Genomic DNA, 56,060 nt, shown 5'->3' with positions numbered 1-56,060 from the left:
TTAATAGTCTTCCTCGACGGAGGGGGGGGGGGCTATGCTTCCCCGACGGGTGGGCTATAGCCCCTAGCCCCCACCCCCCTCTGGAGCCACCACTGAATAACATACCTACCATTCGGGGTGTCGGGGGCCTGCCTCACGTCCTCACGTTTATAAGGACCAAAATCTCACACATAAATGTAATTTTGCCTATAATAATTTTAAAAAAAATGTATACTTCCCATAGGAACTCTTACAATCAAGCTGGCAACAACCAACGAACCAGCACATTGTGTCGGATAAGATCAAAGAACACACTGCCATCGCGGCTCATGTCATCATTGGCGGATCCAGGATTATGAAATGGAGGGGGCTCAGGAAGGAACTTTCGGAGGTAAAGGGTCTATACCACCTAAGCCCCACCTGGTTGAGGCTGAGGTAAGAAAATGTATGATTATGGCGCCTCCAAATGCCCGGAAATGGCACTCTCAGACTCAAATTTTTAATTTTCTTTTTCCCCAATTTTTAATGGCGGCTGAGTTCCCTTAAATCCATCACCGGTCATTTTGACGACAGAAACATTCTCATCTAGAGGAATGTTTTTCCGAGGTGGGGGAGGGGTTTCCCAGACTCCCTAGAGGAAGGGATTTTTAGAACAAATGAAAATTAGTCTCCAGTAGACTGCCTGTGTTAAGGTTTATTCCATGACATTTCATCATTACCTTGTTATTTACATTAACATTATGAAATATAAATGAAAATCGATGGAATATAAATTTTCTGACATAAACTTTAAAATACTTATAAAGGTATGAATCATTAATGAGACATCCAAAAAATAATTAGTATAAGAAATCAATCTTAGGTAACTTGAATTAAGGAATAAAAACTACTTTGAAGGAAGAAATTATTAATATGTTATAGGCCTATATTAGATACGGTATTTTGCCCATCTCCGGATGAGGGGAGGGTGACGCGAGCGAGTACAACGTTTTTGGCCGGGGCCACAGGGCTTTGATTGCGTGTAAGATTATGACATGATGATAATCAAGACAATGATGATTTTGATAGTAATGATGTGGTAATGATGATGATGATGATGATTATATTATAATGACAACGATAATAGCAATGACAAACTTTTTTGATATAAGACAGGCTATGATTTATATCGAAATATCATCTCAGGCAATTACCCCCTCCCTATGCGAAATTATTGGGACAGTCCCACACAATTTGTCTATTGGGTCCACAAAGAATGGGTCCACATTTTAAAAATGGGTCCGGGTTTCTCATATTTTGTGTAAAATGGGTCCTCCACTCGATATTTTTGGCAGGATAATTTTGCTAGATTATAAAATGAAATTTTTTTTTCATCTTTTTTCCGCCCGTCCCTTAAATTTTTCAAAAAATTAGGTGAGCTAAACAAGGTGTTTAACAAGTATCGCCTAAGCTTAATTATACGACGTAAGTCCATCCATTCAAAAATAGAGTACCGTATTCACGCGAATAAATAGTTTTGGCTCTTTTTGAGGGGGCCTTTATGGAAATAGATGAAAATTGAAGGAGTTCTTATGGAAAATTGGAAAATTCAAGGGGCACTTTTTTAAATCGAAGATAAGCGAATGGTTTTGGTAAAGAAAAGGTAATCGTCGAGAGAGCATGGCTCATGACAAGAATGATGGGGTACACAACAGATGCAATTAGTGGTGGTGTTGGTGGTGGTGGTAAGCGTGTTGGCAATCTGCCAATTCAGATAAGCAGGATCATTGCAGAGTTTCTTGTAGGTTTCTTGCTTAGATACGAGAGTGATGAAGTTGACTGAAAATGGCCATACGGTATTTTCGTTTTTAGATAGGCCTATTAAATAATAATGATAATAGTTCTAAATCAAAAAATGGTAGCAATAAAACTAGAACGGGATTCTAAAGATACATCAAAACTGAAAATCATGTTAAACAGCCCGACTGATGGATAACTGGACAGACCGACCGAAAATGCTAAGATAGACGCGAATAGTTGATGAAGAAAATTAAGTTGGTGATGTACTGTACTGTACTGAATTGTATGATTAAAAACTTGGGTCACCTTAAATCATTTCCGTATTAATATTATTTATTCCTATAAATTGTTTTTTTAAACAATGGAAAGCTTTAGATTTACACAATTAGGCTGTGGTGAATATGAAAGGCAACAGAAAATAATAGTCGTTATACGAATTTCAGGATATTTCATTGTGGGAATATAATAAAATATTGTTCTAATGTTCGAGGGTTCACATAAAAATACTGTTTTCAAGTCGTCAGATCTGTTAAACTTTAAAACAGACAACTGTAAATGAGCACATGAATTGATTTTATTTTTGCAAACCTACGGTACTCGCGACCCAATGCAACATGTTGGCGACTCATTATTGGGTCGCGACCATAATTTGGGAAACGTGGATATATAATGTGACTGTTTTGATGCTGTATTTAATTACACAATAAGAAAATATATAATTTTTCTTTTATTGGTTTATATTCTTGTATTCCCGTTCAGCTATAAACAACAAATAATCTGGGAATAAATGTTTTACGTAAGATATAATACAATCATAGGCCTAACACTGTCAAATTACTTAAATTGCTACACTTTCGTATAATTTCAACCTAAATCAAGGATAATGTCGATAAGCAACGATCTCCCTTAATCGATTTCCACTAAAGATTCGAAGCTAAGTCTATCACTCACCGGTTCTTATCGTTACAAAGTATCCTTACATAATTATTATAACCACTATATGAATATCAAGAATGGATTCAGTCTTGAAATTAAAATTATATTATTATCTTTAAAATCGTGATGTAAAATCTACAGTAAAAATTTCAGTTTCCAAATTCTGATTACAGTTTATTTTCTCATAGTTTTATTATTTAAAATAATCTACATTCAAGACGAAGAAATATGGTAGACAGTTAATGCAATTACCCAGCATGCACAGCGACAAACAGATTAGTTTGCATTGTCAAAAACAAAACCACTGTAAACAAAAAATAACATTAAACATACGTTAACTTATGTAAATATTTTAAGAAGAATGAGGGAAACTACAGATAGGAAAGTTGTCAAGATGAGAGGTCTATTATCATTTCCCAAATTATTCGGTGGTTGATTTCCCCTCTTCCTATTGAATTTCTTTCCTTGCACACTGACATCTTCCAGGACAACGTTCTTCATGTCACCGGATTTTGTGAACTGAACAAGTGAGTCTTCGACTTCAATGTGTGTGACGTTCTCGAATACGATGGAGACACTGTCGATGTAGGTGGGTCTGAGGTCTGAGTCGCTGCACTGCACAACTTTGACGTTGAACGTCACCTCTTGTCCGTTGTCAAGAATTTCAAACGAGTAACAGTCTGCTGGTGTAATCATTTTATCTAATGAATCATAGTGCGACATCAAATCTTGAACGTAAATACGCCCGGTGTCTTCTATTGCACACTTAATCCCTTTGATTGGTACAATCACAGGTCCCTCTGACATAGGAGATGCACGGATTATGATCTCTGTGCTGGCGGGTCCGGGTGCCTTCTGCATATTACGATTGACAAACTGAATTTGCCCTCTGACAATCAATGGGTTCAATCCATCTTTCGATGGTTTCCACATATCAATAGTTTGAATATACCCTGGGTAACTATCCCCTACGATTGCAGCCCCCTCTGCGCTTAAGTATATATAACCACTAGTTAAAGCATTAGCGTTTCCCTCCCAGAGGTTCCTATTCCAGACATTAGGCGCAGCAGTGGTTGGCGTCACAAAAGATAAATCGGTCTTGAACCTAGCTAAGTGTTGAGGGGCTAGGTCATAGAAAATGCGCCGTTTATCACCATTATTGCGGAGCTCCTCTAGACCTGTAAAAGTGTTCAAAGGATCTGTGGCTTTTGACCAGATGGTCACAGAGAAACGATTGGTCAACCCAAGAAGCCAGACGAACTTCTGCCACGATTTGTTCGCCCACACAGCGCGGAAATTAAAAGTTATCGGGTGCGTTGTGACGGTTGAGCTGGTGTCGAGCATGTCAAAGATCATAGTCCAGGTGTAGCGATCTTGTTGGTTGAGCCCTGACGACGCCGAAGAGACAAACCCCAGGGAAAAGGTCGCGTTAGGAAACATGGTATTGACTATGGCAATGAACTCTGTCGGCTGGATAAGGTCGACGGAGTTCTGACCGTTTGGACCAGCGATTATGTCGGCATGGAAGAACAGTGGAACTCTCAACTGAGCCTCCTTTAACAGTAGGATGTCAAGGGCAGGTTGGACGGCCTGTACATCCTTGAAGTCCAATTTGATTCCTTACAGAGTAAAGAGAATGAACCAATCATTATATTGATGAAATGCTATTATTTAAATACATTTAAATATAATTATACAAATGACGACAAAGAAAGTTAAAAAGATGAAAATGATTATGGTTTTATAAAAATATAAATATATTCATTATAAGAATAATTATTATGGTAATAGTTATGATTATGATAAAGACAGCAACATTTATAAAGATAACAGTAGCGATAATGAAAGTAAAACGATGATGATGATGATGATGATGATAATAATAATAATAATAATAATAATAATAATAATAATAATAATAATAATAATAATAATAATAATAATAATAATAATAATAAATATATCCTACATTTACCTTTGTTTGTGTACCGGGTTACCATATCAATCCATTGTTCTAAGGTGATGTCACTCGGGGTCATTGAATTCGGTGACATGATAGGTACTTGGTTCGGCTTACCCCTATCACGAAGGCTTACGTCGGCCTCCAACATCATAGCCGAACCTGTACAAGAAGGAAAACCAGTTTATAATATAACAATACGATGCATAATATTAGAAATCAATATTACATTTTTTAAAAATAATTAACTATTTTTTGTCTGATTGCTAAACGACTAAACAAATTAATGACGGAATGAATAAAAGAATGAATGAATTAATCAATGAATTAATAAATAGACCAATTACATTACAGTAATCACACACCGAATTAATAGTGTAAAATAACTGATTAATTGATATAGTACTTAACCAAATGAATGAATGAATAAATGAATGAATGAATTACTAAATGAATGAATACATGAATGAATAAATGGTGCATGAAAAAAAAATATGAATAAAAGAATGAAATAAAATGAATAATGGACTGACTGACTGAAATGAATGAATGAATAAATCAAAGAACGATAAGTAAGTGAATGAATGAGTATAAAAATAAATGAATGAATGATGTATTAAAGAATAAGGAACGGATAAAAGAACGAATGAAGAAATGAATGACTGAGTTAATGAATGGATGAATGAATAAATAAATTATGTAGTTGGTTTATGATGGTACATACCCTCAAGTGCTTGTGTTAATTTCGTTTGACTATTTAAGTCATGTGCCCATATTATGTTCAGTCCATCTCTCTTCGCTTGAGGAAAAAAGTACAATATATTGTCTTCGGAATGAGACAATGCACCTGCCGAACAAGAAAATCATTAAAGCACAAGATCTGCGTAAATCTCAAAATTGGTTGATCTGTGAATAGCGCCCTCATATTTACTCTATGACCGAAACTTGTAAAAATTATAGTCAATAACTCGAAATTGTCCAAATATGTACATATCTTAGGAGCCTTATTCTTCAGTATTTATTCAACATTATTATTTTAATAAACATGAAAAATAAGCGTAAAAGAGTTATTATCTTGTTGGTATATGGTAACTTAAGAGGAACTTGGAATTAAGAAACCTAACAGTTGAGATTAAGCCTTTTTGAGAGGAAATCACCTATTTCCAATAAATTAATTCAGATAAAATCAGCATCTATATAGAGAATCTTTGAAATGGATTTTTTAAACAGCAATGGAAATCTTGTAAAAAAAAGTTGTCTTATCGGTAATTACTTTTATAGATATTAATGTGAATACTGTATTTACATTGGAAAGTAGGCCAATCGATCAAGAACATATTACTTTACTTTTGCACACCTAGACTTATTAGAAAATTCCGAAAAACGAAACAATTATTATTAGTATAGATAATAATCATAAAGACTGTCTTACAAGTATTACAAGCTCGATATAATATAAAAATTTGCATATTCTGTAATTAACTACAGTAGATAAATAATACGGTACAACATTATAATGGATACTGTTAATTAAAATAATAATAATCGGCCAAGTGGACATAACAGCGCCGGTGTCCGCATAGGGCCTATATATAAGTACTCTTGTTCAGCAGAACTAAGCAAGACAGAAAATAAACAGAAACAGGAAAATGTTCTGTTGCTTTTCACATTTAAAATAGAGGAAAATTACTTGAAAGGTGATAGTCAAACCAATGTTTTATAGCCTGGATTAGAACATAATTTAATGTATTATTGTTATCTGAATATTGACATTGAAATAATTTAAGCACTAGAGCTGTGAACGCTTAGATATGATTCATCAAATTCAGTATCGGTGTGTTATAGGCCTAGAGTTTCTTTATTGTATGTTCAGCACGGAAGTTTCAATCTTCAACCAAGGTTGTTTAAAAACTGTTTCAGTTTATAATGTTTCATTATATGTGTTGCTAAAAGCCTCTCAGCCGGAATCGTGTGTTGCGTCCCTTGCGTTTCAGCCTTGCCATTATACGACAGCTATGAACTATCCCTGAAAGTTATGAACTATGAACTTTGCGTATAAGCAATATAATTTCATAAATATTTCACTGTTGCGTTTCATTTTCAACTGATTTACTTGAATTGGAATTAATTTATAAATAATATTCTTAAATTGTCGACTAATACTATTAAGATTACTATTTTTTTTTTTTTGTAATTGATTTAATAATTGTCAGAATGGGCTAACTTTGCTCGGCATGATGAAACGTTACAAATATTTAGCTTCTGTTTACAGTAGAGCAATTTTCGCAACGCTTAATAGCATTACTTGCGTTTGTGTTAACGTATATAGGCCTGTTCCATCAATGTGACCAAGCTTTAAAATCAAAATTTATCAAAATTTTGAAATTTACCAAAGTTAGGAACTATACATTGCACTGTTTTATCTTCTCCTTTATCTTCATGATAGGCCCAATGCCTCGTTGTATAGAATTTATATTTATTCTATGATTGAGAGTGTGTATATATATCCCGCAGCAGAATATTTTTCGGTTGTTAGTAGTAAAGTCACTATGATTGTAATTGTTATTTTAATCATTATACAAATTTCCAATCATTCTGTTATTAGTTTAATGGAATCAATGATCGCACTGTTACAAATGTGCAAAGACCGCAAAAGTATAATGAAGTTGAGATTTAATAGGTCTAGGCCTATACCTATAAAATTCTTTTAAAACTCCAATATATTATCAATAAATGAATAGTTATTTATCACGTAAAGGAAATTTATCACGTGATTAACGACCTTCAGAAATTTAGAAGTACATAGTACAAAATGTATTTATTGCTTGAGTAGCTACAATAGCTAGATTGTAAGAAGCAATCGTTACCTAATTCACATTCATAAATCAAAGGAATTATTTTGATGCGAAACTGACAATAGTTTATTAGAATGCAAGTCTTTCTTTCACTTACCAACATTTAAGATGAAAGCAAACAGCAACACACACACTTTAAAGAGAGGTTTGACCATTTTGATGGCACGTTCCGGGAAAAATAAGTTTCCAAGACGGCAGAAATAATGGCCGTGAACAAGAAGTCGCAAGCAAAAACAGAAATGAACGAATTTAATTGGATGGTGACTCTTCGTCAGGCACTTTCGCCTTGTTTATACTCGAAAACGCCCTTAGCAACTAAGAAAAGCGTCACGTAGTCACAATGCGTTAAAATTGGATACAACAATTTCGAAAGAAATCAAATATCTGAACTTGCAATCTGGAAAACGTTGTGGCCTATAATGCTACAACTTGTTAGGACGATTGTAAATGCTACAACTTGTTCGACTGATTTTCACAATGTATCTGTGTTTTTAGAACGTTAAGGGGATCCCTTTCTAAAGTTTGTAGGTCTGCTTCTTCCGGATGACTGTACACTGTAAACTAATTTGATTATTGCGCGTTTGCCATAAAGTGCGCATGTGCCGATGTAAAGTCTCTAGCAAGAACAAAGCAAAATGTCTTAATTCACAACCGCTTTATTAATCAGTGAGGATGCTTTGCTGTGGAATGTATACAACCGCCAAACTTCCGGTTCTTAATATTCATTTGCATATTTTGTCTCCAATTTCTCAATATTTCTGTGACTGATCAATTCGTAGCGTATCACTTTCGACCAAAACGGCAACCTACACCACCACTGACGCAAAAATAGATACAACTATTTTTAAACAAGTTATTTACTGAGCAAATGGTATAAAAAGTAGTTAACTTTAATTAAACTAAATACAAGTTATTAAATGATGCAAACTTAAAGAAACATACCCGAGCCATAATTACATAGCCCGCTTACATGCCTCGGTTTAAGTGTTCATCTCAAATTTAATTAAATTATTAACTCTTAGTTCGAATATGGTCATATAGGTTATTAACTTCCAATGACATCAAAACAAACACAAATTTTCAATAATGAAATATTGTATTTTATTATTGTTTAGCTCGTCATACTGTGCCGTATGGATAATAAAAACCACGTCACGTCTGAAAACATTTTTCTAATTACTGTTAAATTTATCATTATCAATATTTAATCGTTCATTTATTTTACCATTGTTGGGTAATTTTGACTTTTCAATTAATAAAAAAGTTTTATACACCCATTTACTATAACATAAAAATATGGAAAATGTTTATTAGCTGGATATTCCCCGGAAACAGGTCTTGATTCAATTACTGGGTCGTTGTGAGTCACTTCGGAAACTCGAATAAGGAAACGAAAAGTTAAAAAAGACATGCGAGTCTAGAGCTTAGTTCACACTGTGGTTGTCGGGGATGGGGTCCTGATCAGTACCCAGTCAATGAATTAGCTTACGCCGGCGGCGTAAGCTAATCCACGGATTAAAATTCCAAAGTGTTCACACAAACGGCGTTCGCTAAATTAACGCTACGTTAAACTAGTAGTAATGCCTATGCGGGAATAGTTTTCATTTTTAAATAATGTACGGGTTTTTAACTGTAGTAAAATATTGACAGTGCATCATTAAAACTTTTAAATCTGTGAATTGTTCGAAGTGAACTTTATGATTACTGTATTTTAAATGAACAATTTTACTTCTGATTTTTCAGCTAGCATTGTGGAACAATTGCTGGTGTTGCAGGTTTTAATAGAAAGTTAGGTTAAAATATCTTACAAAACACAATCAACGAATCATATACATTGTAAACTAAGTAAAATGCAATGGAAAAAACCCCTTTACCATTTCATTAATAAAGAGCACAGGAAAGGGATCAAAGTAACTAATCTATTGCAATCGTGATTGGCAATCTCTTGAAATGAGGTCATCACTGGCGTTAGCTCCGTGGCGTTAACTAATCTGGGGTCTGCAGGTAGCGTTAAAACGCCACGAAGGTGGCGTTGTGAGTGGCGGAAGTAACGCCACTGCCTATCACACACAAAGGCGTACGCTACGCCAGGCTTACGCCGTGTGTGTGTGTGAACATACCCTAAATCAATATTTATTCACTTGCAAGTAATATGATAGCAAGTGGCAATAACACCGAAAGCATTTTACACAAGTTTACTTGTTGTTGCGACAACTGTTAGGCTTATATTAGTACTTAATAAGCCTATTACTCAGATGTTAGACCTAATGGACCTTTCCGCTAAGCTCCGCCCCTTGGATATTGTTGCTTAGGACCCACAAAGACAGCAGTGTTAAAACATACGCGAACACGTGCGTTTGTGGGACAACACGTGTGTTTGTAAGACGCGCGCGCATTCCTAGCGCTGTTCTGATTAGTCGGTTGATAAGTTTGATTGACACTCCGGAAAGGTCTATTACTGTTGTTGGTTTCACCGTGGTGTGACGTCACATGTCTTTTGGGGGCCAGATATAACCGTTTTATAGACATAATAAATACAAAAAAGATCAAAATAAAAACTGTAAGAAATTAAACAAGATAAATCCTAAGCTATACACGTAATTAGAAATTGAAAAGTGATTAACCAATAAACGTCAGTACCATATTTTTTAAAGAGTTGGCGGTAAAAATGCCTATGACGAACAACAGAGCGAGATAAAACGTCGGCAATCAAAGCATCTGAGTGCACACTCTAATCGTAGTGGTGACAAAGGGTCTATGTAAATGATTAGGCCTAGTAGGCAAATAGGGCCTATAGATTATGTATGTATGTATGTATGTATGTATGTATGTATGGGTGTATGTGTGTATGTATGTATGTATGTATGTATGTATGTATGTATATATTGGTTACGTGAAAAATATCTTGTAAAATAATGTACTGGTTTTCTGATTTACTGGCTTTTGGTCTCATGAGTGAAGACAGGGTGTATTATGCAGTGATCAGAAATTTTGTCAGAAGACCGCCATATTGTATTTCAAGATGGTTACCATATTGGATTTCATGGTGCCTGCTAATATATTTGATATTAATTTACAACAAGGAGTTCCTAGCATACATATCAAGCGCCCTGAGCATCTTATGTTAGATGGATATGTGCGCTATATAAAACTACATTATTATTATTATTATTATTATTATTATTATTATTATTATTATTATTATTATTATTATTATTATTATTATTATTATTATTACTATTATTATATTTATTACTATCATTATTTGTTTAAACATGTATAAATAAGGAGTATAATGCAATCATCAAAATTATTGAATGGTTGTCAAAAGAAAAGAAAGAAAAAAACAAGACAAGAGAAGAAAGGAAAAAAGGAAAGAAAATAAAATAAAAGAAAACAAATAAATGAAAAAAAAAGAAGAAAAAATAAAAGAATATAAGGAAAAGAACAGAAAAAAGGAGTAAATGTAAATATGGAAGTTAAAGATATGAAAGAAAATAGAAATCAAAAGGAACGGAAAAAAAAAAGAAAAGATAGTATATGGGGAAAAAAAATAAAAGAAACCGGAAAAAATAAAAAATAAAAGAAAGGAAAAGAAATGAACGGAAAGGAAAAGAACAAAAAAAAAAAAGGAAAGGAAAAACATAAAAAATGATTAGAAAATATATAGAAATGGGAAAAATTTCTGATTTATTTAAATTATAACAAGACATTTCTGACACGCCTTTGTCCTTCAGCGTTTACACGTACAAATAATAAATACAAAAAAGATCAAAATAAAAACTGTAAGAAATTAAACAAGATAAATCCTAAGCTATACACGCAATTAGAAATTGAAAAGTGATTAACCAATAAACGTCAGTACCATATTTTTTAAAGAGTTGGCGGTAAAAATGCCTATGACGAACAACAGAGCGAGATAAAACGTCGGCAATCAAAGCATCTGAGTGCACACTCTAATCGTAGTAGTGACAAAGGGTCTATGTAAATGATTAGGCCTAGTAGGCAAATAGGGCCTATATACTATAGTTATAATGATCAATATTAATATATAATAGTTATTGCTAATATTATTACTATTATTGTCATTGTAAATGTTATTATTTTTATAATTATTATATATTTATTATAAGATCATATAAACCGTTACCATAAATGTTACCAACTGTTTATTGGTCGACTTTACTATTTATTCTTTCTAACGTGACAGGCATTTCCTAATAGTGTTGAGCAAAATTACCGGTCTCAGGTTTCCCACTGGTCCATTTTCTTTCCCGGTTTTGAAGCGTAATTAGAATTCCATTGTTTTATGGTGTTGAAACACTGCATTATATATATATCTCGATATCGTTATTCATAAATTCAAAACAAAACAACTACAATATCAAATCCTTAGCAGCCAGAGGCTGAATTGGGGATTCAATTTACAAAATAGAAAACCTGAATTAAATTTACAATAAGTCATTATCATTATAAAGATCAATTATAATAGTCAATATTATTATTATTTTAATTAGTTACAATTGTTATTTAAAAATTTTGACATTAATTAATATGCCCAAACATTAAAATTTCCGATTTAAAAAAAAAAAAAAAAAAAATTCAAAAACAAACTAATGAAACTTAAAGTAATATTAAACCGAAACACCACCCGGGACGGGATCCGCCCCCGGAGCACAAGTCAACACTCTCGCAGAAAGGACACCTAGGAATGGATTAATTTATTTGATTAAGAAGTTTGGTGAGAAAGAGTATAGGGCTATTTCTAAACCTTTCTGTTCTAGGAATAAAAGTTTCAGATTTTCTGGGATTACGGAGACACATTGATGAGATATTATTGGAGGGTTGGAACCAATGACGAAACCTGTGATTAATAACTGATTTCTGGGCAAACTTTCTGCAGATAGGGGACCTGCGGTCAGGGAGCGACTCCAGCCCGAGCGTTGCTAGGGCAGTTTCGTATGAAACATACTCACGCAGTGGCGGATCCAGAAATGTTCAAAAGGGGGGAGCCCGGAAGGGGGGCGCCGAAAGTTGGGCCGATTGAGACAACACTGTCGTAGGGGGTCCGGGGCATGCCCCCGCGAATGTTTGTGTTCTAGACGCCGGAACATAACATTTGAGGCATTCTGGGATTAAGACTGTCTCTTATACACATCTAGATGTGTATAAGAGACAGGAGCGTTGCTAGGGCACTTTCGTATGACACATACTCACGTGCCAGAATAATGCGACATGCGCGCTTTTGGACCCTCGCAAGGCGACGGATCTGTGCTCCAGATAATCCACAGTTCCAAACTTCCCATTCGGAGTAGTGATTCAAGTATCTACATCGTCTACATACAAAATAGATGGAGATACGTTCATATTAAGGAGGCTACTAAATGCCACTCGATGATCAATTACATCAAAAGCTTTGGTAAAATCAGTCAAAGCAAGTGTACTGACATTACCAGGTTTTTCTGCTTCCGATATTAGTTTATGGTACACATCTATCAAGCAGTGGGTCGTCGACACACCTTTTTGATTCCCATATTGCTGTGAATCAATAAATGGTTCAATTGCCTTAATTATTGATTTGGAAACTCTTTTTTCCTCAATTTTTGCAAGTGTTGGGGTGAGAGAGATAGGTCTCAGTTTTTCAATTGAGGGGGTGTCTGTTTCGGGTATTTGCTCTATACTTGAGCAACTCTACTTGAATTCCATCTACCCCAGCCAGCCGTGTGAGTATTATTTAGTTTCAAAAGACTTCTCTTGAATACGTGTGCTTGTTAGAGACACATGTTTTCAGGGGTCAGAGGTCATTTTTGGGAGCAGGGGTGGAGCCAGTGGGTGGGGGAAAGAGCCAGTGGGTGGGGGAAGAGGCCGTCCAGGAGAGTTCCCCCTCCCCTGCCGAAAACAAATAAGTACTGCATTTTTTACATATTAGTAGACTCTAAAATCAATTAAATTAACCCACTTTGCTCCCGTCGGGAAAATCGGCCTCACTGTAACAATTATTTCCACTTACTCCTCCTCCTGTTACATTTGTTTAAATCTTCATACCATAGCATACTGATCAACTTTTAAATATAACAGTAGTTGCTATACCTCTTTAAAAATGATTATTTCCCAATAAATTTCCTTCACACAGTTATTTACATTTCACACAATAAGCGTTTGTCTTCCCTCTGTTACAAATAAATGATAGCAAATGATTCTTTAATCTCTTTTATACCTGTCTCTTATACACATCTAGATGTGTATAAGAGACAGTATATATATATATCATATATAAATTTTGAATGTTAAAGAGGAATCTGTAAGTGCGAAAAGAAGGTTTCCCCAACTGGGATCCAAATCTCCCAAGGTCACTTAAATGCTAGTCTACATTTTACCATCTTAGGCTAAGAAAATAAATCAATAAAATATAGCTTTCGCATAGATTTATGTTAGATCCTTCACATTAAGAAACTGGAAGACTAAACTAAGATCAACAATGTTTCCAGTGACTATACATTAAAAGACAATTACTATATACTCTGCATTATCCCTTTGTAACATTGCTTAATGTTCTATCACGTATAAAGTTTTCTCACATTGGAAGTCCCAATGACAGGGCAAAATATTTGTTATGATAAATTATGTTCCTCTAATGTGTTAACTTATTTGATTTTTATAAATGCCACTGTATATTCTTCTTTTATATAACCTGAACAATTTTTAGTACGCAAATTCACTCTATATATTTCGAAATAAGGATATTCAAATACAAGTATAAAGCCTCTATTCTGAAAAAAAAACTCCATTTCACTTTCACCCATAATGCAATGCATAAGCTATTCCATAAGATTTTGCGGACAAAATACATGTTTTAATAAATTTGTGAAGGTTTCCATACAAAATTTACATCACATTTGCTAAGAAAACGATTTTAGTATTTTTAAAATAATGAATCAACAGTCAACTTAGTTAATATTACCCTAGTCATTTACCAGCATTAGGGGAAGATTCAAGGTGGACCAGGGGGTCATGGGCTCTCCTCCCTTTGTAAATTACAAAAAAAAAGAGGGGGGTATGTTTGGGGCGAAAGCATATACATACATTAAAACACAAGTTTGTGAGTGTAAATGCCATAACATTTAGTACCTCAGGCACAACAATGGTTGAACCAGTGGCGCATCTAATTGTGCACACGCCCCTCCAAAAATTAATCGCTGATCTTTTCATACCATAACATAATATTGCTCTCCCTTTAACATATGTGGCAAAGACAAACCAAACCAGTCACTTGTCGCAAATTGTGTTTCAGAGAAAATAGCAAAAACATGCTAGAATGTAAAATTTTAAAAAATTTATTTTATTTCACTAAACTAAGGTTTATGCATCTATATATCATGCTGTGCTGTAATTTTTCCCAATTTCAATGTTAAAACAACACTTTTTAATGATTTTATGATAGTTTCTGCATGGGAAATGCCTGAAATCATAAACTTTGAAGGCTGATTTCTGATATACTGTTCTTTAAACAGCTGTATGTTTAAATGCTTGTAACTTCATAAGGAAATGTCGGATTTGAATGATTTTTTTACCATTTTATAGCTCTTATTTTACTCTTTAAACCTGTATTAATATCTCAAAATCTATTTTTGCGACGAGTGACTGGTTTGGCTTGTCTTTGCCATATATTATCATACCATAATATTGCTCTCCCTTTAACACACCATACCATAATATTGCTCTCTTTAACATATCATGCCATAATATTACACTCTCTTTAACATACCATACCATAATATTGTATTGATCTCCCTTTAAATATAACAGTATACACCCCTTCAAAAATAATTATTTCTCCCTTAATCTCCTTTGATACAGTGGTTGTCGAAAGATATTGAATAAGGTGATCAACGTGAAAGTCTCAAATTTCCACCTTCCAACTGATTTTGCGTGGACTTCAGTTGAGGATGAACAAGATATATGCTGTTCTTCCACTTCCCATTGTTAAGGTGAAAACATACTGACATTCTAAGGTCAAAGAATGCTAGGACTTTTCCACTAAGCCACGCCCCTTAGATATTGTTGCCAAGGTCCCACAAAACAACTGTGTTAAAACATACGCAAATATGTGCATTTGTGGGACAATACGTGTGCTTGTTAGAGACACATGTTTTCAGGGGTCAGAGGTCATTTTTGGGAGCAGGGGTGGAGCCAGTGGGTGGGGGAAAGAGCCAGTGGGTGGGGGAAGAGGCCGTCCAGGAGAGTTCCCCCTCCCCTGCCGAAAACAAATAAGTACTGCATTTTTTACATATTAGTAGACTCTAAAATCAATTAAATTAACCCACTTTGCTCCCGTCGGGAAAATCGGCCTCACTGTAACAATTATTTCCACTTACTCCTCCTCCTGTTACATTTGTTTAAATCTTCATACCATAGCATACTGATCAACTTTTAAATATAACAGTAGTTGCTATACCTCTTTAAAAATGATTATTTCCCAATAAATTTCCTTCTCACAGTTATTTACATTTCACACAATAAGCGTTTGTCTTCCCTCTGTTACAAATAAATGATAGCAAATGATTCTTTAATCTCTTTTATACATTTTAACAATTCCTAATTTATGTAGTTGCTCCCATAAGTTATTTTCTGCAATATTGTCGTGGTTTGCAAAAAATATATGCTTTTGAAATTTTTTGTCGTAATAATGTTCTGAAAATTTGTCATAGCTGCCTCCAAAGCCATAAATATCCACCTGGAAGAAAGATAGAATAATTGAAAAATTGAAATACTCTGAACAAAACATATGTTAAGCACCAGAAGCAGCACTTGCTGGTTTGTGAAAGAATAGCAGATAGGCATGTCTTTGGGGTTCCAAACATATTGATAGTTTGATTTCCAATTGTATTTTGATGTGTTTATGCATTTGTCGATTCCTAAGAAAATGTTTTTGTTATAAATTTTTTAATTGTTTATAAGGTTTTTGAAGAAATTGATTGATTGAATTAACATTGTTATAACATGTTTTGCTGTATATTTGAATTATATGAATGCATATAAATATACATAATGTACATAATACTGTATCATAATTATAATATTCCTTATGCGTATTAAATCAAATAGTATCATAAATCTGGATAATTGTTACTTTTGTTATGTATTAAAATGTTTAATGGGTTACATGGAAAACAAAATCAGTAAAAAGAAAAAAAAATGTAATTCTTATATGTATATAGGTGTATATATATATACATATATACATATATATATGCATATATACATGTATATATGCATATATACATATATATATATATACACACACACATATATATATATATATAATGTATATATGTTCATTGTATAAGCCTATTTATAAGCCTATTAATTTATTTTTCATTCATGTATTCTAACATTTACATTTTAAGATTTCCTAATTATTCACTTTCAGTGTTGTTAAGTCTGCCCACCATATTATTCTACTATGTACGCTTAATTAAGGATCTCTTAATCTCTAGACCATTATCCCAATACTTGACTGCTTTGATCTCTGTCGGATTTCACTATTGTATATTACAGCATAAACTATTAAATAATTGGCCTATAATCCATCTACATCACAATTGTATTGTTTATATTGTACAGTTAGCCTATACAACTTGCAACAGCCATCTTGTGCATTTAGTAAAGCCCCTCAACAATGGCATGGGTCCCCTAATAATGGGCCCCTCCAGATTGACAGGCTTTCGGCACAATCTTTCTCGCCCTTCACGCTCGTAACTGGAGGTCAATACCAACCCTTGCCCCTGTTAGTTTCCGCTCTATGCGGCCCTGCTGTAGACAGAGTAGAAAGCTAGGGCAACTAGGATAAGAAATTACATTTGACATTGTTGATAATATCATTTTAATATTTTTTTTAATGAAGTTAGTATTATTATTGTTAGGTGGAAGCAAATGAAAAAGGGAAAACAAAGGCAGCGATTCAAAACACTTTACTTTTAGAATAGTTCGGCTTTGTCTTTTGATAATTATTATTTTGTAAATACATAGATAATTGGGGCTGAGTTGACTTGGAGCTGAGTTACATGGGGCCGAATTGACATGGGGCCAAATTAGGGTGGTGGTAGTTAGGGTTGGTACAAAACAGTGGCAGTAGTATGGTGGACTAGTAGTGTTGGTACTTGAGTATTTTTTGTTATCATCAGTAGTGTTTAGGGTAGTAGAATTAGACGTACCTGATCACATGTGTGCAAAGCTGCCAATAACATAATAGCTCCTGTCGTGGGACGATGAACATTTTTATGTTGATGTTTAGAATTCACCCAACTATTCAAGTAGAAACAAAAGCAATTATGAATTATAATTAAACATACATACTCAAATAAAAAGAGAAACATGGTTCCAATAATTTTGTATGATGTTTTCTTTTAATCAGTTGTATATTCTGGCTGGCTCGAATCCAGACTACTGATAAAACTGTTCATAGATATATAAAATAAGTATGTTTTAATATCGCCATATAACAAAAGAAACACATGCAAACCAGTATAATTTAAACTGCAACCTAAAAATCAGTAAAAAAAAAAAAATCTTTTGAATTGCTCAAATCAATCATGGCGTAACCTCTTGCTACTCAGTGGCGGACATTGGCCTATATCTTTCAACTGACAGGACTGGAATGCAACAAGCAGCATATTATCACCAATTTACAGCTCCAATCTTTCCAATAACAATATTCTCTTACCTCCATTTAAGATACCGTTCAAAATCAGGATGTATGACTTTTATGTTTTCTTTATTTATTCCTTTAGGAAACTGTGGTGGACCCCTAGAAGGTAGTTAAAAGTAAACAGATTATTTAATAATAATAATAATAATAATAAATAATAATAATAATAACTTAAAATCTCCAATATCACTAAACCGAAGTAAAAATCAAAGGGACTGGGCATGTTTAGATGTTAAAAAGGTGAGTTTGGTCTTAAAAATAACAACTGAAGGCGAGTCTTGTTAGACAAATGCCACTTTTTTTATCAGTAAAAATGGCTAAAAAATAAAAACAATAAAATATGCTATCACATTGGTTGCACTCAAATAATGGGATAGTCACATGTATACTCCTTGGTACAAAAAAAACCCCTGCTTCGTAAAGATTCAGTGAAAAATTACCCTACACTAATTTATTTCAACAACCTACCTCCCCCCCCCCACCCAAAAAAAGGCTGAAAACCCACATTTTTGTTTTCATGCTGAACTTCAATGATTCAGCTGTATTAAAGCAATTATGTACTTTGTGTAAGCACTTCAAAATACAACTAGAATACATGTAATTTTTTATTTCATTTGAACCACAGTAAATGAGGGTGAACAATCCAAAAACTGATGATAAGTTGGAAACCGGGCCAGCTACACGCCCCTTTAATGTGACTATACAAAAATAAGGTAAAAAACAGATAACATAAGTTCATGAAGAGGTTTGCTACACGCAATACCTACCGGTGGTACTTTCCTCGACTAAATGGAGCAGGTTTGTTATGTAACACTGCATTCAAATATTCATATGTCCATCCACTATCCGCAAAAAATAAATATCTAATATCCTGAAGCAAATAAAATGAAAATTATTATTTATCAATCTGTACTTACTCAGGAAAATGGTAAATATAAAAAGCATATCATAGTTGATTAAAACTGGTGGTAACCATTGTGTGCGCACTGAACCATGAAGATCATTGGGTCCAGGTTCATATCCATAAACCTGCTCCCCCTGTGAGGTACACCATTTTATATACATACAGTTTTTCGTAGACATGCTTAAGCCATTTGTTTTCTCTATGGTAAAACATGGCTCATGTTAATTTGATTTAATATGAATTTATTTGGTTCCACTTTAAAATACATATAAATACACCACAAAACAATAGAAATTAAAAAAGCATTATGTGAAAGAAGTTAATAAAAAGATAAATATTGTAATAAAGTGAAACCAATTAAGTAGAGAAAACCACTTAATTCCAATGGCATCCCATCCTATCTACAATATCCTAATAGTAAAATAGATTTTTTTTTAAAATTTAAAAAAGGCACAAATTAAGAAATTTTTTATGCAGTTTATCATTAATTACTTTACAAAAAATCTATATAAAAGAGTATTTACATTTAATTAAGATGTGTTGGCAAGATATGTTTTCAGCTAGCTTATTTTTAAAAGTTCTCCTGGTCTGGCAAAATTTTTCTTTGGGAAGAGCATTCTATTCTTTAATACTATTGAAAAAGAAAGATTGGCAGGCAATACCTTTAATGATTGGCACCCACAAATTTTAAGAGCTCCCTCTGGTTTTGTGATAGCGACTGTCACTAAGCCAATCAAAGTTAGTTGAAAGGTACAAGGGTGATGGTGGTTATAAAATATTCTGTAGATGCAGGTAGCTGCCTCTGTCGTACACCTTAGGCAGCCCCTCTCCTTTTGTCTAATGTGAGATCTGGGGCATGTTTTTAATAAATCTAACCATTTTATTTTGAATAAGTTGGGAGTTTGTCAGGTTTTGCCAACACCCAAATACCAGGAAGCTGATGAGTAGTCAAAGAGAGGCTGGATAAGGGATGAGCAGCGCAGTTTCTTGCACCTGTTGTTTAGTAGAGAAGATTGTCTGTACAAGAACTTTAGGCCATTGTTAAACTTTTCTATAAAATTCTTTGCAACAGGGTCACCAGAAAGATTTTCGTTCATTTCTAAACCTAATATTTAACATTCTGTTTATTTTCCGATCACATTTTGTGCACATATGACATTTAGTTTGTTTACATTTTTTAGTTTTCTTTTTGTTCCAAACAGGGTACTTTCTATCTTTCCAAGATGTAGTGATAGTTTGTTATTAACTACCCCCCGTTGAAATTGTTCTATATTTTGACTGAATTTGTTAGAGACAAAAATTGGGTCTTTATGGGAATATAAAATATAGCAGAAGTTTAAAATCAGAATCAATACTGCTAACCAATTTGTTAGAGACAGAAGTTGGGTCTTTATGGGAATATAAAATATAGCAGAAGTTTACAATCAGAATCAATACTGCTAACCATGTCATTCATATAGATAAGAAAAAGTAACGGTCCTAGTATGCTACCTTGGGGGACTCCGCACTTAACTATTTGAGAGTAAGGAATTGTTTCTCAATTTATACTGCTCAAATTACCAGCTGATGAGCCGTTGAACTGTGCTATAAATTCTTATTTACTAAACTATTGTACTATACTTTATATTCAAAGCCTATATTGTAAAAACATCAATATGACAATACTCTAAAATGAAAATAATCAACAGAATATGACATGATCAAAATAATATCATTAGTACAAATTAGTGATTAATATACTATTAAATATTAAATATAAAGTGATACTATGAAACACAAATCAGTATACAATATCCAATATAATACAAACCATATTATATCACAATCCATGAATCAGAAGAAATTAAATTGGACCATAAAAGTAATATTCAGATATTACAAAAAAAAAAATTCATACAATGAAACAATATGAAATGTCAACAAATATAAGGCCTAAAAAAATTGTGTTTTTCCTCCAGCGGCTGCCCCTAGATCATGGAAAAAACAGGGGAGGCGTTTTTTTTTTTTCATTTTTGTCCACAAATTTTAAAAAGTGATCTTTATTTTTCTCCATCTGGAACATGAAAGTTGTCTAAATTTGGTGTCTGATTTAAGGTATCGCGCATTCTAGGCTTAAATTCATTGAAAAGTATTGATTATGGGTTATATTTATTCAGTTTGATGAATACCCTTTGAAAAACAAATAGTGAGACAGGCTTAATTGCAAGCATTGCGATTTTACATGTTAATTTCGGTGATGGGAGAAAAAAAAAAAAAAACTTTTTTGTGCCCGACCATCCTATACAATTTTCAGCATTAAAGGGCAAACAAACAATTTATTTTATTAGGCCTAATATTCAATACGAAATGCTAACCAGTGACTCAAGTACTGTAAGTAATGTAATACAGTGCACCATCCAATTCGAAACCCCACAAATTCCAAGACCCCTCTAATTCGAGGCGACTTTTTCAAATAACCAAATAACAATCTTCAATCATTTAACACAAATTTAACCCCCTAAGTGAAGACCAAAGGTGGTCTCGAATTGGTGTGCAAACTGTACATTATAAGACATAGAAAAATTGTGAAGTCAAATCATAATGTTATTTTGGCACAAAAACCAGGAAGTGTCTCTGGGAGGATCTAAACCTTCCAGTCATCCACTTGATCAAAATTCTCACTTTCACTAAATTATTCATCATCTATAATTTTTAGGCCAAAACAAATACATATTCAACAACCATTCACATGCAAGTCTTCCACATCGCCCTGAAATTGTGACGGTCTCCTGCAAACAAGCAAGAATCTCCCAGAAAATAACCAACTTCCGCAAAAACATATAATATAATAGTTGCATATTTTACACTTTAATATAATTAATTGCCTCACAGAAATCAGAGCCAATGAGTATCAACATGCACAGAAAAACAAAATCAAAATGTGTTAATAAGAAACCCATTTAACAAAATCTAACAGAAGTGACAGCTCCAAACTTGGGAGCCTGAAGACTTAGAACTGTATCAAAGCAACAATCAGAGGTTTTATATATACTTGACTTCGACGGAACGTCTACACCAGGGTTGGCACCAGCGGGGGAGCCAGGGCACCAGAGTCCCTGTCGGGGAGAGCTGGCCCCACCCCACCATCGGTGAGAAAAAGCATAATTCGTCGGGGAGAAAAAAAAAATTACGTGTATTTTCAACATATTAGTGACTCTAAAATCGATTAAATAAACCTTTGAAACCCCTAAATTGTCAAAATTTTCGGAAGCTTTGCCCCCTGGACAACTTTCGAAGCCTTTTAATCAAAGCTTGACCACGCCCAGTTTGCTTTCGTCTGGGAACTGACCCTTCGCCTGGGGAATCAGCTCCCCCGTCGGGTACCTCGCCCCCCACCCCCGTCGGGCAAATCCTGGTGCCACCCCTGTTCTACACATTTTACCACATGCACGTATACTTAACAACACACAGTACTGTAGTAACGTTGTTTATGATGATGACATAAAGTGACTGCTCCCAACTTGGGACCCTGAAGACTTGAACTGTATCAAAGCAACAATCACAGAGGTTTTATATATACTTAAATTCAGCGGAATATTGACGTCTACACATTTTACCACATGCATGTATACTTAACAACACACAGTACTGTAGTAACGTTGTTTACGATGATGATATAAAGTGAGACAATGGAGAAGAGGGACAATAGCAACAGAGCCTGAAAAGTGAAGTTATACATCAACTGAAGCCGTACAGACAGAAATTGCCAGAAAAAGCCAATAAACTTTTGGCCTGTTAAAAATTGAATCATCAGGAGCTATAAAAATACTTGTGATTGCCTGTGATTTACTTATAGGAAAAACACCCCTGGAAATAATCTGATTTGGGGTAACAATTTGGCAGATGAGGATAAAACAAAACAGATATTTACTGTCTTTTTTTTATGATGATGATGACAATGATGATGATGATGATGATGACGTAGATAATGGACAAAAATGTTTAGACAACAGGACTGCGAGTATATATAATATAGAATATAATAGAGGTTGCAAAGTTTTCAGTAGGTATTAGTATTTTTTATATAGCTTTCACAAAAGGGAAATTTATCATCTGTATTATAAACAGAACACATGAAAAACTGCAAAAACCCAAAACTGTTCATATATTTTGTGTCTTTTTGCCTGTATTTGTTGTTGACACAGGCTCATATAATATCATGGTAGCTAATCAATTAATTAGTACACGTCACCTATTTGTGTCAATATGCTTAGCTGTGTCCACTTGTGTTGCTTGTTTACAATTCTTTGCTCATATTTACTTTGTATACTATGCTCCTTTAATTCTACAAAATCTACAATAGAAGCATGCATATGCCTAAGTGTTTTTATTATTCCCTTTGTATATTATGTTGGCCTTAATTCACATTACATTTTTATGTGTTGATGTATCATTTAAATTTTTTTACATATTTGATAAATTCTAGTGCAGACATTACACAATTATTTAAGTATGGGCATTACATTTTTTATACTTTAGTAAATAAATATTCAGTTATATGTATTTGGGTTTTGTAATAAGTAGACCTACCAAAAACACTGGAAAATATATGAACATTACGGTTTAATTGTTATTAAATTGTTATATATTGAGCAAAGTATGTGAATGTAATTATTATAGCATAATATGGTACATCTAATGACCACATTTAGCATTTATTCGGTGAATATATATATATAATAGAAGAGTTTCTATGAGCTTTACATTATCATTAAATAAATCTTCAATAATCAATTCACAATAAGCATAATTTCTCACTCATTTTACACTGAGTGCAACCACTGAGCCTATACATACAAACATGCATGCAAACATCAACAGATACAATATTAGAGAAGAAAAAGAGACAAAAATAAACACAAAAAGGAAGAACCAACAATGAACATGCATAGATATTAAGCAGGCTGGTTTGACCATGTGATTTCAACCAACCAATGACATTTTTGACCTTGAAAGTGATTGGCAAATTCAGCAACAAAACAAAATAAGATGGTAACAGGAAGAGATTTATAGGCTTTAGCTGTGCTTACAATCATTCTGCTTTTCTAGAGCATGTTTGGAAGCAGAATGGACCTTTCCGCTAAGGCCCGCCCATTCGTTATTGTTGCTAAGGTCCCAAAAAACACTATGCTGTTCTGATTTGTCAGTTGTTAGGCTTGATTGACACTTCGGAAAGGTCCATTAACATCCTTATTCACACGTACACACTTATGCAAAATAGTTAGTAACAACTAGTAACAATTTGTATGTGTACGATTTGATGTGAAGATGACAGTCAAGACATCACAATTATGAAAATAATTAGTTCTGTGCATAAAGCAAGGAAGCAGTGCGATACTATGAGGCCAAGAAAGTGTGAGAGTTAGCACAAGTGCTAAGGTGAGTTCAGGGCTACCATCGATTTACAAACCTCATAATATGGGGGCGAACGAAATCCAAATTGTCTACTTCCTCGTAAAGTGTTTGACAATGTGATCATTGTAAAACAATAGAAAGATGTGCGTCTACCAACGTCTTCCTCAAATCCTGTTGTTAATGCTGTATTTACCCTAAAAAACCAATTTTTTAATGATTACTATACCAACAAAAATGTTTTCACGGCAAAGGTATAAAATTGTATAGAATTACCTTTTGATACGGTGGTCGATTAAAGGAATTGAACAAGGTGATCAATGTGAAACAATATATAGATGTACGTCTACCAACATCTTCTTCAAAACCTTCAGTAACTGCGCGATTGACTCTAAAAACAACCACTTTGATTAATGAGCATATAAAGCTGCAAAAAGCCCCATCAGATATTCCTCTTTCTTCTAATTCAAGGTTAGCTTTTGGTACATATGTAAAATCATTCTGGGCCTATAAAAGTTTAAAATTTCCACCTTCCAACTGATTTTGTGCGGACTTCAGTAGAGGATGTACAAGATATATGCTGGTTCTTCCACCTGCCTTTGTTGAGGGTGAAAACATACTGGCATTCTATGGTCAAAGAATGCGAAGACCTTTCAACTAAGCCACGCCCCTTGCTTGCTTGCGGGAGTGTGGAAGACCGTCCCAATTTCCGGGAAAATCCCATGAGCTCCAGGAGACTTGGGACCCCTGTGTTCTGGTCAGTTGTCAAGTTTGATTGACATTCCAGGAAGGTCCACTGTCATTTTCAGTTCAGTTTCAGTTTATTTATTTGACCAAAAGATGGTCGGGGGCAGCTTAAGCAAACAAATCACTATAACTTTTTCAAGCCAGCTGCCCCCTCCCTCATAAAATAAACAATATGATAAAGATAAAAATTTAAATCACAAAAGACATAAAAAATATCAATAAAGAATTAAAAAAAAAAACAAGTATGTATATATAAAAAAAATAAATTAATTTAAAAAAAATAAAACACCCCAGAGAAATGACAATTTAAACATTAGAATTACATTGAGAAAACATAATTACATTGTGTGAAAACAACCTTACTTAACACCCTAAAATCCACCCCAGTTTGTTCAGAGGCTGCACAAACTTATCAGCCCACTACACAATTCTTCTGCAATGAAATTTAGTAGTGTGTAGGTACTTGATGGAATGTAGAAGATATTAATTTTATCACACTTTCCTGCCTTTAACAAATGTACATAAAGGTGTTGAATGAGGTGCATTTGTTCTGGTTGGGAGAAATAATAAAATTAACTGTTTTGTCAGAGAGGACCTCCATGTAAATTTAACAACTAATAACCATAATAATGCAAGGTCAAGGTTGTCAGAAGTGGAAAGGGGGGGGGGGGGGGGTGGTGCAGAGGGGTGGTGCAGAATGCAATAGCACCCAGGTATTTAACCTTGGCCACTGTCCAACTCTGGTAAGCCAGAGATTTTGATTGTAACACTTGCTTTTTTTAGGGTGTCGGACCACTCGTGAGAAAATTTCTGGCACTACCATTGTTTTTTACTACTTAGTAATTTACATGAGTGGATATTTCGAAGTCAGAATATTTCTAGAGTTAGGGTAGGAGTACCTGGGGTGGAAGTTTATTTTATCCCCCACCCTTCCCCATGCTAATGCATTCCCTCATTTCTTACAAAAAAAGGCATATCAAGCCGATGTTGTGGAAAATAACGCTGGTAAACCCGCCTTTGTGAGAACACTGTGTAACATACGTAATATCTACCTGAACACATAGTCATGGGCATCAATTTCTTGGCCTTTCCTTGAACCATTTAATATTCCTCCGTTTCCGATAACTGCACAGGTGATACACCCACCATTTGGTTTGCCATTTGTCATTCTTTTATCGAACATATATTGATTATTTGGTGAGGAAAGCGCATCTAATGTTCCACGAACATCTGTAAGCACAAAACATTAACGTTTAAATACTGTTAACATAGGTGTTATATTCGTGTTTACTGGCTTGCATTACAACATAGTCTACTGTTTCAATCACCATCTATGAGAAAGGCAAACATGTATTTGATTCCCGGGTCTGTCCGGAATGCGCTAGAGGGCTAGTCTACACAATATTTATTTGTGCTTAACTTTCAGTACTCATACCTGTAGTAGTAACAGATATAAGAGTATTAATTGAAATCTATTTGGAAAGTAATCTGACAATGAATGAAAAAAAAAAAGGCATCTCCCAGGATTCGAGCCCAAGACCTTTTTATATAGATGGTGAAAACCACAAATCAAAGTGTTAGTAGTGACTGAATCTGACATAGCAATGCTGCACAGTCCAAACAGTCAGACTCGGAGAGATTAATAATATAAATATACTCATTTATGTGTACAGGTATTATTTTTAGCAATTGTATTTGATGTGTTTTAGGCTTACCCAGAAACATGCACGATAATGTCATGAATGAATGTGAAATGAATCAACAGCAAAAGAATCTAATAGGAGAAAGGACAGTAGATATACAGTGGTCCCAAGAAATCTGGTTAAAATTTGAGCTTTAAAATAAAATTTCATTTTGCTGCATATATGGTGATGCGCATTAGCACTGAATTCTGTGAGACAAAATTTGATAATAAACAAGTACAAACATATTATGAATTCACGGGTGATTGGTTTTATTCCAGGAAATACTGCTTGCTTGCGGGAGAGCGTACAGATTTCCGGGAGACAACTGCGACTTGCTGGAGCCTTGGGACTTCTGGACACACAGTATACAGTATATAAAATTGGGTTATGATATAGGATAACCGTGTGCATTTTGTTTTTTATTACCTTTACCCCTGTATAAATAGTTTTAGCTGTATTGACATAACAACAAAACAATAATAATAATATGATAATAATAATAACATTAAAAAAATAAATTAATAATAATAATCATCATCATTCATATATAGTGCCTAGAATACCTCAAAGTAAGTAGGATAATCACTAAAACCAGAACAGACTACAAAGAGACTATAATAATAATGAACTAAAAATATAACTTTAAAAAAATCCTATTCAAACTTTAATGGACCCTTCAATAACAATAATATTAGGTTTTAGAGGCTATAATTTTTTATTATGTTCATTACAATTTACCTATTACCTATTTCCAAACACAGCAAGTTAAAAAAAAAAAAAACACAACAAAACAAGCCCTTACGTATTCGATGCACTAATGTACTTTTTGAAATCGCATTTCTAAAGCAATAAAATATTGTCACGCACATTTTTGTTTGTGGTATTTTAAAGTTGGTTCAACTATTATTGTGTACATTTTTAAACACTTCAGATCATCATAACGTCATGAATACATTTTAGATTCACTTCACTGCAAGTAGGTCGATGACTGTTCTATTATTGTTATTAACGTGATGGAATAGACAATACAGGTACCTGGACTTGCACAGGAGAATCAATTAGGGGGCTTATATGTGTAATTTTGCCAAACCTGCCCAAAAAATGTTTGCAAGTTGTTCTCCAGTGGGACTCGAACCCACATTCTCCAGTTCTCCAGATCACTAGCCAGGCATCATACCTCTAGACCACCGAGCTTGCATCTGATGGCCAGGGTTGAATTCGAGCCCAAGTAAGCAGCAAGTACTAATTTTTGTGTTTTCACACGCACTGAGTATTCATTACATTTTCACGTGTTGGACAAAATTCCACCTATACATGTTCTATTGATGTTGTCAATATTATAATATATCATTGATTCATGAAATGCCTAATAGGCCCTAAACGATAACATATGTATGACTTGACCATAGTTTGTTCTGAATATCTTGAATTTTAAACAAAATATTTAGCACTTGCATGACAACGAATTATCACAAATTCAGGGGAAAATGTATTTGAAATTATAGAAGAAATTGGTTTTATTAAAATTATAAAAACGGTCATACAGTAGCTTGAGTCATTAGAGAGCTTTCATTATCTTGTTCGAGAATCAATTCACAGACAAAGTTTCTCCTTTCCAACCAAAACAACCCAACCAAAACAACCCAACCAACCATGCACTTGTAGAATCGGGTAGTCGCAAGCAGTCTTGCGAGTTTATTGTTACAACCAACCGTTGATTATGTGACTGGAACCCGAACTTCCGAGTTTTAGAAGATTTTTGGTTGATATTTGTATGTCTGGCGTATAAGACGACTGCCTGTTTCATGGTCGGAATTCCTAATTTTTTCTGGTCCTGATACTGCATCTAGCTGGATAAATGGAGCCAAATGCAAGGGTAATCTTCCAAATAATATCATTTTATGAGTTTTTAAATCTTCACCATATTTTCCCGTATTTAAAATTGCTTTCATTCATACAACATTTAGTTGCTTCATTACAGTAGTAAGTTCGCGTGTTATGGACGATCCGCACCTAAGACGAACATGATTATAAAAATCTAAAATCTGAATGTCATGCATATACGACGACACTCTTTTTTTTATCGTAATTTGCTATTTTAAGCCTCGTCCTACTATACGCAAGTATATACGGTATGTGTTTTAAAACCCTAGGTCACCTGAGCGTTAGTTATACAGTGGCGGATTCAAGGGGGAAATTTTGGGTATTTTTGTAAACGTTTTGAACCCCCCTCTTTCAAATCCTGGATCCGCCCCTGACAATACAGTACTAAATGATATACTGTCTGCATCAATAATAATAACAATAACAATAGCATTAAAAATAATAATAATTAGGTGTATTTCAAATTTATGTATGTTGAACAAAGGTATAATACCACCTACCATCTGTATCAACATCATCAAATCCATTTATTCCTCTAAATTTATTTAACCTTTGGAATTCAGAGTTTGAGAAATGTTTACTCCACATAAGTACAGGAATATCTACAATGTATTTTGACTGCATCTCTGGCATAGTCATCATTTTCCGGCGTACACTTGTTGGGCATTTCTGGAAAAATATATCAGAAACATTATTTTTAAATTCAATTTTTATTTGCTAATGTTTAAATATCAAACAACAATCGTACACTCCTTAATTGTTTGACAACAACATTTTCTTATGTAATAGGTAAGGCATAAAAATAAAACATGGAATCAAATTTTGTGATATATGACATGAATTTCATGAAAACTAGTAGGTGACATAGCTATGACAACTATCATTAGGTCTTTAAAAAAATATGTTATGTTGGCACAACAGGCCCCAAAAAATAGGGTGGGTAGGTAGGGATTTTTCTTTTTTTAACTACCACAATATTTAGAAAAAGCCTTGAAATCTATAAAATCAATTAAATAAGCCTTTGAAGCCGATAATTGTCATATTTTTGAAACATTTTGAGTGATGCACGACCATGCCCACTTTGCTCACGTAAACTTGTATCATGAAATTTAAATAAAAATGTCTAGGGTTGGCCGATTTTTTAGGGTCGGTTGGGTTACGCCAACATAACATTTTTCTTTTTTAGGCCTTGGTTCATTCATCGCTATGTCACCATAAACAGAGGTAATGTTTTGATTGCTTAAACACTTTTGGTACTTGTGCATATTATAAGCTTGCAAATATGGATAACTTTTCATTCCAGATGATGACATAGTACATACATCAATAAGAATAACAATAATAATTGATTTTTATAGCACCCCTGTTGTAACAACCTCAAGGGCGCTTAATAAAAACACCACACACACACAAAAAAATCTATACAAGTTGCAACTAAACAGTTCACAGATGATCAGAACAACTTTCAAAAAGATGAATTTTCTGCCATGTTTTGAATAACTGAAGGGAGTAACTTTGTGTTCTTAAGCTCTTCCAGAAATGCATTTGGATGATTTAATTTTAAAAGAAGTTGAATGGATGGACTAATAATAAGTCCAATCTATGCTTTTTTTTTAACTTTTGCTTTTGTTTTTTTATTGAATGTGTGTATTTAATTCAGGCCTGAAAAATAACTTTGTGTATTATCAATCTTGATAAAGCCTTCAGTACCAAAATGTTGCCTGTACAGTATATAGCACAATATATATTTTTAAAAATAAATAGTTCTGCAGTGAAATGCGCAATGTCTCCAGTACACTATATTGTTCAACAGTGGTTGTCAAGAGAACAAAGATCAATATTTTAAAAATAAATGTCAGCTGAAATAATGAGATATCTTATTGCCTACTAAATTTGTATAAAAAATTCATGAATGAATTAAGAAAAGCAGTTATTTATTGACAAATTTATTTCGCAAGCAGTCTTTGGTGACGAGTATTTATAAAAATACTAGAGTCTATTTTTTTTCCTGCGGTTATGAACAATCCAATAATATGGTTTGGGATATTTTTAGAGGTGCTTTGCACCTGTTTACCTTCTCTATTGGCTACTGTGGTGCGGTTCCAATTTTTTTGTTAGTGTAAAGCCCAATAAATAAATAATAAAATACATAAGTTATATGGCTCTATTGTCTCAGAGCACGCTACAAATTGCGCAGGAACGCTGCCAGGCTGTATTCAGTTTAATCATTGTCAAGTGGGATAGTAATTTTAGGTATTCATAACTTCTTCAATTAGCATTTCATTTCCCAATAAGATTATACAGTAGTCCATGAACAATATGGGACAATTGCACCACCACAGATTCACTGATGATGGTCCAAGGTCCAACACCAATCCTGTCCCCTCTGTTGCTTATGCTTATGGCTAAGGTAAGCAAATTTCAAGAAAGACATGAAAATGGCTTAGACTGTAAAAATGCTTTTTCAAAGCAGTGTTCTCAAATGAAAAATTGGCTTCCTCAGAGTTCCCTGAGGAGGTCCTGTTCCCCGGATCTAGTGCTGCCATTGATATGGGATGGCAGGAGTCCAAAGTTGATCTGATTAAATGAGCTTTCTTTATTAATTCTATTTTGATTACTATACAGAAATTGAACCAACAACCTTCAGATTTAAGAATAAACCCTTAACACTGTGTCACAACTGGTATGGCAATAAAACTAGCTAACATGTTCTGACAGTATTAGTAACAGGTGTGATTCTAATTTAAATAGTAACAATGTGAAGAGTCAGCCCTATACTGTACACACTGGCATTAATTAACTGTACACAAGTAGAGCCATGTTTACTTAGTAAACACCGGAAAGGTTATTCTAGGCTGAGTTGGATTGGATATTACTATCATGATCACATCTGTACACTAACACTAAAATGCATTATTAAACAGATGTGTCTATTCTAATTATTGTGCAGCAATGTACTGGCAGGCAAGGATAAAATCATCCAATAACATTCTTCTATATAAATAATAATTTATAATTTTTTTCTAAAAATTTCCCATATTATTTGCATGTAAGAAAAGTATTGATAGTAATATATTACTGGAGTTGAATCTTGTTGGTTAAGATATAATAATATTATATATTATGCCTTCCACTCTGTCAATATGAGGGCTTTAAATCCTGTGACAATCACAAATCTCTTCTAACTAAAATATGCCGACATACAGTAGACTATACCAATTCAGGGGTCCCAAATTATGGTTTAAGTTAAAAAAAGAAAATCAGAAATACAGAAACTAAATTCAAAAAATTTGTCAAGGACATCGTGTTTGCCTTTGTGTTAATAAAGAACATAGTTAGTCAACAGAGATTTACATAACCATCTGTTATGTAAATCTCTGTTGACTAACTATGTTAATAAAGAACATAGTTAGTCAACAGAGATTTACATAACAGATGGTGGGCTTGCTTTCTAGTATGTGAATGTTTAGTTATGTTAAGTCAGAAAAGCAGTGGTTAGATCATGTTTTTATGACTTACACAAAGCAGGCTTTATGGATTTCGACAATTAGCGCTGCATTTAAAAAATATGTAGAAACCACTAAAATTTTCTCTATCATTTTCCTTTGAAAAAGTTTCTGCTTGCTTTATAACTAAAATTAAAATGATTTGCAATATTTTTGTCAGGGACATCTAAAGCAGAAGTTTTACTGTAACTCATGGAGAAAATAAAAACCGACTGTGCTGGACAAAAATCTTGTATTAAAATTTACACGATTTGCCATAAGGCCTTCAGTACAACATATTTTTTGTCAGGGGCAGGTAAAGCAAAGTTCTACTCATTGAGAAACCAAAAACTGAGAGTACTTGACGAATATCGACTATGTATTAAAGAAAGTTGCCCTTTTGGCATTCCATATAAAAGCGCAAAAAAACTGACTGAGACACGGATATGAAATGCAGAAGTACCGTATTTCAACATCAACACATGGTCAGGAAACAGGTACCAGTCCAGTAAAAAACTATGTTGGTATAGTCCTTATTTTCTCACAATTAATCCGATATGGATTGATATTCACTTCTTAAGATCAAGATTATCTATCATGTTGTTACAGTTTCTCAGATCATTAGGTTTCCAATCCCAAACATCTATTGAGGACATCCATTTTGCATTGTGTGGCGTTGTAGGCTTTGAAATAAGTGTAATTATAAAAATATTGATGTTATTCAAAAGTGAGGAAAATCAAGGAAGTTAATATCTTTAAAGATATAAATCTTTAGATTTTTCATAGCCAATTCTCTGAGATTTCATTAAACCAGGGAGTTGTGGTATCCTATAACAATTCTCTTAAACAAAACTATCATCTACCTTCCCTTATACAATTTTACAGTACATACTGCACCAGAATAATTTTCCTATACAGTACAATCCTAGTAAAAATAATATAATATTATTCTCGCCTGTCCTGGTTTTATTCTGACCATGTAGCTTCTCTAACATTGCTGACAATAGTTTTAAATCAAGCCACTCCTAATAATTTATTCTTTACATGTAGCCATACTGCTAGATTTCCCCCCCTATTTTCTATAATGTTTTGGGCTCATAAACTCAAACCGGGATGATGCACTGGTTAAATACTTTTTGTTAATTGAAATAGGAAGTTCCTGTTTCTGAAAATTATACAGCTGCTGTACCTAATTGTTGTGACCTACAGTACACCAGCAATACATAAATTCTTTCTTTTAAAACAGAAGAACATTCTTACATAAAAAAGACAACTATAAATAAAACAGAAAGAAAAGCTGGAAACCAAATAGAAGCAAAAGATACCACAAAATAAACTGTACTTAAAAATTATCATAATTAAGTTGAAATTTTTAAAATTGTTAAGAGTAGATTATTTTTGTGGTCTGGTAAAGACTGTTAAATACAGGGCCGGCGGAACATTTTTCAGTGGGGGAAGGGGGCGCCACTAGTAAGATGAATGGGAATTTGAATCAGTGGGATCTGGGTTCAAATTTAGGTGGTGGGGGTCAAAATTTTTCCCAAAAACCCCAAAAAGGAAGGGGACCCGGGAAAATGTTGATTCCTAGATGGCGGGAAGTGAGCTTTCTCGACTTTTGAGCTATGTGTCCTTTTATTGACTTCTTCAAAATTCAAGGTTTTCCCCTCTTGAAAATGGTCAGGTAAACTCATTCTTATTACAGTCAACAGGCTTGTTATGTGTGTATATAAAAAAATTTGAGTAGTTGCATACATATTCTTTTTTCCATGAATTGATAAACCCCAAAGGGAAAGGGAGGGCCGGGGGAAAATTCTGATTCCTAGATGGCAGGAAATGAGCTTTCCCGACTTCTAACTTTCTTATTGTAACAAAAACAAAAATTCAGCTCACAGGTCCTGAAAAGAAAGGTCTAGAATTCTATTTTTTTAATTATTATTTTTTTTTTTTACCTATAAAGCAGGACCCCTGCCCCCACCCCAGATCCGCCAATGTGAATTGCGAGAAAATCTAACTCGGTCGGGGACTGGATAAACACTCCATTTCCCTCCCTCTCCCCTCTTTCTTATCAAAAATCTCCATAGACATTATATATTTTCTGCCAAAAAGTGGGGGCCTGGGCCTGTAGCAGGATTCTTGTGTTTATTATTAAAAATATATTAATAAATTTTAGTTATAGGTCACAATGTCAATATCAATTTGTATATTTGATAATAACAATGATACAATAATTAATAATACAATAAAGTAATAAATAATACCGTAATAATGATGATAATATAACTAATAATAAATATAATTTATTTAATTATGTATATGTTTTTTCATCTTTTTGTAAATTTCTGGCCTTTCAAATTTTAATGTATTTTATGTTACTTTTTTTATATCAATTTTTCATGTCTTGTGCTTGTACTTGATTGATGTTTTGATGTTTTAGTGTATATTTTTTGTTAATATCATGTAATTCAGCCTGTGATTTTGATGTAAATAAAAGAAACTGAAACAGGGAGCATACTGTGCTCTCTTTTGCTTCTACACTCTTTGGTTCCAATACCATAACATGATGTTTATAAAGGACGATACCATCATTGTTTTTCTCAAGTAAATTAGTCACTACTTACAAGATATTGTAAATACTGGTTGTCATGGTAATACACCTTCTCACTTGCATACTCATCATTTTCATCCGGTTCCTTCTTGACTAGAAATTTTGGCACAAAATCTGGAATTGATTCTTCGGTTGGAAGGCTAGACGCAGTTGTTGGTAAGACGGTGAGATTTTGAGCAAATGCTCGGATACCGCTGTCTACCTTTGGTTGTGTGTACTCTTTACGTTGTGGATCTCGATATTTAAATGTAGAATCTACTATTCTATTGAAATTATTTATTGTTCCATTTGCAAATCTGGCAAAACTGAAGAAAATTCAAATAAAGCAAAGTGCATTAGAACGTTGATAATATGTATGATATGAATATAAATTAAAATGTTCACATTATCATTATTATTAATCATATGTGTTCAAGTTCAATACTTCAAAATACAATTTAGTTAAATAGCTAAATTTAGATAAATCCAATTAAAAGCGGATGCAATTGAAAATGTGTATGCACTGTATGTACCAACCTAGGCAGGCCCTGCCTTTTTTCCCCTTGTCTAAATAATGAACAATAAACAATCGAAGAGAATCAGCTTCATGCTTTCTATCATAAATAGTAAATTACCATCTGAACATAGCTAGTGCCACATGTTAAAAAATGTTAATAAGCCAGACAATAATCAATAGATCAACAGCTGGTAGTGATGTGTGGTAATAAGTACTGTACATATTGATATTTCAATATTTCAGTCTAATGATTTTAGAAGTAAGGACAATAAAATTGATTGCTATTTTCCATTTTCCTCTTGATTTAGAAAACACAAAAAAAAATTATAATTATCATTCAAATTGATAATAATAATAATAACAATAATAATATTTATAATAATAATAATAATAATAATAATAATAATAGGTCTATTATTATAAAGGAGAACAGTAAAAATGAAGCAGTGAAGGTTTTTTCTAAAATAAATCTGCAACGTTAGAGAACTAGTTACAATTGAGACTCATGAATATAAATAGGATCAATAGAGATTTCAATTAACGAGGTGGAGACACGCTTCAACAGGCAAGCTAATTCAGGTTAAATAATCCCTTGCAGGAATACCAGATTGAACCCTGTAGTAAACGAAAAACCCATGAAACATTATAATATCCTCAAAATTAAATCCTCCTTTCCTCAACACCCAGCAGCGTAGCTAGTTGGTGACGGGCCCCAGTTCAAGATAACTGCTGGGCCCAAAGGCACCTGATCGGACCCAGGGACAGAGCCTTGGTGGGGGGTCTTAATGCATAACGTTACATTCTGAAATTATTTAAAATGGATACGGCATTGTAATGAGCATAAATATCTATAAAATATTCGAAAACATATCCCATCTTCTCCAATCACCAAGCCATATCTCTAAAAATACTAAATGATGTACAAACAGAAGGACCAGGAATATGGAAAATCAATAATAGCATATTAAGTGACAATTATATATATGCAGCGAATGTAATAAAAATAATTGAAAATACAAAAATAAATAAGCATAAATTAAGTCCAGACCTTTTATGGGAATACTTAAAGGTAAAAATTAAAGGATTTTCTTGTAAGTATGGTGTGGGAAAAAAAACGGAAAAGAAACATTAATAAAGAAAAAATACTTAAAGAATTGAATAAACTAACCAACAAACTAGATCTTGTTTACGATGAAGAAAACGATAGACAAATGATAAGTAAATTAAAAGACTTAGATGAGATATACTCGATTGAGGCACTTGGAGCAAAAATTCGATCTAGAACAAAATGGTTCGAAAAAGGTGAAAAAAACAACAAATTCTTTTTAGGGTTAGAGAAAAATAAAGCAAAAAGAAAACATATTACCGCGATACTAAAAAACAATCGAAAATACACATCAGATAAAGACAAAATATTAAAAGAACAAGTTAATTTCTATACACACTTGTATTCAGAAAAAGAAACCTCACAGAATAAGATTGATAAATATCTAGAAAAATCTAGAGTTAAAACTTTCAAAGGAGTATAGTACTGAATGTGAAGGTTTAATAATGTCGATGAACTTTCAATCACAGTTTTTAAAATGCAACTCAATTAAAGTCCAGGATCTGATGGCTTGAGTGTAGAATTTTATCAAACATTCTGGGATTACATTATTTAGACACTTTATGCAATTCTTTTAATCATAGTTACGAAAACAAGAAATTAACAAACACACAAAAAACGGTTATTATTAATTTATTATTTAAAAATGGTCAAAGAGAAAAATTAGAGAACTGGAGACCAATCACCCTACTCAACGTAGATTACAAAATAATGGCCCACGCTCTCTCTAACAGAATTCAAAAAGTAATTAGCTCAGTCATTAATTTTGACCAGAAAGGTTATATAAATGGTAGATTTGGAGGGGAAAATGTAAAATTAGTAGAAGACATACTTTCTTACACAAGCGATAAGAACAAACCAGGCACAATGATATTTTTAGATTTTGCAAAAGCTTTTGATTTGATAGATAGAAGCCTGATATTTAAAACTCTAAAAAAATATGGCTTTGGGGCATCATTGATAAATTGGATTAAAGTAATATATAATGATACAGAATGTATGGTAACAAATAATGGGTGGATTTCTGAAAGGTTTAAAATGAACTGTGGGGTACGGCAAGAATGCTCATTATCAGCCTTACTATTTATATTAGTTGTTGAAATAACGGCAATTAATAGAAGATAATCCTTTATGCAAGGGAATCGAAACTACCAAAAATTGATGACTGATTGATGAAACTAGTTTGAAATATTTCTTTAGTGAAATAGAATTATTTTGTGAAATATCAGGCTTAAAGTTGAACAAAGAAAAAACAAAAGGTGTCTGGATCGGTTCTAATAAAGACAATGTAGCAACCCCTTATAACATTACATGGACGAAGGAACCAGTCAAGTTCCTTGGAATTTTTGTTGGATATGACAAACAAATATGTAAAAAAAAGAACTGGGAAGACAAGATTATTGATTTACAAAATATTTTAAAACTATGGGAAAAACGAAATCTCTCTTTTTTTGGCAAAGTAACCATAATTAAAACTCTTGCCATTTCTAAAATAGCTTATAATGCCATTATCATAAATGTACCCATTTAATTTTATGTATATCCAAAGTTGGAAATAATCGTTTATAGATTTCTGTGGGGAAATCAACGCGAGAAAATAAAGAGAAAAACGCTTATTAGGAAAACTGATGAGGGTGGTCTTAACATGACACATTTAAATTCAATAGTAAAATCACTAAAATTGAGCTGGATTAAAAAGTTGTTAAGTCCAGACCCGGGGAAATGGAAATTTACCCCCAAACACTACATGTACCCCATAGAATACACAGTGAATATAACCCAACCATAGAATTTAATAATGAAGAGATGAATTGGAATAAAATATGGTATGGTAAAGTACATATCATTAAACATATCATAAAAGTACCACAGTTTAGCTTGCAAAAAAAAGACTGAAAATGTTTGTATATGCTGAATAAACTGTAAACATAATGTTCTGTAAACCAATTTTACTTACTAAATATGTAAATGTTTATATAATGTGCATGTACATAATTATAATGTATATGTATATGAATGTATGGGTGTTTATATATGAATGAATGTAAATACACAGTCTACAACAAGAACAAGTGTTGTATGAAATGTATACTGGGAAAAAAAAGAGAATAAAGATGGGTTGCTCAAGGGTATTGAGAACAAAATAGAGTGAAATCATATATATATCTTATCGTCTAGATTGGGAGTTTTTAGGAGTCTCTGATAATTTTAAAATCCTTGCGGTACAACACGTAGATAGTTCTGAAAAGAACTGTTGTTTTGTTGAGAATGTCTTGATGTTTCAATTGATATTATTCTCCTGATTATTTAATTTAATTATTTAACATATTATTACTTCGACATGCAAACCAAAGATAATAAATACTGTAGAAGAAGATAGAGCAGTTCCCGATATAGTGAAAATTATTATAATTATTATTACTATTACCTGTAAATAAAGTCTGGTACTGTAGATGATGGACCAATATTGAAATGTATATAATTACTGTAGATAGATGGAAAAGAAATAATGGTACTGTGCAGTATTGTACACAGATAGGTTAATTGGTAAATCCTCATACAGTAAGTACAGTTAACTGTTACCAATGGCTTGCCTGAAATCTATGCTCAACATTCCAATAAAACCGATGCTTTTACCTTTTACGGATATTGCTTTGAAATTGTACAGGAATCGTAGAGCTGCCTGTCTCCGAAACAACCATTGCAAGATACGTAACAATTAACACAAGGATGATGCAAGCAAAGAACACACATCTTCCTCGACTATGGAAGAAGAACAATGTATCCATGATAAAACCAAAGATGATCATAGTTTAATTGGAATACTGAGATATCGAAAATAATTTAAGCCATTTGGGTACAAGATATAATAAAATTTATTGTCTTTGAAAATACAGTACAAAGAAATTCTGGCATACTTGATAATTCATAAAATATATTTGAAATGTTGATAGAAGCAAAATAGAATAAAAAAATGTTGATACAAAAAAAATTAAAAGCCAGAAAGTGGTTCAAATTGGAGCGGATTGGTTTCCCAACCCTGATGTCTGCGTTTTAATCTCTCACTGTGCATTCACTTGTGTCCTCGAGCAAAAATTTGTATCTGCATTGCTTCTCTCCACCTAGGAGTATAAGTGGTTACCTGTTAGGGTTAGAATGCCAAATGTGCTGATTAGCAGCTGCAACTTTATGGAATATGCCCCCGGGGGAGCTTTATTTGTGTTCCATAGGTGTTTAATTTGACGACTGGGGGTTAACAATAATGTGAAGCGGAGAGCTTATCCTTAGCTTTATGCACTATAAGAGTATAAATATATTATTATTATTATTATTATTATTATTATTATCATCATTATCATTATTATTATTAAAAATTAAAATATATTAAAGAACTTGTATTCATTGCCTAACTTCTGACATTTAAAAACAAAAAATATACAAAATATGTGAAATTATAACAACAATGAACAGATGTGGAAAAATCTAATGATGAGACACAGCAGAGTTAAATTCAAAGTACTTTGTACTGTATAACAATGGGCAGACTCAACAGTCTAATTAATCTTTACAGTACATGTCATCCTTTTTAAATCCTTCAGTTGCAAACAAAAGGATGCAACCTAGATTTGGGCCATGAACTGATTTAAAACTTCATTAAACTGTCAGGTAGCATTTTGGAACCAGCAGTGTCAAGGGGAAATTGTTATGTGAATTGTAACTTTCCTTTGTGAATTGTAATTAACTTTGTATCTGGCTACATGTTAAATACTGGGCCCTAAATATGGGAGAACACTACTCCATAGGCCCCCACCCTCCAACTTAAAGAACAATAAAAGGAAAAAGCCCTCGATTTTGGCTAGGCTAGTTGTACTACTAGTAGGCCTAGCCATTCAAGTTGAATGCCAGAGCGATTAAGACAGGAGGCGCCACAACCTACAATACAGCCATAATACCGGTTCGAATAGCACGCTCGCCTGGTTCTGGAGGTAGAACAAGTCTTCTCAGATAAAGACTATGAACCGTAGGCCCAGTGTATACAATTGGCTCATGTGCACTTTAAAGAACCCAGTACATCTTTTGAGATGAGAAGAGGGTACTGGTCCATACAGAGGCACTAATGCACTTTCGCACCTAACTTTTAATTCTTCGTTTTTGTACCTTATGTACTTCTTACAGTCACTTCAATCTATTTTTATATGTCCATGCTTTAACATACCAATTATAAAACATGACATTATTCAACCACTCACAGGTCACAAAAGTACCTTTTTCAACAAAAAAATACCTTTTTAAATACAGCGATTGAGATTGCTAGACAAGAGGGCTAGGCTGGCACGACAAGCTGCTGCTATTTTGCAATCAGTAATAAATTGCCAGAATGTCTGGGTTTTCTTTTAATTCTTAAATTTTGAAACTATTGAATGGCCTAATAATTTGGATCAGAATTTTCCCATGAAACATCTGACAACAAAATGCGATATTATACAGTACCATCGCTGTTTCTTTATAGCGACCTGTCAGGTTCTTGTAATTGAGGTTCATCGAACCGCCATAGCCTTAGGGTCTGGTAGTTGTTCTGCTGGATTATGCCATATTAAATATTTTTATTTCTATGAACACATCTGAACCATTATTATTTGTTTTAGTTATTGTACATGTTTATCTCATCTCATAATCAAACAATACCATAACTAGTTTCCATAACGTTTAATTACATAAAACTGTGAATTGTGAACATTCTGGAAATTAATTAATGATTGCAAAATGGCAGCAGCTCGTTGTGCTAGCGAGCACACAAACGCTGTTATTTATAATGGTATTTTTATGTTAAGAATGCTACTTTGTGAGTGGTTGAATTATGTAAAGATGTTTATAATAATAAGTTGTGACTATGAGAAAACAATGTGGTAATAAACATGTTTACATGGTTAAAAAAGGTACTTTGTGCTCGTTAAATCATGTAAGTATGTTTATAGATATAATGTGAATGATATGTTGTAACTATTGAGAAATAAGGTAAGGGTGGAGTAATAAAGACTAAAAGTGCATGTGCCAACATATGTTATTAAAAAATTGAAAATTAATATCAATTTACCTTAAGAGTCCCTTGGAAGGCTCAGAGCCAGCCATTTCTTCTACCAACTTAAATAAAAGTCTTCAACATAGGATGAAAGTAGGCCTAGGCTAGACCCTGCAATTTTAAGCTCAAACTGGTTGATATACTGCTACTCACAAGGAGAAAGTATCAGTTCTTCCTACCTAGCGATGCAGTGTGCTGCTACTAGGCCTACCGATACCGATAGGAAACACGGTAATTAAAACTCTCTCGTTAGTAATTGTACATTAATACTTTACAAATATTTGTCTATTCTACAATCAATGGTAGACCTTTTAGTATATGTTGAAACAGAACCACATGTTCGGAAGTAGAGGACAGACAATCAAGCCTAGCCTACTTTCCGAAATCAATAAGTCATAATAATCATAATCACCGGCATAAAGTTTCTGGCAAAGATTGTATAGCGCCGCTATATACGATCTTTGGTTTCTGGCGTTAAATTTAGTATATATAGCGCCATCATCGGTTATGGTAATCTTGTACCAAAGATCTTAAGATCTGTGTTGAAAACCAGCGAAAGTTAGAGAATAAAAACGTAAGTTTACTCATTTATAAATTTTTGGATCATCAATAAGAAATCTTATAAGATCTTATTGTTTATAAGATCTTTGTCTTGTACATACCGTACTCGGGCGAATAAGCGCCCCATTTGCCCTTCTCGAATATCATAATATTTTCCTTTTAGCAAGTCAATTCCTGGGACTGTGGTTCAAGTTGGCATGATTTGAGCTGCAGAGTGGAATCACATTCTTCTTAGGTCAATATCAAAATGAGGATATTTCTCCTGGACAGATGACGAGCTCTGATCCCTGGACAGACAGTGTATTTCCAAATTTCCTCTTCTTACATTTGTCTAGGTCTAGATTTTCCGACAATTTGCACCTTTAATTCCTGATGATGACATAATTAATGTCGAAATATTGAATCCCAACACGATGGCGTGTATTTCAATACTTGGAGTATGTATTATACTTTCTTGCACCTTTAACACATTCTTATCTCAGTTTTCAAGAATACCTGCAATCATCCTGCCATCCTGCTAATCTCAAACGGCCGATGGCCATCAAGCTAACCACTACCCACCCGGTCACCACCACTAATTGCATCTGCTGCTGTTATGTAAATATTCACAGCATCCTTACTTGTCATTGTTCTATTATTTTTTTCCCCGCACCACCATTCGTAATACTGTAATCTTTTTTCATTCAAAAAGTTCCTCTTAGAGAATTTAATAAGTTCCCATAAAAACCCCTCGATTTTCAGCTATTTCCATAAGCACCCCCTTAATTTCCACTCTATTTTCATAAGCGCCCCGTTTGATAGGCGCCCCTCACAAAGTGTAAAAAATATTTTAAGAGCCCGGACGCTTATTCGCGTGAGTACGTTAAGTCTGAACTGGTCGGATACCTTGGATCCATATGAGAAAATACCTCCCTGAGCCCGCCCTATTACGAATTCCAGGATTCGTCACAGATAAGCCTACGGACCGTATATTCTATGGGTACCCCAACACTTTTTGGTCTAAATAACATATAGGCCTAGGCCTATGTAGACGTTTACATAGTTACCAACCGTCTCGCATCGTGCGGGACGGTCCCGCAAAAGTGATTTTGGATGAAATATTTGCAGAAACACATGCGTGATCATAAATTTGTCACGCATTTAGCGCTAGTCAGGGGAAAATTTATTTAATATAAGAAGAAATTGGTTTTATTAAAAATATAAAAACGACCATGCAGTAACTTGAGTCATTAGAAAGTTATTTCGTTCGAGAATTATCCACCAAGTAAATTTCTCTTTCCAGAACAAAGCAACCCAGACAATCTTGCACTTAGTATTATCTTGGATCAAGTGACTAAAACTCTGACCTCCACCGGGCCCCGGGTCTGGACCTCGGTGGGACATTGGTGCGGCGGCCTCGCCACTCCCCTGCCCGGCGGCTGCTAGTCACGCATTTCAAATCTCTCAGTTTGGTAACTATGAGAATGAGTCTAAAAAATATAATACAGTATTTAAATACATTACATATTATACTGTTCAAAATAATAATTAAAAATATATATTTAAAATCATTTTATATTCAGAGATTGTTTATAATGATTTCGAATCAATTAGACAAAATCTTGAATCTAGTGTAACTTTCTATTGCAGATCAAAAACAACACAGACTTAAATATCAATGCACAAACTATATGTCCCTATAAGGAGAAGGCCGTGCGCAAGTACCGTACTGTAGTATTTTAATAGGACATGGGCAAAAGGATTGCAAACCCAGTAAAGCAATCATCATAATAATGCGTGCAAAGGCGAGACATTTTATACCTTGTTTATAGCAAAGCTGCCGCCCACCAAAAATGATAATTTCGAATAAAAATACAATTTTATTTATGGCCAATTAGCTCACCCACTGCCACGAAAAATGATAATTTCAAAAGTTTTTCTTTATCTTTTTATTACTCCGCTCCCTTAAACCTCATAAAATAAGATTATGTATATTTCTCCCTAATTATATAAATTTAAAGCATTTAACGATCCCATACTACACTGTTTTCCGTGAAACAAGTGGGAAATACACATTTGAACACACAGCCCAGTACTATTAAGAGGATACTTTCTGAGTTTGCCACATGGTCAAATCACATTTCAACCCCTATTAAGAGGATACTTTTTCTTTATTGTATTTTTCTTATTGAAATTGTATCACTACATACAACTACAATAGATTAAAAAGAACAATATTTCATTCCAATTTATATTTTGACAACGATAAAATTGAACATTTTCTTGATTCTTAAAATGGATGCCTATAGGCATCCAATTATTTATTTTATTTATTTATTTTATTTTATATTGCAAGTCGTTCTTTAGCTTAACTGAAATAAAATTATAAAGAATCTATCACATGTACTCATTGTATGAAGTTGTGCCAAAACCCTATTAGGGACAATTTCATGCTTTTGGTTAGTGTCCCAGTAATAGGGGTACCACTATCTTAGGGACACCCCTATTTAAGGGGCGGGGGACTTTTTTTGGTCTTGAAGGTGTCCCTTAACAGGGGTTATACGTAGCTGATATCATATCAGTGCTTGTCCAAGTCAATATATATTAGAATACACTGACTGTAAGTAGGCCTATAATTATCAATTATACTTATGCGCAACAGAAAGTAGATGTGTATTTTACTGTTATCCTATAATATAATATAATATACAAAAGTTAATGAAGTACTTTAAAAAATATCAATGACATTTTGTTTTTGTTAAGTTTCTGTATTTATGAATAATATTGTGAGAAATTCAACCAATTGCAAATGTCATGAAGCTGTAGTGCTAGTAGAAGCTTTATGTGTAGGCTTACAACTGGCCTACATTTAATCGTCTTTTTATATGTCTATTAAACGTAAATAACATACTGTGATAATAAAGTTCAAAGGCTTGAACAAACAAGACAAATATTCAAAAGAGTATAACATAAACCTAATATATTTGGGTACTCATTGTTTCCATACGCCTTTTCATTAAATGCGACAGAATACATGAGTATGTGGGACATTCAACTTCAATGAGCGCTAAGCCCCGCCTCCCTGCTTTAAACGTAATAAACACATGCGTTTATGGTACAAGCGCGTATTTTTATGGAAGTCTTACGGACTAATTTATAGCGTGCTAATTGTATTACAAGTACATTAATAATCGTTTTTCAGGATTATTCAAATTATGTAAATAGGTACCATACCGTATTAGATAAATATATTAATTGGATAGCTAATACTAAAAAAGCAAATCAACGTCTGTTCTACTTGCGTAAACTAAAGCAATTTAGAGTCAACGAGGATATTTTAGTACTAGTTTTCACTAGTGTTAGTGTTTTAATGTATAATTGAATCGTCTGGTCCAGTAGTTTAACAGAACACAACAATAGTAAAATCAGGAAATCAATCAATCCTGCAGGTCGTGTTATGGGCAGTATCGAAAACCATTGACGAAATTAATGTAAAAATAGTGCCTTGAAAATTCTCGATAACATTATAAAATACGTAAACCACCCATTACACTGTAAGAGGTCTGGTAGGCTTAGGCCAATGCCATGTCAAACTAAACGGCACTGAAAATCATTCCTACCGAATGCAATCCATTTATTTTATACCGTTCAACAGATGATATATCTATTCAGTACTAAGTGACCTTAACTCATATTCATGTTCTCTGTTCATAATATAATTTATCATATTTTTACTTTTATTTTCTCTTATATTTGTGTATGTCATACAACTTGAAACTAACTTTAATTTCATTTAACTCAGTGCCTTGTCAATGCAATAACTCACTTATACAATATTTTTATATTTGTCATATCTTTTAGTCTTAATGTTAATAATATTTTTATATTGTGTGTTTAATTAAGTTTATGACAAATTAATTTCATTGTTCACTTATTTGTTTGTTGACAATAAAGTATTTTTGATTCTTGGTTATTCCTTTTTTTTAAAATTAATAAGTAATATTAAATCAAAATTATATAAAGTGTAATTTAGATATCGTTATCTTTAACTATGACGTTGATTTCATTTTAAAATCATGCATTTAATTTGAAAAATAATAAAAAGAAGGGTTTAACCCCCCCTCTTATAGGCCCTTATATCTTCATATGGACACATAGCTTACTGCAGATCACTGTGCGGCCATTATGGAATATAAGGTACCACTGGCATAGGTCGCTTGTACCTCACGTCCTTAACCAGATACTTGAAACGATATCCATCAATCGTATTTATTATGCAGTAGAAGGTTGCATCGTAACAAAATGGTGTCACAATTCTGGATAACAATGTTTTTAAACTTAAAAATTATATTAAACAATGTCGATTAAATGTGAACTATTCTTCTTAATCTTTAAACAATAAATACTTTTAAATGATTATTATTATTAATTGTACATGCCTTTTTTATATTTAATATATGCCTATGCATAAATATTTGTTACAATCCAACCAATAGCAAATAGCATGAGGTAGGCATATGTCAACGTCACACATCATTTCCAAAATTAGTTCCGGGATAGTTATATAGACCTTGACCTGAGGTAGCCTACTAGACAGATAGATAGATAGATAGAAAGATTTTAAAATTTCTCCGAAGTTTAATTATATAGGGCCTACCTTCTGGCTATGTATTTTCGTTCACATAACATCTATTTCCTCCTCTATTTATGTTGACGTTTTTCGTCTATACATTAATACTGAATTCCATCATAGCCTATAAATACAAAGGAGCAATAGTATGACGTCATGAATTTGTGCCGGTTCATGAATAACCACTACTCCGTATAGTATTATGTAACATGTTATGCGGTTATTTTTATGTCACTAAAAAAATTTTTTTAAAGAAAGAAAAACGCGAGGATGAATGGGTTAAATGGCTTATTTAATTGATGTTAGTGTTTACTAATATGTAGAAAATACATATAATTTTTTTTCTCCCGACGAATTGTGCTTTTTCTCCCCGACGGGGGGGGGGGAAGCTCTCCCCGACGGGGGGGGGTAGCTCTCCCCGACGGGGGCCTGTTATGTTAGTGTGGGTGGGTAGTTTATATGAGTAAGGATTTGTGTGGGTCGGACGTAGAAAAAAAAAGTTCACTTGTCAAAGATCAAAGTTGTATTGATCTATATGATATATAATAGGCTACAATATATCTTCAATAACTTAAAAAAAAAAAATTACATCAGATGAAAATATATGCCACTTTTATTTCATTGTTTATATGTATCTTGACCTTTGATGTAAATATGCGCAATTAAAACTATAAGGGGCCTTTTACTAAATAAGCCAATTTGTAGTTTGAACTGCGCATACTTGTATCAAGGTCAAATGACATAAACACACAACTAGGTTATGTCGATTGCGCTGTTTTAACTATGAATTGGCTTAATGCTTTAAACCTGTAAGAGCATCAATATAATCTCCATGAATTAGGTGGATGTTTTGAGAATGCATAGTTACCAACCGTCTCGTATCGTGCGGGACGGTCCCGCATTTCAAAGTGATTTTGGATGAAACATGCATTTTGCAGAGACACAAACGTGATCATGAATTTGTCACGCATTTTAGCGAAAGTCTATGCGTGATAACGAATTATTACGAATTCATGGGAAAATGTATTTAAAATAAGAAGACATTGGTTTTATTAAAAATATAAAAACGATCATGCAGTACTTGAGTCGTCATTAGAAAGTTTTCGTTATTTCGTTTGAGAATTTTCCACCAAGAAAATTTCTCTTTCCCGAACAAAACAACCCAGCCAATCTTGCACTTAGTATTATCTTGGATTAAGTGACTAAAACTCTGACCCCCCACCGGGCCCCGCGTCTGGACCCCGGTGGGACATTGGTGCGGCGGCCTTGCCACCTCTTCTGCCCGGCGGCTGTAGTCACGAATTTCAAATCTCTCAATTTGGTAACTATGCGTTTACTTCCCACCATTTATCGATATGCATTTAACTGTGTTAAGTGTGAGCAACATTGTTCTGATCGTGTAATAAGCTCGTGAGCATTTTGAATACAGCTAGGACCTTTACGACAACTTCACCTAAACTACAGTAATCTCTATAATTTCCAATACTTTATTGATTCTAAGAACATGTCAATAATTGCAGTAAAGATCAAAGGTCAAAGGGGTCTCACATGGGGGGGGGGTGCTAACCGTATATTATGCATGTTTTTTTTGGTCAAAATATTAAATAGGCCTACATATAATATTTTAATGTTGTATATTTGTCTTGTGACCCTACATGTTCTTGAATTTTCTCATACACTGACATGGGTAGGCCTATTTTTTGTAATTCTTTTGTGAAATTTACAAGTTTTGAAATATAGATTGAAGTGAAAAACATATTACGTCGGTACTTTCGTTCATTAATTTACAAATAATTTTAACGTTGGTGTAATTAAATTTCTTTGGATCAAATTGCCTGATTGATTTTATATTATATTGTCATCATCATGGATCTTTCTCAAGAGGGCGACATTATCTACTCTATGTTATTACGTTTCCAACCGTCCGAAATAAAATAAAAGCTTCAGGGTAGGGGGTTGGGCCACTCCCCAAACCCCCACCAGAAGCTCTGATCTTGGACCCCTCGGCTGCCTCTGGCGGCCCTACACCCGCGCTTCGCTGCACTGGGGTCTAGGGTTGCTCTGGCCCATCCTTCCAAATAATGGGTACTATAAGCCTACCCCAGGGGCGGATCCAGAGATGTCCAAGATGGCCAAAGGGGGGGGGGGGGCCGAAAGGGGGTGCCAAAATTTGGGCCGATCAAGACAACTGTGTCCTAAAGGTCCGTGGGCATACCCCCGCGAAATGTTTGTGTTCTAGACGCCCGAAAATAACATTTGGGCTATCATTTTTTTTTTTGTTTACCTCCCCCCCCCCCCCCCCCCCTCTAAATCCACCCCTATACCCTTTTCCTTAACGAACAGTTAGATATTTATACAGTCAAAAGACACTTTAATTAAGGTGATCTTCTAAATTGACTGACTTTCTTGTGATGAAGCCATATGGTACTTTCGAGCTCACTTATTATAAATCTTCGAATAAGCGCTTCGGGAGCGGCGCTTATTAGGCCCAGGGAACAGAGTTCAATGTTCCATGGTAGCCCTAAATAATTGATTGGCATGGAGCTTTTCCATGCACGTTCCCATATGTTACCTATCTCACGTATTCACGTAATTCCGGAAGGCCTCGTAGCCTACATTATTTGAAATAAACGTTTATAAAGATATGCTTGAGACTTCATTGTGTTATTTATTCATTTGAACACTGTATACATTGTATTTAAAACCATGTTTCTCAAAGTGTTTTATTGCACATAGGGTAATACAACATGCAACTAACTATGACGAAACGTGGGAATCCTGTAATATCTTGTTTGAACAAGCACCCATACACGCAGTGTTGGCCTAATAAATTCCCACTATGAATAAAAACAGGAAATAATAATAAAGTTGCAGCAGCTAATTTGCGCATTTTGGCATTCAACCCTACCAAGTACGGAACTCACTTATACACTCTCGCCACCATAGCTAATGTAGAAATATAATTTTGGACAAACAATGCAATATAGCCTATTCATTTATTTAAAAACTTTCAATATAATTTTACAAATAAAAAAGCATATCTTTCAAATACAAGTAATCACCATCAGTTCCCATTTTGGAAATATAATAGATATAATTTTTCTGAAATTTGTAATGTATTACCGTATTTATCTTGTAGGATATGATATCTACACATTTTATACATTATCACTCATAAGGTTTTAGTTATATAACGGTTAGAATTTGCTTGATATACTATATACTAGTATATCAAATGAGTTGTCACCAATTTCAATTAACAGACATCTATAAAAAAATATATATATAATTAACTATTAACATGGTCTATACTGCTCTAGTAAAATGTCCTGTTCAATGTTATTCGACAGGGTGTTGATTTCCTTTTTGGTCCGCCAGTGTATGTGATAGGTCTAGCTTCAGACACTTCATTGTGTGTTCTATATGGCTTAGCGTAGAGGTGTGGTAGATGTTACGATGGGTTCTAGGCTGGTTTCCCCTGGATTTTTTCTCCCGGGAATTCCCCCACCCCTCGACATTTGCTCCTCCGGACTGTCCCCCTCTAGGATTGCCCCCCACCCCTTTTACATCTTCTCATACCGTACATATTTTTCAATTGTTTAATTCACTTAATTTTAAGGAAGTAGTTATTCCTATATTTATTAGTGCAATAAGATAGCAAGATTGAAGAATGATTGGTAAGTACTACTTTTTGCCCAGGGTCAGTGTTCTTATTTTAGACTTAAAATGTTTTTATTTCGTTTATTTTTAATTTTTACACACTTTTCAAACATACAAACATTTTACAACGGTATAGGCCTATTACTGTATTATAGGGTATTACCATGAAACTCCTCCATGGTATTACACAGTCACCTTATTCCTCCGTGGTCATAAGATTTGTTGTTTATTCTATTAAAAAAAATAATATAAAAACCTCATTTGACATTTTACCTCGGCCTCGATTTGTTGTTATTTTGCTTTATAATTTTAAAGAAATTTCAGCCTCAGTGTTCTTATAAAATGTGTTCTTATACAAAATAGTGTGTAATAGTAATAGCAAAATTGCTTAATTTACCATATGTAATTTCTATTGCTTGTTATGTTTGTATAACTGTTATAATCTATGTCTTCAATAGCGTTATATCATAATTTAATGATAATAATAACAATAATAATAAAACAAATATAATTTAATAAATAAATAAAAAATTATTAGAGCAAAAATAATAACATTGTTTATTCTGTATGGATATCATTATTAAATAAGTTGAAACTTTCTTTTGGCGCAGGCAATTGGGTAGGACCAGGAACTATAACAACTCCCAGGTATAGGCCTGATCAGCCTAATCCCTGGCTTAAGAGTCTTCTCAAGCCAAAAATAAAGTTACAGGCATAATAGTAACAAAAACACTGTAATATTGTTTTATCAGTCATACAAATTCTATTCAACTTCATAGTTTTGACACACAATCAGTATTTTCTGTGTGATTTCACCGATCCTATATCCAACAAATTCCAGATCTTTATAAACACTTCAACTGTGAAATTTCGGGTCTACTCATAATACGATTTAGTCTATAATAATAAGTTTTAATCTACTATGTTATAGTTAGCTGATCTAAGACTACCAATCTTTTGACGTTTGTCAATTGGTTGGTGATAGATTTAATTCTAGATCTGGGTGAGGTCACCCCACATCACATTGGTCCAGTGTTGTGTTTTGGCCTCCAGTAATTAACAAAAGTATCCATCGAACGAATATTGCCTTTAGTTTGTTTAAATATTTTTGGTTTTGCATATAGATCTCGAAAATTAAGCTATTCCATCAATAGACTGTGTATCTGGGTTCTGCTTTCCATTTATTGGTTTCGCATATAAATCTTGAAAATTTGCTTTTAAACGTCTGTACGTACAGTTTATCAAAATCACAAGAAATCAACAAAATCAGCTATTCCATCATATATTCGCGTATCTTACCATTTATTGGTTTCGTAGATTGTCAAACTCGCTATTCCATCGCTTGAATTAGAATTCTGGCTATTAACTTTAAACGTCTGTGCGTACAGTTTATTAAAATCTTGAATTCCAGTATTGTTTAATATATGTTGGTTCTGCTGCTGTTCTGGATCTTCGTCAAAACTGTTAAAAATACAAGAGCTTCCCAAACTAGCAAATTGATCCCATGTTCGCCTATCCTATGCACAAACCACTTTGTGTCTCCACTTTTAGGATCATATTTTTGCGACACCGTATACAACGATCTTGTAATCGTTCAGTTTAACTCTTACAAGCGAGGTTAGGTGGATTCCGTGTCGAAGTCAAAGTACATCGCATTGGCGTAGATTGGACTATCAAGAGGTACACCATGAACAATAACATCCGTTGGATGATTCTGATTTAAAGGCTCCACCAAGACAACCGGTTTATCAACTGATGCTTTTTCCTTTAATCTTCTCCTTCTTATTACAATGAACAGGATGAGACATATTAATGACAAGAATACGAGCCCTCCAACCACAATCCCTACTATTTTGAATATTTTCGATTGATCATTAAAAGAAATTGTGATAGTGTTGCTGCCAGTTAATCCAGACGCTGTCACTGCCTCACATTTTATTTTTGTATCTGCGTCACCAGACTGCAAATTGTTCATGATTAACGTTGTTTTGTGGTCAGTTAGATTATAAATAGAATTAGATGGTCTCACTAACTGGTTATTTACCGTCCATATGTAATCTTTGATGATCCATGGAGTCACTGCCAAGCAAGTGAACTCCAACGAATCTCCAGTGGAAAATGATGTTGTGGTAGATGTTATCATGACAGTTAGAGGAACTCGTATGTTTATGTAACATGTCTGGTTCTCTGTAGCAGCCAGTCCCTCTGCTTTACACATAAACACTGCCTCTTCGTCTTCAACAGTCAGTACCCTAGTAATCTCATTGAAATATGAAGTATCATCACCCATATTTGTAAAATCATCATGTTCTATCATGACTCCGTTTCTGTACCACTGTAATGACGGCCTGGGATTACCTCCCCTAGCTCCGCATGTCATTGTGACTGTTTTCCTAGAGTTTACTGCTGCGATATCAGCTTCGCAATCAGGATAATTTGAGTCCAACCGCGATCCATCGATGACTGTTAGGGTAGCTAATTTTGACAAAGATCCAAATTGACAGAAATATCGACTTTGATCGTCCTCAATTGTAGTATTTATTATTGTTAAGCTGCTGGCTTGTCTTGTGTTACTTACTACGAATTCGTATCCATTTTTTGTAGAATAACTTTCATGCACTATCACTTCGGAGTTTTGACCTTTAAACCATAGCCATTTGTAGGTAGTTATTGCGTCTAGGTTATTGCACTCAAAAACAGCATTTTCCCCAGCAAACACATTGAGATTTAACGGATGTATGGTAGTCACAGCAAGAACTTGAATATGATAACCATTAATTACAAATATAATTAGGCACCAGCCAAGTCTGGTCTCACAACCGTTTGCTGTCATAGCGATTCCCTTCTGAAAAAGCCACATACAAGATTAAAAAAAATGGTAGTCACCAATGACTATGGCTATCAGTTGAACGTCTACTAAAATCGGAACAAGCAGATCGTCTGTTTATGTTTTATAGTATATTTCAGGCGATATTTTTAGTGGTTGAGAAAAGTATTAACTCGTTGAACAGCCTGTGTTTGCACAGGCAAATGCCTCATTTTTTTTCTGTTTTGATTTGTTCAGAAGTGAGAGCGTCATGTATCAGCAGTGCTTCCAGCTAAGTGCTATATTAGTATGTTTTAGAACAATTTCTTGTTTAAGTATAATACAATCGTTCAGCCAGTGCACGAAGAGTGAATCATTTATGATGATGTCATGGTGGTAGGACTTCCTGTATTCTTTGGAACTTACTATTTCCATAAACCATGTACAGTAATATTGTTATATTGCACATGGACTTCTTAGATAATTATCATCATCAAATTTTAGGTGAAACCAATCCTTTTCCGCACAGGGACTGTCAATGATATAATAATAATAATAATAATAATAATAATAATAATAATAATAATAATAATAATAATAATAATAATAATAATAATAATAATAATAATAATAATAATAATAAGTTTCAGTGTGTAACAGGGGGATGGAATTGGTCAGCGATCTTTTTATAGGTAATGGGGAACTTCTCTCCTTTTAATTTTGATTTTTTTGGGATTGCTGCAATTTCACACAACTAGAGGAGGACATTGTTCCCAGGTTTTTAATAGAAATGATTGTAAAGGGAATGGTCTCCAAATGTTTGAGGATAAAGGAATGAAAACAAAAACTATTATCAAAATATTAATTCTTAGATTTATTGAATCTCTTTAAAAAATTAAAATGTGGTGATGAATTCAATATATAAAAACGAGTGGAATCATATTATTCTTTGCCTTTCAAATGTAGTCAAAATACGAAATCCCGGTTTTTAAGTATAAAATCAACACAAATTACCTTTGACAAATATATAAAAGAATTTTTCGTCTGAAGATTTTGAATAATGATGTTTTTTCCTCTCTGTAAAATGCACATAGAAACAATAGGGCATCTTTTGGTTGATTGCGGTACAGTAAAACCAATATGGACGGGGTTTTTTTTCAAATCTGATGGAATTAGACAACGCAACAGAAAATTATTATACTGGATTACAAATCAATTATTTTTTTGAGTAAATTTTTTTAAACCAGACTTGCTGTTAACTTTTTGTATTATTAACAAATGATTTTTGGGAGTAGATTTGGAAATGTTTTAGCCAGATTTCAATACTTTAAAAAGTTACTTGAATTTAATTTTAAATTTTAAAGGAATATTGCCATATAGAGAATTACAATGTGTAAGTTCAATGCTAAATGGAGATTTTATCTTAATTGTTTTTTTTTGTTTAGCTTGTTTGTTTTCACATTAAGTTGGTTTCTGAGGTATTGTATCTTTCCAAGTTATAGTTAAAGATGTTTTATTCCGTGGAAATTACTGAATGTGGTAGAAAGCAGTATTCAGAGTTGGCTTGCTTATTTTGCAGCGACATGCATATTGTTGGCTTAGGCATGGGGGTTGTTCAGTTTGGAGAGTGCGTATCCAGATCCTTAAACTTGATAATTAAAATAAAAATGATGTGGACACTTCCAGTGACTGGAGGTGTTTTTATCCTTTTTGCTGCAAAAATAAGTGTGGACATTTTTTTTATTGAGCACACTGGTTTCTGTTATTGAGTTGATAGTTTCTGTGTTGTTTCGGGATAGGTTGGTTGATTTTGGAAGTGATTTTTATGTTATTTGGAATGTTTTTCATGGGACACTGCATCTTTAATATTTTTGAAATGTATCTCAAACCACTATAAATGATGCCATGAACACCAACTTTTTTAAAAGTCAACCATTGTTTTTTGTCGTTGTTTTGTTTGTGCACGGAATTCCTTTTGTTTTAATTTGTTTTCTGATTTACGATTATTACAACATATTCTAATTTTGAACACCGTTATTATTAATCTGTTTGTTTCTATGGTGTTTTCAGTGCTACGCAGCAACCTTGTTTTTAATATTTTTTACTATGATTTAATAGCTACGACTAATAGTCTATTACACTGACGCTGGCCGATATATACTATGTGTGAGCGTTTCGTGTGAGGTTGGAACTGCACGTATATTCTATAATCCGTCTAATGCATTGATTATTAAAACTTGTTCCTATTTAAGCACTGTTATTATTTATCTATGTGTTTCTATTGTGCTCAATACTACAATGTAGAACATTTAATATTATACGCTCGCTAAAAAGTTGGATGGTTAACTCCGAGTTTCACGCGTACTATTTTATTTGGTACTGTTGGCAACCAACAACCCAACTTTATAGCAATTATAAATATACTATATATTTCCCACCATCTGGAACCATGCCTTTGTTTTTGGTCGTTCCCACCCACTTTCCCGCCCTGGAGACATGCCTTTGTTTGGGCGTTCCCACCCCTTTGTTTTGTTTTCGTGAACAATGGGTTTTGTTTTAGCCTCTCACTAGCAGTCTTCTCATTGGTCAGTTTATCCATCCAATCATCATCCAGCTTGTGTTTTAGCCTTTCACCCATTGGTCAGTTTACCACCATCCAGCCTCTCTACCCAAACATATAAGTATTTCCCTGTTTGGAGTGTCTGCAGATATTATTCCCCTGAAGACGATTGAAGCATCTCAATCGAAACGTCGAGACTTTCTCAACAACAACAGTTCTTTTCAGAACTACTTACGTGGTGTACCGCAAGCTTCAACATATATAA

General features: G+C 33.8%; 3 protein-coding genes across 5 annotated transcripts; all 3 read right to left on the bottom strand.

The window, feature by feature from the left end:
• Positions 1 to 2,318: 2,318 nt before the first annotated feature.
• Positions 2,319 to 8,041, bottom strand: LOC117116409. Its single transcript, XM_033260442.1, has 4 exons — positions 7,607 to 8,041; positions 5,379 to 5,501; positions 4,670 to 4,816; positions 2,319 to 4,313 (listed from the first exon to the last, which is right to left on the bottom strand). Exons 1-4 carry the CDS (start codon positions 7,662 to 7,664, stop codon positions 3,034 to 3,036), a joined length of 1,608 nt encoding a protein of 535 aa, XP_033116333.1. The 5' UTR covers positions 7,665 to 8,041; the 3' UTR covers positions 2,319 to 3,033.
• A 5,242-nt stretch (positions 8,042 to 13,283) lies between these two features.
• LOC117116410 (alpha-N-acetylgalactosaminide alpha-2,6-sialyltransferase 2-like) lies at positions 13,284 to 42,038 on the bottom strand. 3 transcript variants are annotated; one of them, XM_033260445.1, is made up of 11 exons: positions 41,615 to 42,037; positions 39,157 to 39,282; positions 34,932 to 35,223; positions 29,329 to 29,497; positions 26,312 to 26,489; positions 24,571 to 24,709; positions 18,985 to 19,088; positions 18,233 to 18,316; positions 17,724 to 17,814; positions 16,092 to 16,243; positions 13,284 to 13,726 (listed from the first exon to the last, which is right to left on the bottom strand). In XM_033260445.1, exons 1-11 carry the CDS (start codon positions 41,647 to 41,649, stop codon positions 13,711 to 13,713), a joined length of 1,386 nt encoding a protein of 461 aa, XP_033116336.1. In that variant the 5' UTR covers positions 41,650 to 42,037; the 3' UTR covers positions 13,284 to 13,710. The 3 variants fall into 3 exon arrangements, with proteins under 3 accessions (XP_033116336.1, XP_033116334.1, XP_033116337.1); XM_033260443.1 differs by lacking the exon at positions 13,284 to 13,726 and having other exon boundaries at positions 16,048 to 16,243; XM_033260446.1 differs by lacking the exons at positions 13,284 to 13,726; positions 39,157 to 39,282 and having other exon boundaries at positions 16,048 to 16,243; positions 41,615 to 42,038.
• A 10,009-nt stretch (positions 42,039 to 52,047) lies between these two features.
• Positions 52,048 to 53,262, bottom strand: LOC117116407 (hemicentin-1-like). Its single transcript, XM_033260440.1, has one exon. The coding sequence runs from the start codon at positions 53,260 to 53,262 to the stop codon at positions 52,048 to 52,050; it is 1,215 nt and encodes a 404-aa protein (XP_033116331.1).
• Positions 53,263 to 56,060: the final 2,798 nt, after the last annotated feature.

The sequence above is a fragment of the Anneissia japonica genome, unplaced genomic scaffold (assembly GCF_011630105.1).
Source record: "Anneissia japonica isolate Jap-2015-1 unplaced genomic scaffold, ASM1163010v1 scaffold287903_len222995_cov181, whole genome shotgun sequence".
In the NCBI taxonomy this organism is placed as follows: domain Eukaryota; kingdom Metazoa; phylum Echinodermata; class Crinoidea; order Comatulida; family Comatulidae; genus Anneissia; species Anneissia japonica.
The sequence above is the reverse complement of the archived record's forward strand: the minus strand, read 5'-3'. Positions and strand labels throughout refer to the sequence as shown.

Excerpts from the sequence above, each read along its gene's own strand:
- LOC117116409 (XM_033260442.1), bottom strand. The coding sequence starts at position 7,664 with ATGGTCAAACCTCTCTTTAAAGTGTGTGTGTTGCTGTTTGCTTTCATC. Across the intron at positions 5,502-7,606 it reads TGCTTTCATCTTAAATGTTG|GTGCATTGTCTCATTCCGAA; the intron begins GTAAGTGAAAGA and ends CTTGTTCGGCAG. Across the intron at positions 4,817-5,378 it reads ATTAACACAAGCACTTGAGG|GTTCGGCTATGATGTTGGAG; the intron begins GTATGTACCATC and ends CTTCTTGTACAG.
- LOC117116410 (XM_033260445.1), bottom strand. The coding sequence starts at position 41,649 with ATGGCTGGCTCTGAGCCTTCCAAGGGACTCTTAAG. Across the intron at positions 35,224-39,156 it reads CAAAGCAATATCCGTAAAAG|TTTTGCCAGATTTGCAAATG; the intron begins GTAAAAGCATCG and ends AATTTTCTTCAG. Across the intron at positions 16,244-17,723 it reads CTTTGCACACATGTGATCAG|GTGGATATTTATGGCTTTGG; the intron begins GTACGTCTAATT and ends TCTTTCTTCCAG.
- LOC117116407 (XM_033260440.1), bottom strand. The coding sequence starts at position 53,262 with ATGACAGCAAACGGTTGTGAGACCAGACTTGGCTGGTGCCTAATTATA.